Source organism: Balaenoptera acutorostrata, chromosome 1, assembly GCF_949987535.1.
Source record: "Balaenoptera acutorostrata chromosome 1, mBalAcu1.1, whole genome shotgun sequence".
Classification (NCBI taxonomy): Eukaryota; Metazoa; Chordata; class Mammalia; order Artiodactyla; family Balaenopteridae; genus Balaenoptera; species Balaenoptera acutorostrata.
Genome location: NC_080064.1, coordinates 188775011 through 188847099, shown reverse-complemented (window position 1 = coordinate 188847099; position 72089 = coordinate 188775011). Strand labels below are relative to the sequence as shown.

At 35.4% G+C, this 72089-nt stretch overlaps 1 protein-coding gene and 1 pseudogene across 1 annotated transcript; both read right to left on the bottom strand.

The window, feature by feature from the left end:
* Nucleotides 1-22579: 22579 nt before the first annotated feature.
* Nucleotides 22580-49254, bottom strand: RGS18 (regulator of G protein signaling 18). The gene is made up of 5 exons (XM_007191166.2): nt 48981-49254; nt 48389-48490; nt 47288-47349; nt 25912-26078; nt 22580-23925 (listed from the first exon to the last, which is right to left on the bottom strand). The coding sequence occupies exons 1-5, from the start codon at nt 49097-49099 to the stop codon at nt 23668-23670; spliced, it is 708 nt and encodes a 235-aa protein (XP_007191228.1). The 5' UTR covers nt 49100-49254; the 3' UTR covers nt 22580-23667.
* A 16405-nt stretch (nt 49255-65659) lies between these two features.
* On the bottom strand, nt 65660-68645 carry LOC103017223 (BCL2/adenovirus E1B 19 kDa protein-interacting protein 3-like; annotated as a pseudogene).
* Between the last annotated feature and the right edge of the window lie 3444 nt (nt 68646-72089).

Here is a 72089-nt window from a genome sequence, read left to right as displayed (position 1 = left end):
TGCCTTGCAGAGCAGAAATTCTAAATTTTAATGAAGTCCAACTTAATTATTTCTTTCATGGATTATGCCTTTGGGGTTCTATCTGAAAGTCATAGCCAATCTTAAAATCGTCTAGTTTTTCCCTGTGTTATCTTTTAAGCTTTAATATTTTTGCATTTTATGTTTAATTCTGTGATCTATTTTGAGTTACTTTTTGTGAAAGGTATATTTGAGATCATTTTTCATCTCTCTGAAGAATATTTATTAGTTTTTGTATTACATTTGATTTGCTATTGTTGGTTTGTCTCAGTTTTTGTTTGCCCAAATATGTTTGTATCTCATTTTTATTCTTGATGGATCTTTTTCCTGAGGATAGCTTTCTATATACATTTATTTAACGTTAAAACTTTGAGAATATTGCTCCTCTTAAACTTCTGGTTTCCCTTATTTCTGTTCAGTAGTTAGCTGCCAGTCTGATTCTTTACTGAAGGAAATGTGGGGGGTTTTTTCAACTTCAATTTTTTTTAGGCTTTTTTTTTCTTTGTCTTTGATTTTCAACTGTTCTACTATGACACAATTAGACTGACTTTTTAAATGATTCTGGCTTGAGATGTACAGAACTATCAACTTTTCCTTAGCTTTGGAAAGTTCTCAGTTGTTATTGCTTCAAATATTTTGTATCTCCTGTTTTCTCTCTCCCATTTTGGTACTTCAATTAAAATAATCATTAGAACATGTTACTGTATTCTTTACTCTCAACTTTTTTTTTTTAATTTCCATTATTTTTGTCTCTTCAACTTTCAATCTGGGTATTTTCTTCTGATTCAACTTTCAGGTTAATAATTTTGTCTTCCTCTCTGTTTAATCTGCTGTTAAATCTACCCATGAATGTTCACTTTTTTCCATTTTTTTTTGAGTCCTAGAATTTCCATTTGATATCTGTAATTTTCAATTTTCTGCCAATACAGTTTTTTATCTTTTGGAGCATGTTGAATATAATTAGTAAAGTTTGTGTCCAGTATCTTAATTTTCTGTGTCATTTGTTGGTTTATTTCTATGGACTTTTTTTCTGCTATCTATTGATCCTATTATTATCATAACTTTTCAGGTGTTCTAGTTATTTTTAATTGAGTTATGGAAAGTTGAAAATTTTCAAGATAATTTGAGAGTTAAGATACTGTTTTCTGCCCCTAGGGAGTGTTTATTTTTCCTCTAATCTGAGGCTAAAGAGCTGGTAATTTCAGATGTTCTTAATTCAGTTTCTGGGATTGAGGCATCTAGAAGCTAGGGTTCACTTTATTTCTAGCTCACCCTTACCCCTTACTACTGGGTATATGCCTTCAGAGTGTAAACTGTGAGATTGGTTTATCAAGCATCTCCTCCATTAGTGTCCTACATTCCATTTCTGTCCCTACAGCTCCTTAAAGGTATGACAAATGCTACTTAGTATTTGAGCAAAGCCAGGCTTGAAGTTCAAACAGGAAGAGACCCAAAAATATCAAATTTCTCTCTCTAGGATTTCTTTTTTTCATGGATCTTAGTCACATAATATTTTACTGCCTTGTAGCCTTTTCCATGACTTCAGGCAGATGATTTCTATACTATTTACATCTTTTCTAAATGTTCTCAGAGGTTTTCTGAATTACCTAGTCCACCATTATTGCATAATGGACCTATTTTTCTTCCTAAGAATAAACAAACAAACAAAAAAACTCTAGAAGTAAAAAGCAGAAAGAAAAAAAAATCAAAATAAGATTGACCTCAGATTTCTCTTTTTCAACATTAAAATCCAGCAGATAAGCAAGCAACATCTCCACAGAATTAAATATAAGATTAAATAAATGTAAATAAGCTTATGACAATTTTAAAAGAAAAAAGCTTTAGAAAACATTAAAAGACAGTTATTTTTTAAAAATTTATTTTATTGAAGTATAGTTGATTTACAATGTTGTGTTAATTTCTCCTGTAGAGCCAAGTGATTCAGTTATACATATATATATATATATATATATATATACATTCTTTTTCATATTCTTTTCCATTATGGTTTATCACAGGATATTGAATATAGTTCCCTATGCTATACAATGGGACCTTGTTGTTTACCCATTCTATATATAATAGTTTGCATCTTTTGGCACTTAAATTTATATTGTCTTAATTTTAGCAAATCACTATCATCTAATATAATTAATCGTGTTTTTAAAATATAATCTTTTGTATAGTTTTATTTGAATGTCAATCATCTAATAAAAAAATCTCATTCTTAAAATTTTATTTTTATTCAAAGGCTTTCTTTTCTATAACACCATATTACATAGTGATTATCCATAACTATCAGGAGAGTAGAATCAATACTTCAACATCGAATGCACTGGCTCTGAGATCAAGTACAACTTACTGATTTAAATCTAAACGTGGAAAAATTTTCCACTATTATTTTGTTATTTATAAAATTGGCCAATATATTAATGAGACAGGATTTTATCATTATGCCTCACTAAAATTTTACACTCAATATTTTACTTGAGTAAGTGGAAATAAACAAGGTTTTCATATTATTTTAGGTGACTAAAAAGCTTGACAGACATATGTTAGATTTATAGAAAAACAAATGGTATTAAAAATGCATATGGGTATCAAATGTTGAATATTTACTTCTGCCTTATTTGTACATGTTGATGTTAACTTGTGATGTGATTTACAGCATATTGTATACCCAACAAAAATAAGTTTAAAATTTTCATTTACAATATGCTTTCAATCCAGAAGAAAAAGTTTTACTGATTCTATGATTTACCTGTAAAGAATAATACAAGATGCTATTGAGAACTGTAAAAGAAAACTTTAATACATTTGTTCTTGTGAAAAGTGAAATTGTAAAGACATGATTTTTTATAAGTACTTTATAAGTTTAATGCACTTTGAATCAATAGGCTCTGGATCCATACAGAGCATACATTTCTCACTCCACCTCTACACTTGCCTATTTAATGCGTGTTTGAAAGTTAGTATGTGCAATGTTGTAGCTTCCTTTTACCTAGCCTCACAAAACCTTAACCTTCTCAATTTATTATATTAATATCTATCCAACTAGCCACACCAACTCCCAAAGCACAGTCTGTATCTGTTTTGTGTTCCTCACTGTGCCTTCTAAGGAATCACCAAGTTTCATTGTATCTGATTCTAAATTATTCTCCAACGCATCCATTTCTTTCTGTCTCCACTGCCAATACACCATCATTTTTCCTGGATTACTGCTACAGCATTTTGATGGTCTCTTTGCCTCTTGTCTTATTTTTCTCTAATTTATTTTCTTTAATGCCGGCCTTAATGACCTCTCTAGAAAAAAAAAGATGATCGTGTCATTCTCCTAGTTCATAAAACTTAATTGTTTTTTTTGAGTGTTAAAATAAAACCCAAAGTTCTTAACATGTTTTGTAAGTCTAGAAATATCTGACCCTTGTTTACATCTCTAGTATAATCACTTAGATTCTTCTCCATATAGTCTAGTTTTAACTCTACAGGGTTTTTCTGTTTCTTGGAGGACTAATGCTTTTTCCTGCACCCTAGGCTTTGCAATAGTTTCAGTACTTTATTGAGATATAATTCACATATCATACAATTCACCCATTTAAATTGTACAATTCAGTGGCTTTTAGTGTATTCACCGAATTGTGCAATCATCAACATAATCAATTTAAGAACATTTTCATCACTCTTAAAAGAAACCCCATAGCCCTTAGCAGACATTCCCTACCTCAGTCTGGTCCTGTCCTCTCCACAACCCTCCTGCAACCCTAGGCAACCACTAATCTACTTTCTGTCCACTTAGATTTGCCTCCTGTGGACATGTCATAATGGAATCTTACACTTATGATTTGTGTCTTTGTTCTTTTACCTAACATAATAGTTTCAATACTCATCTGTGTTGTAGCATGAATAAGTACTTCATTTCTTTTTGTTGCCAAATAATAATCCATTGTATGGATATTACAGCACTTTTATTTATCTATTTATCAGTTGATGGACTTCTGGATTGTTTCTACTTTTTCACTATTAGAAGTAGTGCTCCTATGAACATTTGTGCATAAGTTTTTGTGTGGACATATATTTTCAGTTCTCTTGAATGTATAGTTTTCAGTGGAACTGCTGAGTCATATGGTAACTCTATTTCACCTTTTAAAAAACTGCCAGGCGCTTTTCCAAAGCCGCTGCACCATTTTACATTTCCACCAGTCGTGTACAAGTGTTCCAGTTTCTCCATATCCTCGTCAGGACTGATTATTTTTTATCTTTGCAATAGTTTCTTTTTATGTTTTCCTGGAATACATCTCCTTTTATGCTAGCCTCCTTCTCTCTTTTCCAGAGGGCAGTGATTCATCCTTTACTTCTTAGTTTAGTGTTCCTTCCTCAGGAATTTGTCCCTGACACCCTCAAACATTAGGTGTCTTTATATTGCTGATTGGCATGGCACCATATATTTATCAAAACTTATTATAATGAATAGTCTGATCATCTGTCATGCCGGTCACACTCTAGCCTCTTTGAAGCGCTATGACTTTTTTTGCCACTAATCTGAGCATCTTGAACAATACCTAATACCTAATAGAAGCCCCAAATATTTGTTAAATGATTGACGATATGAAAATCTGACTCTAAAATCTACTTTTCAAAAAAACTTTTTTTAACCAAACTTTTAAGCTTTAGTTTATTAAAGAGGATCCCAATTCCTTCCCCCAGTTACTAACACCCAGATTGTTTAAAATTCCCTAAAGGGGGCTTCCCTGGTGGCGCAGTGGTTGAGAATCTGCCTGCTAATGCAGGGGACACGGGTTCGAGCCCTGGTCTGGGAAGATCCCACATGCCACGGAGCAGCTGGGCCCGTGAGCCACAATTGCTGAGCCTGCGTGTCTGGAGACTGTGCCCCGCAACGGGAGGGGCCGCGATAGAGAAAGGCCCGCGCACCGCGATGAAGAGCGGTCCCCGCACCGCGATGAAGAGTGGCCCCTGCTTGCCGCAACTGGAGAAAGCCCTCGCACGAACCGAAGACCCAACACAGCCAAAAATTAAAAAAAAAAAAAAAAAAAAAAAAGTAAAATTCCCTAAAGGGAAATCCAAAATATCATGCTGTAGAATTTCTTATGCATTAGCTTCTACAGTATTTTTCTGCAAAAGAGCCACGATAACCCCAACATTCCTCTCTTCACTCTCAGAGCTATACAAAGTATGCTTTTCAGTATATTCTTGGACAAGATCTGGTACCAAGTAGCGAATGCTCTGGTCCCTACTGAGGGCTCGCCGGATCTCTGTGCATGAAAATGTCATTGGTGATTCATTCCTTTACCAGGTGAATGTTGTTCTGGTGTTTCCACAGCACATCGGCTTCATAGATGAAACCATTGAATCCATTTACAATCTGTCCCTAAGTCCCTTTCCAGCCACATTGTCTTCAAAGCTCCCCTCACAAGTTCACATCTCCATCTCCTGCTTCATGTGCCATTATCATCCAAAGTACTAGCTAACCATTTTCAGAAGAGGAGAAGCACTTTCATACATCTAGACTTTGGCTGTCTTTTCCTTACATGTCTGAAATGCCCCTTTCCATCTCTCCCATATATTCTGCCTATTATACAAGATGTGTCTCAATGCCACCTTGCTTTTGAAACAGACTTGAAAGGAAATTTCTTATACCTCCAGTATTCAAGCAATGATGCTGTTGATGGTGTACTGTAATATCCAGAGGCTGTTTAAGATAGATTTTAAAATATCACTTTGTACAAGCATCTTATAGAGGATTTTCACATTACTGTGTCAAGGGATTAGTTGTGATTACCATAATAAAGAGAGATTCCAAGGGCAGATACTGTGAACCTAGAATAAGCAAGGCAGGAGACGTAAAACGATGATCTGCATCCGCCCAATAATAACTTGCACCTTTATTTTTTGTTGTTGTTACAAAGCCTTATATCCATGATGATTTTCTAAAAACTGAAGGTAGTAGCCTGTCTTCATCAGTTCTCCTTGACTCTCCTCTGTTATGCATCCTATTATCCTCTTGGTAGTTTTAATTTATAATGGTTTTCCACTTTTACCTTGGTTTGGAAATATTGAAACTTTTATGGCATAAATAGAATATAATTGCTCTCAATGCACATAGTAAACAGTAAGAATAGAGAATGATATAAAATAGTCCATAGATGAAAGAAGACAGAAACAAAACGAAGATTGCCACCTCAAATCCTGAAGGCAGATACGGTCCAACCTTTGTAATATATGCTACCCAATACCTTGAGCATGTTTCGTGAATTTTGTTATGACAATAACCTCCTAAGTGCACAGGGCCTATGTTTTATGCATTCTTTGTTTAGTTATTCTTATCATATTTTATGGCTAAACTCACTTCCTCTTAGATTAAAAATAAATCTTCTTCAAGTGAAAGAGTATTAAATCTTTATTTTTCAGCAGTTTGTACCTATTAGCATATTCGAAATGAAAGAAAACAGTACGTTCCTTCCTTTGCTATTGTAAAAGGTAATTAGATTATTTGCTAAGAAATTACTTTTCAGAATTAACTCTCTTCGTGGTTATTATTTTTCCCTTCGGCAGGACTTAAGTGATTTAATGCACTTCCCGATACCTTTGGCAACCGTATAAAAATTCCATGGTGGGATGAGTCAATGTTTGCACAAGTAGAACTCTGGAAACTACAGAGACAGAATAGATGAATTTCTGAAAATTGAAATTCTAGGAAAAATCTTCCTCTTAACTTATCTTTCTTATTCATATAAGAAAGTGCTACAGTTCTCAGTGCAACAAGAAGTAGATTTCCATTAGCTTTCTAAACTGCAAGTGGGTTGCCCTGTGTATGGGGACAGTGACAGAACAGGATCGGTGTGTTTGTCGTGAAGCTGGATCAGGGCAGCCACTGTGTGCTGCGCCATCTTGCTCTTCCCCTGCTGCCAAAGTGTGAATATAAAGTATAAAATTTATTCTTATAAAAATCTCAAACTTAAATACAGTGTGTGTGTGTGTGTGTGTGTGTGTGTGTGTATGTGTGTGTGTGTGGTTGTTAAAATAAATTGCCACTGTGTCTTCCACACGGAGCCTTTTTGACCCGACCATCTTTTGTCCTTTTTGTCTCCCAGACATATAAGTCCCTTGACGAGGTGCCAGTGTCATAAGCACTGGCACCTCTTTGTTTGGATCTGACTCCTAATTCCGTTTCAACCACTATCCCCTTAAAGTAGTTAAAACAGGAGTGGATGTTTAAAATAATTTTTAGTGTAAAATTGACTTGAAAAAGTCAATTTCTGCTTTTCAGCTCAGACATTCATTTATTCATTGAAACTTTTTTCAATTTCTACTATGTATAAGACCCTATGTTGGATACAAAGGTAAATAAACCATAGTTAGAATCTTCAATGAGACTTTTATGTAGGGAGGATAACAGAATGTAATATAAATAATCATAAATTTGTGCAGAGGATAATTGCATCAGAATGTGATCTATGTGTTTTTAGAATTTAGAGCATTTCCAACATTCAAGACTTGAAATGTGAGAAGGGGGGAGATCACTGTATTTACCTTGAGAAATGTCTAATATTTCTACAAAAGAAAAGAGATTGGGAGGCTCGAAGAGGACTGCACAATTTTCAGTTGAGAGTCAGGGAGTATTTAGCAAAGAGTAGTGTTGAGATACGGCTGGAAAAGAATTCTGCCCGTACACAGAAAGACAAAAGTCAAGAGGTGTTGAGTACGCCAGACAAAAAATTTTCTTGGCAATAAAATAAAAGAGGCTCCCTGTTCTAAATAAGTACTATGAACCTTGAACATAGTGGATTTTAAGCAAATATTGTATTAATTGGATAAGTGTCTTATTTCGTTTAGTTTCCCAAGCAATTAATTCAATTAAGAATATTCCTCAAAAAACTAAAAAATAGAACTACCATATGACCCAGCAACTCCACTCCTGGGTGTATATTAGAAGAAAACAAAAACAGTAATTCAAAAAGATACATGCACCCCAATGTTCATAACAGCATTATTTACAATTGCCAAGGTATGGAAGCAACCTAAGTGTCCCATCAACAGACGAATGGATAAAAAAGATGTGGTGTGTGTGTGTGTGTGTATACACACACACAGAGACACATACACACAATGCAATATTAGCCATAAAAAAGAATAAAATTTTGCTGTTTGCAACAACATGGATGGGATGGGATGGTTTTATGCTTAGTGAAATAAGTCATACAGAGAACGACAAATACTCTATGTTATCACCTATATGTGGAATCTAAAAAATGACACCAAGAATATATTTAACAAAACAGAAACAGACTGACAGATATAGAGAACAAACTAGTGGTTATCGGTAGAGAGAGGGACGGGAGGAGGAGCAATATAGGGGTAAGGGATTAAGAGGTACATGTACTATGTATAAAGTAAATAAGATACAAGGACATATTGTACAGCACAGGGAGTATAGCCAATATTTTATAATAACTTTAAATGGAGTATAATGTATAAAAATACTAAATCACTATGTTGTATATCTGAAACTAATGTATTATAAATCAACTATACTTGAATTTTTAAAATCTAAAAAATAAATGAAGTAGGAATAATTATTTTCATTTTACAAATGAGAAGATTTATGAGTAAACAGCAGTCGCAACTTGGGCAAGTCCACAGGACAGTATGTTTTGGAGCAGAGGTTTTAAGTCAGCTTCACTGTGCTCCAGTTTCTATGCTCATAGCCACTCTGCACTCTTGTGTACTCCAGAAAGGTAATTCAAGTGCCATAATACTTACAAGCTCAAAGCCATACTTGTCACTAAAGAACTAAAGTGCAAAGCAGAAAAACCAGTTGAGAGAAATGATGTACCAAAGTTAGCATTGGATCTACTATAAGAATGATTTGGGACTTCCCTGGTGGCACAGTAGTTGAGAATCCACCTGCCAATTCAGGGGATGCAGGTCTGAGCCCTGGTCTGGGAAGATCCCACATGCCGTGGAGCAGCTAAGCCCGTGCACCACAACTACTGAGCCTGCACTCTAGAGCCCACAAGCCACAACTACTGAGCCCGTGTGCCACAACTACTGAAGTCTGCACACCCAGAGCCCATGCTCCGCAACAAGAGAAACCACTGCAAGGAGTGGCCTGCGCACCACAATGAAGAGTAGCTCCCACTCGGTGCAACTAGGGAAAGCCCACACGCAGCAAAGCAGAAAAATAAATAAATAAACTTAAAAAAAATTTTTTTTAAGAATTAAAAAAAAAAAAGAATGATTTAATGCAGACTTGGTAACTCACCTGATACATCTAAACTCTGGGGTAGGAACAGTAAGCTGGATAGGTAATTAGAATGGTCATAATTGTTACCAAAAAATTTCAGACTATCTTCATTAAGTGAATTAATTTGTATAGAAATAAGAGTTTGCATTATTATTCTGTCAAGAGTTCTCCTTGTCTGGTCTGGTCTAGCTATCCTTAACTGATCTGTTAGAATTCATCTGGTCTAGGTAAATGTATTAATTTATCCTGACTCATGATTCTCAAAAGACAATAAAAGAATAAACTGAGATGGATGGAATCCACATTTTGAATTAAAAAAAAAATAGATACTTCTACTTAAACAGTTAAATATTTACATATAAACACATAAGTATATACCATATATAAAGATATTATAAAAATGAGATGTTCTCATAAACAAATGTACACGCATCTCAATATAGACATCTTGAGACACCAGCCACCCCCAATCTGGATGTGGTTCATTTTAACTGAGTGACCAGTCACTCAGTACAATATATACGTCATTCTGCTGACATAGTTCAAGTATGTTTTAGGTTAAATAGAAGTATGCATATTTTGTGTTAAACAGGCTACTCAATGAACTGCACAACTGGGAAAAGCTCTTTTTAGGTCTAAACACTCAGCTTATAAATGAAGTACTGAAATACAAACCAACACACCCTATCCTGACATCCCCACCTTCACTGTGTGAAAAAAACTTGATACTTCAGGGCTTCCCTGGTGGCGCAGTGGTTAAGAATCCACCTGCCAATGCAGAGAACACCGGTTCAAGCCCTGGTCCGGGAAGATCCCACATGCCGTGGAGCAACTAAGCCCGTGTGCCACAACTACTGAGCCTGTGCTCTAGAGCCCGCGAGCCACAACTACTGAGCCCACGTGCCACAACTACTGAAGCCCACGCGCCTAGAGCCCGTGCTCTGCAACAAGAGAAGTCACCGCAATGAGAAGCCCGCGCACCGCAATGAAGAGTAGCCCCTGCTCTCCACGTCTAGAGAAAGCCCGCGCACAGCAACGAAGACCCAATGCAGCCAAAATAAATAAATTTTAAAAAAAAACTTGATACTTCAGTAAATATTTTTTTAATTTCTCAATAAATATATTCTATATATTCATTCATGCAATTGATATTCACTTAGTGTCAGTGTGAGTCAGGCTGTATGACAGGCTTTTCATGTATATTATATCATTTAAATGTCATTCATTCTAAAATTATAAAACTGAAATTGCAGTATCCCCACACTACCTGTGGCCAGGGAACACAGCTGATGTGATTAGTCCTTGGGGAGGGTGTCCGTCCAGAAAGGAGGTGGTACTTCATTGGGAGGGAGCCCTTTGCACTCTTGCCGTCGTCCTCCTCTTCTTTCGGTTGGGCAAGTAGACATCAGGCCTATGGTGGCGGCAGCACGTTGCAGCCATGGGGACAAAGGCATGCGAGAAGAAAATCAAGCAAAAAGATAAAAGGAGCCTAGCCTACAGATGTCCTATTCAGCCTCCAGACCAGCCCTTGCCTGCTTATTAAGACAGAAAAAGGAAGCTGACTTAGCCACTGCTCATCTTTGACAAATAAGATTACACAGATAGAAGGTGAAAGGCTAGGGCAAAACATGGTTGTGAGCAACTCCCAACACTAGTTATGTTTTTCCATTTTGCCAAACTGTGTTCATATCCTTCAGGAACTCAGATTTCATGGAAAGAGAGGCAGGTAAACAGCTAGAGTGATGGTGGCTAGGATATTACTACTAGAATTACTATAAGCAGAGTTTCATAAACATTTTTTTCCCCACATATGATTCCTTTTTACAGGCTCCTGGATTTTGCAGAACTAACCTTAGAAGAATTCCTTTACTCTTCCACCATCTCTTAACCCCTTATTCATCCTCCTAGAACGTGTGTCTCATACTGGATGAGACAAAATTTTGGTCACAGGGTAAAGAAAGAAAATGTTCAAAAAGGTCAGAAAAAACATAGGCCTTCACATGAAAGATATTTGCTTACTAAATTCATGTTTGTTTGTTTGTTTTTTATATTTGTTTTCAGAGATCATAGAATTATTTTAAAAGTTAATAATTTTAGTGTACATTAAGTAGTTGTTCAGAAGTTCAGATAGTATCATGAAGCTGCTTATAAGACAGTTTTTACTATGTGTTAATCTCCAAATGACAATTACAGTAGATGTTTCTAGAAATGTCCACTGCTTTCTGGTTTAGGTTCGTTCCATAGCACCAATAGTAGCTTCTAATTGACATTTTACTTTTCTGCTTCAAGCTAAAGACAGATGGGTGTGTATATGTGTGATATGAAAAGCAAGTGTTTTCCCAGTATTCTTTTTCAAATCAAATCAGAGTCGGGTTCCACCTTGAAAAGGTGTGTGTCTATTCTTTATTTGTGGTGGTTTTGTTCTGTCTCTAATTGCAACCTGACCTAAGGGTTTTGCATCCTGGAGTCATTAAGCATGGCAGCAGGCAATTGGCAATTGGAATTTCAATATATCAGTTTTCTTGTCTGGAGGCTTACAGGAATTGTTGGTAAAACAATAGTAAAGTGATTAGGTTAGACAGCACTTTACACTGACATCTGTCTTGGGAATTCTAAATGTAAATATTAAAATGAGGGTCACATATAAGATTGTATTTTAATTTACTATACTACTTGAAATTATGAAACCATAATCAACTGTGAGTCTGATGCCTGTTGCAATTAAGGTTTAAAAGATGCTTATAAAAATGCCCTTTAATATTCATTTCTAGCACTAATCATTGCCTAACAGATTTTAAAACATGGCGGAAGATACTTGATCTGATGAAGTAACTAAAAATTAAGTCTGTTCTTAAATAAATAGGACACTATGGCAATATATTTGGATAAGGGTGATTCTATAGATAAGATCATTAAACTGCTTTTTATTAATAGTAATCTTCTTTAGCATTTGCAAAGTATGCTTCCTTCAAGAGGCTTAAAATGCTTTTTAAAAATCTTTGTAGTGTTTCACAGTAACTCCGTGAAAAATGAAACAGATCTCCTCTCTAAAAATGTCATTGCAAAAAAGAATTTTCTCTTTGGGAATAAATGACCTAACATTGAATAAATAGCCCCCAAAAATCTATTGCTTCCTTTGTCTGCAGCAAAGTGTACAGTCAGATCAATGTCCCATTGAACTTTGCACTGGTGTGAAATCATCTGTTGTATTTGGTCAATTTGGGGCATAACATTTTAAAAATAAGTAGTCGATCATGTCTAATTTATCAGTTTATGTATCCCCAACACTTCTTATATGTTCATGATATATAATAGTTGTTCAATAAATATTTAATAGCTGGATTAGTATCAGCTGATGACTATATAAATATCAGGAAAGGTGTGCACATAAAGGGGTTTAGAGGTTTAAAGACATTTATTCGTGTTTTCATTGTTGTGTAACAAACTACCACAAACTTATCAGTGGGTCTGGATGCTGGGTAGGGTTCACCTGAGTTCTCTGCTCAGGGTCTCATGGCTGAAATCAAGGTATTGGCCTGGTTGTGTAACTACTGGAGTGACAATTCCATCATAGTTTGCTATATAATATAACCCAACCAAGGGAGTGAGTACCCATCATATGCACAAGTTACACCCACATTCAAGGGTTCATGGTTTTATAAGACGTGTACACCAGGGAGCGAGAGTCTTGGGGGCCATCTTAGAATTCTGGCTTCCACAATAAATAAGGACACACACACATACACATACACACACCACACACACGGAGGCAAAATCAAGGAAAACAGTCATTTAAATATTACTCTTTCTTCACTGTTACCTGCTTTTAGGAATGGGAGTAAGGCAAGGATGGACGGTTCTTTTCTACCTATAGTTCAGCTATTTGGAAATCGACCTGTTTCATGGAACAAGAGCTAACATGTATTGAGTGCTTATTGTGTATCAAACATTTGTCTAAATTCTTTTGATACATTAGCTCATTTAGTCCTCCAGAAACTGTAAGGGAGGGACGTTATTATTGCCTCCTATATAGTTGGAAACCAGTCACGAAGCAGTTGTTTGTCAGAGTCAAAACACCAGTAAGTGGCAAGGATAGAATACTATGCTTAACATATATTATACCCTCAATAAATGTAGTTAGTGGGACTTCCCTGGCGGTCCAGTGGTTAGAACTTCGTGCTTCCACTGCAGGGGGCCCAGGTTTGATCCCTGGTTGGGGAACTAAGATCCCCACAAGCCACATAGCACAGCAAAAAAAAAAATGTAGTTAGTAATTTGATTATTATTTAGGATTATTAGAGAAGAAAATAGTATAGAAAAACCAAAAGGACATGAATACATACATTTACTTAACTAGCATTGTTACCGTTTTCTGTTAGAACCTCTTTGGAAGAATACCCATCCTAGAGAAGTATAAAATCAAATTAGGAAAGAACTTCTAATTCACAGTAACTTCTGTTTAGCAGTGCTTGCAGTAGTGCTGTACGACTTCTCAGTATATTGACTAAGAAAACCCAGGAAAAAAAAAAAGACAAAATCTTAAAATGACCGTACAAACTAAAACAGAAGCAAACTACCACTGGGTAAAATCTCCACAACAAACTACCAAGAATCTGGACTCCATGTTGGGATTGCTCTCTCAGGTCAGGGTGGCTGTGAAAGGAGAGAGGAAGCTTCAGGAGACATAGAGGGATTGTAAGAGGTTTCACACACAAATGCTCCAGGAAGAAATCTGGGAGCAGGATATGCCGTGCAATGTGCTTTTTTAAGGCATTATAGCAACTCAGCTCAGCAGAGAAACAGGATCATGTCTCTGAATTAATATTTTGCAGGATCCATCATAAAATTTCAAAAAACTCTCTTACATGCTCAATAGGGTTCAAGAAAAGCAGACTTTCTTATCAAGAAATGTAGAGTTATTAGTTATTTTGATTTAAAGGGAACAGGGTAGGGATCAGTTGATTGACCCTGAGAGAGATCATAATTCTATGACAATTTTATTAAAATAATTTGATTTTTAGATAAACAACAGATCAACAGATGTCTGCCACACTATTGTGAACAAGAGTACAATCTGAGTAAGAATCCTGTTCAAATAGATAAACATGGGGCATAGCCAATTTATAAACACATGTTGGTTGCCATGGTTAAAAAAATACTAGTGTAAGTTTGGTGAGATGCAAAGAGGTAATCAGCGTAAAGATAAAACTGGCTTAGAATTACTTGACTAGTAGAACTGCACAGAGAATTGTATTAAGAGTTGACAAACTTAGCACTGATAAACATATTCTAAAGCCAATGAACATATGAAGGAGGCAATACAAAGGATTGCTAATTCTGAGAACTTGTTACTCTACAGGATTGTCTCTTTATGTCTCTCAGGATAAGAGTGTGTTAGTTGACATCATCAAAAAGAGTTTGTTGTAATTGTTGAGCTATTTTCTCTGATAATTACTCTTTTAGCCCTGAGGTTGGTTTTAAAAGCTTGAATTAGGAATATTTCATGTTGTATTATTTTCATATTCCTTATGCATACCTCATGCAAATTAACTTTCTTATAGCCTCATACTGACCTTTACCTCATTGAAGGAAATTAAATTGTAAAATGAATCTGCTTAGGAAAATCATTTTCAGAAAGTATTTCTTCCTCTATGTTGTTGAAGTTTGAGACGCTTTTAGCATGCCAAGTCATCGATCTTATTATATAATGAAATAAAAATCTAGACAATTGGCAAAAAATTAAAATATTTTGTCTCAGGATGAAAATGAAATAACAACTCTTAAAATATTGGAATATAGTAGAAAAGAAAAAAGTGCTGGCAACAATTAGCTCTGAATATTCTCAGAATTGGAGGGTGCTTTTCATACCATATATTGGCATATTTGACATTTTTCTCAGGCTGCTTGAAATCGGTGAAACACATATAAAGACAAAGACATTTTGATTCTGTAAATATCTGAAAATCCTCAATTTGTACTTCCAAAATATATTCACATATTAAGAAACAAAAATACCTTAAATACCTAGAAATGAAAGATGTGCTTTTGCATGTAGTAGTTACAAATAATAAACTATTTTCAGTTTTATCTAAGAGTGCTTTTGGATTAGTTTTTTAATCTCTGATGATTTCTGAGGAAAATAAAACGCAAGTTGTGTATTTTCTGTTCACAAAGTCTCAGTTGCCTCCTAAAATTCACAAATATAACCTTATAATGCCTGGTGGCACTAATGTCTTGTATACTAAAGAAGGAGAAAAACTTTGGGTTTCCCATGCACCATTTATTTTAAATTCACATTGCATCTTATTTTCAAATGCTGAAATCATATTACATGGACTTTACTTCCTTTATCTAAACATCCTGATTCAATTTCAATTTAAAGTGCTTTTGAATGTAATGTCATGCATGGAATCAAAAATAGAAGTATTGGTGTTTTATTTTCGTACCCAGGAATAGTTTTGTTTTTAAGCCAGGTTTAAAGGAAACAGACCTATAAAGAGAGCTTATAGATTTCAGAATAATGTCAATAACCAATTACTTAGTTTAGGAAGATGCAGCCTAGGAGATAAAATAGCCAATCTATAAAACCCCATGAGACCCAATTTTCTTTTTTAGAAATTTTAATTTTAAAAAAGTAGAAGAAAAAATCATAACATATGAAGTAGTAAGATTGTCAAGCTGTTGACCTCAGGGTTTGTAAAACAAAAAATATAAGTACATTCAATGATTGTTTAATAAAGTCTATGATTCAATTACATATAACATATTAATACATGCACAAAAGTCTTTCCTATTTGAGAATGTTTTCATGGAGATTAATTATCTGGTTCTCCCAGAACCTCCTTCTTTCCCATTGCTGTCTAAGCCTACTTTCCTTCTGTGTGATTCATTGTTTTTCTATGATGTTAAACGTTCCTTTACTTTATGTAACATGATTAGAGGTTTTAAAAGGATATATTCATCAAAAACTTACAAATGTATGATTGTGATTTTACATTTGGTATCTTGAGCCTTTTTTTTTTTTTTTCTTGTTAATGTGAAGTCTGGTCTGAAGCATCCTTTGAAGAGACTTGAGCAAACAACTCATTTGATATCTTTGCTAAAGACAGTCTTATGTCATGGAAGAGAAAAATTAATCTCTGTGATCAAAGTTTATAATTTAAATTTTTACTTTGTATACTATTAATTTTAACCAGTAGTAGTCATTCCAGCATTTATTCTATAGATGTATTGGAATCTTGGAAGCAAACCTGTGTGGCATATGTAAAGTAGTAAAAAGAAACAATGGACATTTTAAAATAAAACACAAGAATAAACCAGTAGCTCTAATTAGGTCTTATAAAAATTATTCAACCAAGTATCCAAAAATTAAGGTAGTTCTATTTAAAAGTGAATTTAAGAGATCAACTCATTTACTATATGACACATATCCTAAGTATTAAAGCCAAAGACAGAAGTATGTAAACTTAGTATTTTACAATTGAGTAGTTATTAGATTAAATATGCAATTTTAATATGAAAAATATTATTAAGTATCTCAATACTTCCAAAAATCAGGAAGTCAAGAAATGACTAGAATTTAAATACTGATAAGAATTATGACTAACAAATTCAGATACTATGCCAATAAACATAATTAATTTACTTCATTTCTTCCATAAAATAAAATTCTTTGAATTTTCATTGCTTTGAAAATTACCATTCAATTAAATTGTAATATCTTTAGCATTTTACAAGTAAAATTAAATAAAAAACAATTCACTTTAATATAGTTTGCATTTCTTTGAACAGTTATGGCTGTGTATATGTATATTCACTAACACACATATTTATAATATCAGCAAAAATAAACTTGAAGGAAAGAATCTAGTTTCATGTTGAGTTCTGATTAAGGTTTAATTTCCAGTAAAACAAACAAGATGACTTTTTGACAGTTTGTGTTTTATCAGAAGAGAATCCTGATACTTAGGAGGCATTAAGGAATTATTATTGATGAGATGAATAAATAAACAATAATGGTTGATATCTGAGTCATTTTTCACTCAAATTTTTTATTATTGCTCTAAATTATTCTAGAGATGACTTCATTATTCTGACTTTTAAAATGTGAAAGGTTGATGGAACATGATCTCTAAATCTCCCCTCAGCACTAGTGTTCAGTGATGAAATAAAATTTAAGAAATCTGCTGTCTAAAGCAGGTTGCCAGTAGTGAACTGGATTCCCCTTTTCAGAACAATGTCATGCTTTAAATAGAAAATTTCAAATCTTGCTAAATTTTTCTTATTCAAGAGCATCCCACAGTGCTTTACTTGTAATAAAATACTGCCTTTTAGGAGCCATTATTACATTCATCGTGTCTTTGTCTTAATGCAGGTTAAATGATATCTTTTCTTTTTTTAGGCAGATACTCACAGTTGCTGGAATAAACAATCAGTATTTGCAATATTCAGCGATTAAAAATTCTTCTTTTCACACACTTTTTTAAAGCCCTCAAATTACTATTTTATTGACTTTTCTCTAATACTTTTTATTTGATGTTTATAAGCTTAATTTCCTAATCAAAATCCTTTGCAAAGTGTAAATATTGTCATATTATATCACCCCAAATACTTGCCTAAGGACTTTCTTCAGTGAGGGAAAAATAGTGAAATTGAGTGACAGAGAAAATACACTTAACCCAGTAGACTGAAGAATAATTATTATTATTATTTATCATCTTTTAAGAATCAAACCATAGGTGTATATATCTATATATGTATGTATGTATCTATCTATCTATCTATATCACCCTGAAATCTTATTTTACAAATTCTTGGCAAAATAGCCACCTAGAGGAAAAAAACAAATAAAAAACAGAATAGAAGAAAATATACCTGAAATTGGCTAGCAAAAATAAATTAATGGACCAAGTTGCTAAGTTACTGTTTCCTTCATGATCCTATGATTTTTTAGAGAATGTGTATATTACATTTCATAATGGATGTGCTTATGAATAATATAGATAAATAAAATTTTATGGATTGAACCATGATTTTTCAATGAATTTACTTCATAGTTTGAGGTATCATATATCTGGTTTGGGGGTGATATTCATTTATCTGCTTTTCAGTTTTCTACCAAAAATTTACTTCCAAAGACTCTATGTGAAATAATTTTCTGTGAATAATGCCTAAATACATTTCTGGAAGCTCCTACTTAAAGGGAGCCTGTAATGAATCACATTATGATGTGAATAATGCCCATTTATCTATTCCATGAGATCAGTTCAGGTTTCCAGAGATTGGCATTTTAAAGTAAAGTAAAGCATTTGAAAGTATTTCATTGGAAAGAGCAATTCAGTACCTAACCTTATACCATAAAATATACTCAGACATATTGTGAAGACACAAAGGTGTAACTCTGGTATTTTACTACATCATTGTGAAACTGTCTTGCCATTTTTTAGAGATAGGTGAAGTGAGATATATGTGAATGTTTTGCATGTTATATTGAAATGACTGGTTTATGTGTTTGCCTACACAGGAACACCATGGGTGTAATATCCTCAGTGATAAACTTTATACTGTGTTATTCATCTTTGCCTTCCTACCATCCAGTACAGTGACTGGAACCGAGGTGAAGCTGTAGCAAATGTTTATTGAATTGCAGCGGCTCTGTATGATTAAATAAGGATAAATTAGGCATAAGGTATTCCAAACTATGGGTTATTAAATACATGTATCACTGGTATCATTAATAAGGATATGCCCTCATTCGAGTTCATGTTTAAATATTCCAATTTCTCTGCGTGTCACAATAGTTTAATGTTCAGACAATAACTTGGAGATTTCACATACTGATGGCAATTTTTTCAAATGTTTTTATTCAGTTCTTTGCTCTAGTAAATAGAGTCTATTATGCACAATTTTGATATTTTTAGTAGCTCCGAATTTAACAGTTTTAATCATCATCTTCCCCACAATTATTACTTATTTCCTCCCAGTAGGCAAAGATATCAGAGATGAGACTGTAAACAGACTATCTAAAGATAATGCTGTTGTTTTTATGAAATCTATGCTAAAGAATTTCCCTTGGTTATTAATTCTAAAAGTTGCATTTCTACTATAGAAAACTTAATTAGAAGGCTAAGTTCCACATAAATATGATTTTCTGTAGAATGATTATATTCTTTAAAATCACAGTTGATACCGTCTTTTAATTTTATTAAATGCAATATTTTACCACTTCTGCTATTAATTTCTCTCTACTGTTTCTCAAGTGATATATTTTTTTTTAATGTTGCTTACAATTATGTGGGTTTTTTTTCTTTAACCATTTGAAGGACCTTTTTTTTACTCTTTGGAGGCCCTTTCTACAATTTGTTGACTTATAAGGCAAAAACAATGAAATGAAGTTAACAACAAAAAAACCTTAATTATAATGTGTTTATATATGTGTGTATGCTTTTGGTTAGTTTTGCCTTCGTTTTATAAGATAAGCAAAGTTTGTGCAAATTAGTGGGTCTGTTTTTCTCTTAAATGAAATTAGCTACTCAACTCCTAGCTTCAAAAGATAAATGATACCTGCATCATCAGTCACAGATGGATTTGCGATTTGGGATAAATTTGAAGGATTGTCTTGTTTAAGCGTGGCTTTCAGCTGCATATTGTAGAATGCAAACTTTATCAGAGAACATCCCGGAAGAAAGTTTCTTTCTTTCTCCCTGCCTTTCACTCCTGTTTAATTCATGTCTGAATGTCCAACAGCTAACAGTACCAATCAAATACACAGTGTTCAATAAATATTTGTTCATTCAACCAACATGTTACAGAAAATGGGTTTGGATATGTTATCTTACCTTTTATTTTCATTGTTGAAAAGACTTTAGGTGATGTAGATGAACCAATTTGTCAAATTATCAAGGGTTTTCGGTTTTGTTTTCATTTTAAGACAGATGATAATTAAAGAGCAAGGCAATCAAATATAAGGCCAGTTAATATGACACAGTGAAAGTAAATTTAATGTGTTTAAATTTAGTTAATGCTATATAGTTAAGTCTGTGAGCATTTCAGGGTTTGTGTATCTTCAATATTCTTTGTCCCCTTTTTTTCTCTTAAAGAAGGGCTGCACTGCACATAACCAAAAAGTTAAGCTTTTTCAGCTTTGTCTTTAAAAACAATTTAAGCTTTTAATGTTCCAGTATTTTTCATTTAGCTAAAAGTCATTATTTACTTTTGTTTGCAGTGCAAAATTATAAAAGATTTCATGAGAGCAATAGCTGCCCGCATATGTTATTCTGGAAATCTCATTTTTCTCAAAGGATATTTGTCTGATTTGTAACCTAGACATTACTAGAAATTTTATATTATAATTAAAATATGGTACTTAAGGGACTTCCCTGGTGGTGCAGTGGTTAAGAATCTGCCTGCCAATGCAGGGGACATGGGTTCAAGCCCTGGTCCAGGAAGATCCCACATGCCATGGAGCAACTAAGCCCGTGCGCCACAACTACTAAGCCTGCACTCTAGAGCCTGTGAGCCACAACTACTGAGCCCATGTGCCACAACTACTGAAGCCCGTGCGCCTAGAGCCTGTGCTCCACAACAAGAGAAGCCACCACAACGAGAAGCCCACGCACGGCAATGAAGAGTAGCCCCCGCTTGCCGCAATTAGAGAAACCCCACGCGCAGCAACAAAGACCCAGCGCAGCCAAAAATAAATAAATTTATAGCAACACCAAAAAAAATCAGAAAAGTATTTTAAAAATAAATAAATAGAATGTGGTACTTTAATACAGGGAATACTTTTCATAATCCTGTCCATGCACTAAAGTAAATTAATCTATACTTGGCACTTCACAAATATTGTAAAATTTAATCATCTTAAGAACACTGTAAATGTTTTATTCCAATATTACAAATGAAAAAGTGAAGTTCAGAATATTTAAGTAACTTTCCCAACATATTGCTTTTGATAAGTGGCAGAACCAGGATTTAAATAAAAATATGCCACATTGGAAAGCCTTTACCTTTTGCTGAAATATGTACTACTTTCCTCATAGGGCCTCCTATTGCTTCCATTTAATTCCAAGGTCATTTATTGAGCTTCTGTTATGCACGAAACATGACGGTCTGGGTATTGACTTTTGTCTATGGGCTTTATGACACCTCAGATGATTTAATTCAACCCAAGTCTCTCTTTAAAGACATTCTGTATTTATACATGTGACTGGTCAAAAAAATGTAAGCTATATTTCCTGTGATTTATTTTTTCCTTTCATGTACTTCTAATTTTTTTATAAAATTGTTCCCTATTCTTAGACCAATATCCCATATTAACTTTTAGTCTGAAAATTTCCTTCATTAACCATAATTATTTGCCTCTTTTTCTTGTTTGGGCATCAACCAAGAGGTGCTCTGGAGAATATCAGGTCAATAAATCGATAGAATCCATAAATGTGAGGACCATAAGGAAAATTAGAAATTAGAAATCATGAGTCCTTATCTTGAAAAGAATGTGTGGAGGAAGGACGCTTAGAAATTAAATGAATTTCTGAGAATCGGGCATCTGATAAGGAGCCCAGACGTTAAGACTCTCAGGCTTTCATTGTATATTTCTACAATTCCTTCAGCCAGTGTTCAGTACTGTCTGCACGTTTTTACTTGACTTCTTTCACTTCTACAATTGTTTATTTTGTTTTCTGTATTTGACTACTTATCCCCCCTACAGACACAAACTCCTTGAAGTCAAGGTTTAACTTCATCAAAAAGTCCTGGTATGTTTTTGAAGGGTCTCATGGAATATTTCATAATTTAAACAAGATATTGGATGCTTCTAAAGAGTATTACAAATGAAAAAGCTACATACTAGCTCTCCGTGGTCCTAGAAAAATGCTGTTAAAATCAGTCCATGATTTTTTTCTGATGAGATCAGACAGCTTGTATAAAGTCTTAACTCTGTGTATAAAGCTATCAAACTCTCGGAAAAGAGACTACCACAAAAAAAGAAAATACACACACACACAAAAAAAGAAAATACAAATCAGCCAAAGAAAAAAGAAAAATAATTTTCTTAGTTGATCTTTGAAATGCATAATGCCTTATTTTCATATTCACAACAATATTGGGAATTGATTTAGCATTAAGATCAGTGACAAAATAACTCGATTAATACTTTCTACTCCAATACCATTCTAAAATAAGAAAATATGTCTTTGTCTAATTTGATGACAGGAAGGATCATCAATAATCGGTGAGATAAACATTAACTGTATGAATGAAGAAATTAAAAAATATTTATTACTATAGGTGATCTACAGTTTTATACTTTACAGTTCAACTAAAATAACATTTGCCAAAGCCAAGGGTATGACATTTTAAATACAGACATTTACACATCATGCAACACATCTAAAAGTAACTATTTCCCTATAGGTAGAGACATACATACTTATTAGCATCATCATATTTGAATAATATAGTATTAAATGATTCAGTGAGATTTGGAATAAGAACATGACCCATGGAGGAACACTATCTGAATATGAGCCAATGTGGCATGTGCCTGGGTTTCCAGGGCCTTGGACTCCTTGCCTCTTTATTTCCTCTCATTCCAAAAATAAAGGTTCATGACTCTGGGGATAAACCTCCTCTGGTCATCATTCAGATGACTGACTGCCCACTATTTTAGCGGCAAGTTTTTCTCATAGATGAGAAGATGCTCCACTCAGTCCCAACCTGGAGCTATTGCAGCATCTGGTCATGTTTCTTTGACCAGCAGAAGCGGTTCCGTGTAACTGAGTAAGTCCATGCTCACATAGGAATGAGCGAGCACAAATGTGGATCCCATTCTTGATTATCAACCTCGGTTATGTATGACCTGGAAGTTCTGTAGAGATGAATGTGTCCTCCCAAAAGTTCCTGTTGCTGGCTTATAACTAGAAGTGATATATTGCTATTCTTGAGCCAGGGTTCTATACTCTCTGTAACTGAGCCAGAGAAAAGCTTCGTCATTATAGAAAATGTTGTCCCAATACATGGCTATCTGAGCATCGTATAGTTTGCATCTAGAAAAAAAGTCCAAACTAGATATTTGGCCAAACTGTTGAAATTTTGCAAAAGTTTAACTTTTACAATCTTACACAACATCATTATTACTTCTTTTCTGCCTTTTAATTAAGCAATGTTTTTCTGACTATGAATGAAATGAAGTCAGATGGAAGCTTTTACAGAATATGTTGGCAGATAGAGTATATATTGTTAAAATAAAAATTTTGGTTTGCATTTTTTAAATCATTTCAAATGACGCACTTTATTTTAAAAGACTTACCAATCTGTTAACATAAACACGCTATATCTTAGAAGCAGATATACAAGCTTGCCAGCAAAATGAGCAAAATTAATTTTCTTTATAACCAAATGGCAACATCTGACTTTACATCCTGGAATTCATTGTAGGTAAATGAACGTGATCGTCTTCTAAGATTTGTTGGTCTCTGAGGTCTTCCTTCTATCAAGTCTAAATAGATGTCAGATTTCAGAAAACGTGTGTAACTGTCTTGTTCCATGAGCTGATACACTCTGCTTTGTGCGGCATCAAAACTGTGGAGGGTGGGTTGGGTGATGCTCCTGGTGACGATTTCTTTGGTGTGAAAATCAAGGTTAACCTGGATAATAATAACAACAGTAATAAAAGTGTAATTATCGTCAACCTACTTAAGTAAACACCTTTGAGAAACAGAAGTAAAGGACTGACTCCACGTTGGATGGGGCATACGGCACTTGGATGCTTGGTGCTTTTCCTGTTGTGGGTCTAGGGATCCAGTGATTCACTCTGGGCTGGCATTTTACCTGGCTCTTCTCTCCCTTTGCACCCGGTCCTTATCACTCTCTGCTACAGTAGGATCATGGAACAATGTAATGTTAGGTGTCCTAGAGATCATTAGATTCAACTCATTTTCAAAGTGGAAACTAAACTTTGTAGAAATTCAATTATTTTGAGTGAGGGCAAGCAGTGTGTTTGGGGCATATTTTGGATTTCAGTGTGAGGCTTTTGCTGTATCCCAGTGCTCTTTTCATTATATTATGATGTTTTCCTACAAGCAAACGTGTGCTGAAAATGCCTATATGCATATATACGTGTGTGTGTGTATGTATATATATAAAGATATAAAATCCTTTAATGCTTTTTATCAAAACATTGATGATATATTCAGCTTTGATGGTGCTAAGTTTTCAGTTTTCAGGTAGGTTTCTTCCTTTTCCTTGGTGGGTAACATCACATAACCAGCTGCCTTTGTTTACTCGTGTGTAAGGGGAAGACAGGATAATACATTGAAACACAAAACAGATTGAGACATACTGAAACAAGGAAAATAACTGTCATTTCATGTGCGACAATATCTACATAAGCAATGCTACCTCGTGGACAGCAACAATTTATAGTCAAACAGAACTCTTAACAGTGACAGATTATCAGTTCTACACTTCAGTGAAAAGACACTATTTATTGAGCACGTACTAAAAATACAGAAACTCTATTTAATTCATATTCAAGGATAGTGAAGTAATATTTGCTGGTTTAATAGCCATTTTAGCAATTGTTTCATACAGTTACCTCATATTGAGCTTGCAGTAAAAAAAAAAAAATCACAATTGTTTTTTCACTTGAACCATTGCCAAATTAGGTTTTCCTCATCTTTCTATTATGAAATTTTCTTTTAGTCTATCTTAATGTGTAGGGATAGTAATTACAGGGCAAATGAAACTTTGTACAGGTAGATGAGCTAACATTAAAATAGTACATAATACAAACTTCTTGATTTCTCTTACCTTCATCATGTATAAAAATCTTTAGTTTCTACAAGCAGTTACTTGTGCTAAGGTGATTAATATGATAAATGAATGAATCTAAATGTTGCAATTAATTGTATTCACTCTTAGTCTAGAATAAAATACCTTGAGGAGTAACGTCAATTATACCTTTCCTTCCATAGCAATATCTTATAATGCATTCTGTTTGTAAATAGAAACCTATACACAGGCAGACCTCGGAGCTGTTGCGGGTTCCCATCCAGACCACCTCAGTAAAGTGGATATCACAATAAAGCGAGTCACACAAATTTTTTGGTTTCCCAGTGCATAGAAAAGTTATGTGTACATGATAATCCATTAAGTGTGTGATAGCATTATGACTAAAAAAACAACGTACATACCTTAGTTAAAAAATACTTAATTGCGAAAAAAGGCTAACCATCATCTGAGCCTTCAGTGAGTCACAGTAGAAACATCAAAGATCACTGGTCACAGATCACCATAGCAAGTATAATAATAATGGAAAAGTAAGAAATACTGTGAGAACTACCTAAATGTTACATAGAGATAGGAAGTGAGCCAATGCTGTTGGAAAAATGGCACCCATAGAGTTGTTCAAGGCAGGGCTGTCACAAACCTTCAATTTGTAAAAAACAAAATATATGTGAAGTGCAATAAAGTGAAGGGCAATAACATGAGGCATGCTTGTAAATAACCACCATTTTTGTTTCAACAAAATTCTGACCTTTCTGTTAGAATGTATGGCAGTACCGATTTGATGAAGACATATTCTCTCAAAAAGTTTTCAAACAGATGTAAATTTTTACAATCATCTTTACCTCTTGTGGAGCATCATTCTGTATAAATTTCTCATATATTGCTTTTGCTTTATGAATTATTTGTTGAGGGTCTTTGCTTTTCTTGAAATCTTCACAGGCTATCCAAAATTCAATGTTTTCCTCACTGAATTCAGTTTTAAGAAATCTGGTAAAAGTCTCCAGTCCATCTACCAAGAAAAGAAGTGATATATTTTAACTAAAAAATATTGATGCTGAGAAAATATGCTACTTGATATTAAAGTACAACCGTGAATGTTAGTGGAAGAAGCGTCTTCCCTCTAATTCAGGGCAGTAGCACACATCTTGCTCATGAGGAACCATGTTAACAATTAGCTGAAATATTCACAACTATGAAAGGTAAGTACCATTTCTGTTGAAATGAGGCTGGTATCATACTTAGACCTGCGTAACAGGGACCTTAAATCTGGACCTCACTTTGGGTCTCTCTCAGCTGTGCCTTTCCCTGGGGTGAGTGTGGTAGGGTTATTCTACAGAGCCAAAGAGCAATTCCAGCTGGAGACCATCTCTCAATTTCTAGACCATGCTTCTTGGACTCAGGACCCTGAAATTCCTTGTAAAAGGCTTTGTGTTTCCAGGATTGGCACGGTCCTCTTCCCCAAATACATCCACCAAAGGCACCTGACTCCGTGGAATGCACACCCCAAGGCTTGAGTGTGGACAGGACTTGAATTTGCACGCTGGAGTGTCCACCCAAATGTGCAAAGAGGCCTCTCACAGTGTGGAACCAAACCATGGGTGGAAAGTGAAGGGAGGTGGGCTACGCTTATAGCGTAGAACTGGGAAGAGTCTGAGAATTTTATATTCAAACGTAATCTACCAGGTGTCACAATAGAAGGATAAAATGTCTATTTTTAACAGTTTATTAGCCTGATCTATAACTCTTAAGCATTTAGAAATATAGTGTGGGGCCTCCATTTTTACTTTTTTCCTGAGCCCCATGAATGTTAGGGGCAGGTATCAAGTCTTATGGAAGACTGCCAGGGTTCAAGTTCTTGTTCAGCTAGTTACTATGTGGTCCTGAGTGAATTACTTTTCCTTTCTGTGCCTCAGTTTCTCAATATTTAAAATTAAGATAATGATAAAACCGACCTGATAGAGCTGTTTAGAGAATTAAATGTGCCAAAATGTGCAGGATGCTTAAAACAGAAACTGGCATATAGCAAGTACTCTATCTGGGTTTTGATGGGGGGGGGTGATGGTTATGATGGTGTTGATGATTTTGATGACTATCATTGTTTTTAGGCTCAGTTAGGTAAAGTTTCATAGCTAAAACTGTGGCAGACTCAGGATTCAACACTAAGACAATCTGACTTTAATGGTAGGGTTCTTTCAACTATTTATGATTCTACTTTTTTTGGCTAATAGTTTTTTTTTTCTCATTTATTTTTGGTTGCGTTGGGTCTTTGTTGCCGCTCGTGGGTTTTCTCTAGTTGCGCGAGCGGGGGCTACTGTTTGTTGCGGTGCTCAGGCTTCTCATTGTGGTGGCTTCTCTTGTTGCAGAGCACGGGCTATAGGCGCGCAGTCTTCAGTAGTTGTGGCTTGAGGGCTCTAGAGCGCAGGCTCAGTAGTTGTAGCACATGCTTAGTTGCTCCGTGGCATGTGGGATCTTCCCAGACCAGGGCTCAAACCCATGTCCCCTGCATTGGCAGGCAGATTCTTAACCACTGTGCCACCAGGGAAGCCCCGGTATTTTTTAAAAAATTAAACTTCTTTGATAAAATTATAGATTCACATGTAGTTGTAGGAAATAACAGAGACAGAGCCCATGTACCCTTTATCCAGTTTCCACCAATATAACATCTTGTAAAACTGTAGTAAAAATATCACAAATAGGATAATGATATTGATATAGTTAAGATACAGAATATTTCCTTGATTATAAGGATATCTCATGTTGCCTTTTTACTGCTATACTCACATTTTTCCCACACCCAACCCCTCCTTCAATGTTAGGAACCAATAGTCTGTTCTCCATTGCTATAATTTGGTCAATTCAAGAATATGATATAAGTGGAATCATGTAGTATATATTGTTTGGGGTGGCTTTTTTCATCTACCATGATTCGCTGGAGATTCATCAATGTATCAGTAATTTGTTCCTTTTCATTACCATGTTGTATTCCGTGGTATGGATTTGTTTAACCATTCCTGTTGAAGGTTTTGGGGGGCTATTATCAATAAGGATGCTATAAATATTTATGTATAGATTTTGTGTGTGTGTGTGTAGACATAAGATTTCATTTCTGTGGGATAAGAGAAGTGAAGCTGTTCAGTCATATAGTATTTGAAATAGAGAAGAGAGCATTATAGAAGCATCGAGAAAAGGTAAAAATGTTCCATCTGGTTTTTTCAGTTAAATTTTCTCAGGGACTTCCCTGGCGGTCCAGTGGTTAAGACTCCGTGCTCCCAATGCAGGGGGCACATGTTTGACCCCTGGTTGGGGAACTAAGATCTCACATGCTGCACAGCATGGCCAATAAATTAATAAATAAATAAATAAATAAATTTTCTCAGAGAAATTCACATTTGAGTTGGATACAAACGATTTTTAGCAATCTTTCTTTAGATTTGTTCTCTACTCATAGTTATGACCCATTTCTCTTTCTGCTATCACAGGTGAGTAATTACACGAGGAAATTTCATGAGTCCTGTCTGGATTTCTCACTTGGCAGCATTTGATAATAATGATCCCCTCCTTTTTGAAATATCCTTCTTCCTAGGATTCTAGGACACCATACCTCCTAATTTATACCATGCGATTACTTTAAGCCTGGCTTAATGTCTTCTGTTCCCTGGTTAAATGTGATGTTCGCTGGGATCCTGTTCTTTACATTCTTCTCCTTTTCTCGCCTCTTCTACCTCCCTTTTCTTTCTCTATCTTCCTGTATCCTCGTCTTCTAACATTTTTCCTGAAACTCCTTTCCCCCTTACTTCCCTCTGTACTTTATGCATACTGCTGGCACCTACAGGCAAAATAAGGCATTACAAACAATCTTGCAAAACAAAGTTTCTCTGAGTTAAATTTTGATCTAATTAAAAGATTTTAATCTCATTACAAGAAATCATTAGAAGAAAATTTTTCTCTTCACCTCAGATATTCCTCCAGCTATTGATCTATATCTTTCTCCTTACAAAGTCTTTTGAGTAAGCTTTCTGCAGTTGGTCTCTTAATCTCCTCCACTCATTTACCTCCCCATACACTAAAATGTGGTTTCTACTCAACGCTTGACTTGAATAATTTTTACCAAAATGACTTACTGTTATATTCCATGGAAAAATTTTTTTCCCAATCCATATATTACTTCATCTCTCTATGACAGCAGGCGAAGATGAGATATGTCTGTAATTCTTTTCTATGGCACATACACGCTTGAGTTTCTTCTTATACCTCTGACTACTGCTTTTCTAAATACCTCTCAGTTTATCCTTCTTCCTTCTTCCCTTTAATTCCAATTCCAGGGCAATCACTTCAACACTTCAACACAATGAATATGCTGATGATTTTCAGAAATGATCTCCAGCTCAGATCTCTTTCCTGAGCTCCAAGCTCATATCACCAACATTTGGTAAACATCTCCACTGAATTTCCCACCAAAATAATCACATCACAGATGAATTCAATATCTTCACCCAAAAGCTACCCAGAATGGTTCCCACGCAGTGACACCATCCACTCAACAACTTACCCTGCAACCCTGGCATCCTTAGGTTTAGGGAGCCCCAATTTTCTTCTCAACTCAATTGATAATCAAATCTTGTCAACTTTATCTCCTTTATGTATCATGCATCTGTCTTTTTATTCTTATTCAATCTGGAATTACCCTTATTCAGACCAGGATCATATTTTACATAGATTATTATAACAACCTTCTAAATGGTGACTCTAACTCCAGGCTTCCCTTGCTTCCCTCCCCTGCTAACCCCCCCCCCACTTTCCAAGTTTATTATTCACATTCTAGTCAGTAATATCTTTCTAGAGTACAAATTTAATTATGTTTCTTCACTGTTGAAAATTTTCCAACAATGCCCTTAATCTCTTTCCACTCTCTTTCTCACACTCTAAGCTCCAAGCACAGTGAAATAACTTAGAGTTCCATTCATGTGCCATGTTCTCACATCTCTTTAGCTTCTATTGGAAACATTTTCTCTTCCTACTCCAATTTTATCAATCTAATTTCGTCAGGCTAATCTGTATCACCCATTGAAGTTTAAATTAGATCATTTTATCTGGAAAGATTTCACTGATCTCTCAAAAATAAGTTGGGTGTCCTTCATATATGACTTCCTACACTGGGTAACATTTAAACTATTGTGCTGCAGTTGCTTGCTTATTTTTGTTTCTCATGCTATATTGTGAGATTCATGAGATGAAGGCCCTTGTCTAATTTGCCACAAAAATCCCCAGCATGAAGAAAGCACTCAATATTTACTTACTGAAAGAAATAAGTAATAATTGAACACATGAGAAAAAGTACAAATTTTCATTAAAAATACAAAAGTTCTAGCAAAAAAAATCTTGTTGAGGAGGCAGAGATGAGTTTGGGGATCATAATATGTTTGGAATTTGTGGGTCAGGGTACAGAGGAAGAAAAAAAAGAAGAAAGAAACATGCAGAGGGTGCCTGGAAGTCTACATGCAGGTTGCCTGTAGATCCTTGGCTGAGGGTCAGGCTGTACACGGGCAGGGCAAACTCTGTGAAGCCCAGAAGAGTATAGCTGTGGTGGTGCTGAGAGGTAAATGGAGATCAGGGAGTTTGCATGGGTCTGGGAGACTTTGGATTTCTGGCCCAGCTATAGTGGAGATACCCAACAAAGGCTATGTTTTTGGTATAAATACTACAGGCAAGGTCTTTGTCTTCAAACTGAGATAAATTGGAAAGAGATTGGTTTTAAATATCAAACTGATCAGAAAGAATCAAGAGGATCCACCCGTGATTTAACTGACTGCCAGAAAAATAATCTAACGCTGTTTAAAGGAAGACAGCATAATCTAGACTCCTATATCTTCCTCCTTGCTCACATACAATAAAAATTTATTAGGCATGCAAGAAATGTCTAATGTGACCCATTATCAATAACAAAAGCAGTCAATAGAAACTGACCACAAGATATCTGAAATGTTGGAAATAGCACACAGGATGTTATAAAGCTATTATTTATATGTTGAAGAATGAAAAGGTTAAAAAAGACATAAGGAGTGAATAGATGCAAAAACTCAGAACAGAAATTGAAACTATAGAAAACAATCAAATGGAAATTCTAGAACTAAAATGGAAAATACCTGAAGCAAAAAGAATTAATTGGATCAGCATGACAACAGATTAACAACTGCCTAAGAAAAGATGAGTACACTAGAAGACAGGAAGATAGAAATTATTTAATTTAGGATAGCAGAAGACTTCTCTGGTGGCACAGTAGTTAAGAATCTGCCTGCCAATGCAGGGGACATGGGTTTGAGCCCTGGTCTGGGAAGATCCCACATGCCACGGAGCAACTAAACCTGTGTACCACAACTACTGAACTTGCGCTCTAGAGCCCACAAGCAACAAATACTGAGCCTGTGTGCCACAGCTACTGAAGCCCACGTGCCTAGAGCATGTGCTTGGCAACAGGAGAAGCCACCTCAATGAGAAGCCCGCACACTGCAACAAAGAGTAGCCCCCGCTCACCACAACTAGAGAAAGCCCGTGCACAGCAATGAAGACATAACACAGGCAAAAATTTTTTAAAAATTAAAAAAAAAAAGGATAGCAGGAAACTAGGGGGGGAAATCCACAATTATACTTGCAGATTTTAATTCTGTTCACTCATAAATTTATAGAACAAATAGAATGTCAATCAGAATATATAAAACTTGAACATTATCAACTAAATTGACCTAATTGACATTTATATGACATTCTACCAAATACATCTTTTCAAGCGCACAAGAAAGATTATCCAAGATGGACCACATGCTAGGATGTAAAATGAATTTAAATTAACGTCAAAAGATTGAAGTCTTACAGAGTATGTCCTTTGCCCATAAAGGTTTTAATCAAAAATCAACTAGTCATTTTCACAATGTTGATTCTTCTAATCCAAGAACATGGTATATCTCTCCATCTGTTTGTATCATCTTTAATTTCTTTCATCAGTATCTTATAGTTTTCTGCATACAGGTCTTTTGACTCCTTAGGTAGGTTTATTCCTAGGTATTTTATCTTTTTGTTGCAATGGTAAATGGGAGTGTTTCCTTAATTTCTCTTTCAGATTTTTCATTAGTGTATAGGAATGCAAGAGATTTCTGTGCATTAATTTTGTATACTGCTACATTACCAAATTCATTGATTAGCTCTACTAGTTTTCTGGTAGTGTCTTTAGGATTCTCTATGTATAGGATCATGTCATCTGCCAACAGTGACAGCTTTATTTCTTCTTTTCCAATTTGGATTCCTTTTATTTCTTTTTCTTCTCTGATTGCTGTGGCTAAACCTTCCAAAACTATGTTGAATAATAGTGGTGAGAGTGGGCAACCTTGTCTTGTTCCTGATCTTAGAGGAAATGGTTTCACTTTTTCACCATTGAGGACGATGTTGGCTGTGGGTTTGTCATAGATGGCCTTTATTATGTTGAGGTAAGTTACCTCTATGCCTATTTTCTGGAGGGTTTTAATCATAAATGGGTGTTGAATTTTGTCAAAAGCTTTTTCTGCATCTACTGAGATGATCATATAGTTTTTATCCTTCAATTTGTTAATATGGCATAGCACACTGATTGATTTGCGTATATTGAAGAATCCTTGCATTCCTGGAGTAAACCCCACTTGATCATGCTGTATGATCCTTTTAATGTGCTGTTGGATTCTGTTTGCTAGTATTTTGTTGAGGCTTTTTGCATCTATGTTCATCAGTGATATTGGCCTGTAGTTTTCTTTCTTTGTGACATCTTTGTCTGGTTTTGGTATCAGGGTGGTGGTGGCCTTGTAGAATGAGTTGGGGAGTGTTCCTCCCTCTTCAATAGTTTGCAAGAGTTTGAGAAGGATAGGTGTTAGCTCTTCTCTAAATGTTTGATAGAATTCGCCTGTGAAGTGAATCCTGGTCCTGGGCTTTTGTTTGTCGGAAGATTATTAATCACAGTCTCAATTTCAGTGCTTGGGATTGATCAGTTTATATTTTCTATTTCTTCCTGGTTCAGTCTTGGAAGGTTGTGCTTTTCTAAGAATTTGTCCATTTCTTCCAGGTTGTCCATTTTATTGGCATATAGTTGCTTGTAGTAATCTCTCATGATCCTTTGTATTTCTGCAGTGTCAGTTGTTACTTCTCCTTTTTCATTTCTAATTCTATTGATCTGAGTCTTCTCCCTTTTTTTCTTGATGAGTCTGGCTAATGGTTTATCAATTTTGTTTATCTTCTCAAAGAACCAGCTTTTAGTTTTATTGATCTTTGCTATTGTTTCCTTCATTTCTTTTTCATGTATTTCTGATCTGATCTTTATGATTTCTTTCCTTCTGCTAACATTGGGGTTTCTTTCTTCTTCTTTCTCTTATTGCTTTAGGTGTAAGTTTAGGTTGTTTATTTGAGATGTTTCTTGTTTCTTTAGGTAAGATTGTATTGCTCTAAACTTCCCTCTTAGAACTGCTTTTGCTGCATCCCATAGGTCTTCGGTCATTGTGTTTTCATTGTCATTTGTTTCTAGATATTTTTTGATTTCCTCTTTGATTTCTTCAGTGATCTCTTGGTTATTAAGTAGTGTATTGTTTAGCCTCCATGTATTTGTATTTTTTTACAGATTTTTTCCTGTAATTGATATCTAGTCTCATAGCATTGTGGTCAGAAAAGATACTTGATATGATTTCAATTTTCTTAAATTTACCAAGGCTTGATTTGTGACCCAAGATATGATCTATACTACCCAAAGCAATCTACAGATTCAATGCAATCCCTATCAAACTACAATGGCATTTTTCACAGAACCAGAACAAAAAATTGCACAGTTTGTATAGAAACACAAAAGACCCTGAATAGCCAAAACAATCTTGAGAAAGAAAAATGGAGCTGGAGGAATCAGACTCCCAGACTTCAGACAATACTACAAAGCTACAGTCATCAAGACAGTATGGTACTGGCACAAAAATAGAAATATAGATCAATGGAACAGGGTAGAAAGCCCAGAGATAAACCCACGCATATATGGTCACCTTATCTTTGATAAAGGAGGCAAGAGAATACAATGGAGAAAAGACAGCCTCTTCAATAAGTGGTGCTGGGAAAACTGGACAGCTACATGTAAAAGAATGAAATTAGAACATTTCCAAACGCCATACACAAAGATAAACTCAAAATGGATTAAAGACCTAAGTGTAAGGGCAGACACTATCAAACTCTTAGAGGAAAACATAGGCAGAACACTCTGCGACATAAATCACAGCAAGATCCTTTTTGACCAATAGAAATAAAAACAAAAGTAAACAAATGGGACCTAATGAAACTTAAAAGCTTTTCACAGCAAAGGAAGCCATAAACAAGATGAAAAGACAACTCTCAGAATGGGAGAAAATATTCACAAACGAAGCAACTGACAAAGGATTAATCTCCAAAATATACAAGCAGCTCATGCAGCTCAATATCAAAATAATAAACAATCCAATCCCAAAATGGACAGAAGACCTAAATAGACATTTCTCCAAAGAAGATATACAGGTAGCTAACAAACACATGAAAGAATGCTCAACATCATTAATCATTAGAGAAATGCAAATCAAAACTACAATGAGGTATCACTTCACACCAGTCAGAATGGCCATCACCAAAAAATCTCCAGACAATAAATGCTTAAGAGGGTGTGGAGAAAAGGGAACCCTCTTGCATTGTTGGTGGGAATGTAAATTGATACAGCCACTATGGAGAACAGTATGGAGGTTCCTTAAAAAACTAAAAATAGAGCTACCATACGACCCAGCAATCCCACTACTGGGGATATACCCTGAGAAAACCATAATTCAAAAAGAGTCATGTACCACAATGTTCATTGCAGCTCTATTTACAAGAGCCAGGATATGGAAGTAACCTGTGTCCATCGACAGATGTATTTGTGAAGAAGGTGTGGCATATATATATACCATGGAATATTACTCAGCCATATAAAGAAACAAAATTGAGTTATTTGTAGTGAGGTGGATGGACCTAGAGTCTGTCTTACAGAGTGAAGTAAGTCAGAAGAACAAATACCGTATGCTAACACATATATATGGAATCTAAGGGGGAAAAAAATGGCTCTGAAGAACCTAGGGGCAGGACAGGAATAAAGACACAGACATAGAGAATGGACTTGAGGACACAGGGAGGGGGAAGGGTAAGCTGCCACAAAGTGAGAGAATGGCATAGACTTATATATACTACCAAATGTAGACTAGCTAGTCGGAAGCAGTTGCATAGCACAGGGAGATGGGCTTGGTGCTTTGTGACCACCTAGAGGGGTGGGATAGAGAGGGTGGGAGGGAGATGCAAGAGGGAGGAGATATGGGGATATATGTATATGCATAGCTGATTCACTTTGTTATAAAGCAGAAACTAACACACCATTGTAAAGCAATTATACTCCAATAAAGGTTTTAAAAAAAAATCAACTAGTAACATAGCTTTAAAAACCCCCAAATATTTGGAAATAAAACAACACATATAAATAATTTATTGATCAAAGAAGAAATCAAAAGAGAAATTTGAAACTATTTACAATTGAATTATAATAAAAATACAGCACATCAAAATTTGTAGGATGAAGTTTAAACCATATTTAGGGGGAAATTTACCACATGAAATGCTATACTAGTAAAAGATAAAATCTAAGTTTCTACTTTAAGAAGCTTTAAAAACAGGAGAAAATTAAAGCCACAGTAAGTTGAAGGAAAAAAAATTATAAAAGAAGTCTGTGTAAAAGAAAACAAACCATAGAGAAAATTTACAAAGCCAAAAGTTGGTTCTTCGAAAACGTTAATAAAATAGAACTCCTAGTGAGGCTGTTTCATAGTAGTAGGAAGCAAATCAGTGATATTTCTACAGATCTTAGAGATATTACAAAGATAGTAAATATTATGAATGATTTTATGCCAATAAATATAAATTAAATAAAATGGGAAAATTGTTTAAAGAAAGCCTACCCAAACTGACACTGAAGTGAAAAATCTGAAACTCTATCTTAATAGATTTTTATAATAAAAATACCACCCCCCCCCCCACAAAAAAAAATCTTGGGCCCAGATTTGGTGAATTTCATCAAACATTTAAGAAAAAAGTATTCTAATCTTATACAACTTCCAGAAAACAGTGGAGGGATGAATAATTTCCTTCTCATTTTAAGAGGCTAGAATAACTCTAATACCAAAACCTGACAAATGTAACACCAACACCACCCCCAGAAATAACGATTAACAAAGGAAAAGGAAAAGAAAATTATAGACTAATGATCACGGATGTAAAGATTCTGAACAAAATATTAGAGACTTAAAGTCAGGAATTTAAAGAGGGAGAAGCATACATTCTAGCATTAAGGCAAAAAAATTTGAAGTAAATGATAGCTTTCTTTTGTCTACTCAACTTATTTTCACTTATATTCATTTCTTCTATTCACTGTTCTCTAGAACTATTCCTCATGGTCCGTGATTATTTGTAATATAATAAGTTCCATATAGAATGAAGCAAGAAGAATGAATATGGTAGAATTATGGTGATAACTAAGAGGGTTTGCATTTTTAACATGTGTAGAGGTTTTGAGGGCTAAGTGCTGTTCATATGCATTACTACATTTAATACTACAACATATGTCTGGAATATGTCCTATATTCATTTTCGTAGCTGAGAAAACTGAGATTCATATAAATTCAATTGTCCTAGATCTCACTTTTCAAACAAACAAATTGTAGAAGTATATCTTTCTCATGAAGGCAGCACTTTCTGTCATAGGTCGAGTAACAGTCCTCCAAAGATGTCCATGCCCTAATCCTCAGAACCTGTGACTACATTACCTGACATGGAGCAAAAGCTTTGCTGATGTGATTAAGGTTAAGGACCTTGAGAGGGGCAAATTATCCTGGATTATCCAGGTGGACCCAATCTCATCACATGAGTGCTTAAAAGTGGAGGAGGAAGACAGAGAAGTGGGTCAGGGGGATGCAGTGTGAGAAGCACTGTTGCTGCCCTTCAAGATGGAAGAAGATGGTCAAGAGCCAAAGAATGTGGTGGCTTCCAGAGGGTGAGAGTGGCCTTAGTTTAGAGCCAGCAAGAGAATGGAGACCTTGGTCCAAAACTGCAAAGAGCTGAATTCTGCCAAGAACCCAAATGGGTAGGAAAGGGATTCTCCCCAAGACCTTCCACAAAGGACAACAGCCTGCTGACACCTTGATTATTTTTCCAGTGAGATCCATGCTACACTTCTGACCTACAGAACTGTAAGATAATATATTTGTGTTGTAAGTCCCTAAAGTTATCATAGTTTGTTACACAGCCACAGGAAACTACTACAATCCTCAAATCATGTGGTACATGTCACCATTTATTTCTCCTATATCTAGAACTTGTCCTGTTTGTCATGAAGCATTGTGTTTTCATTTTTGTTTTTAATGCTGAAAGCAACTGTTTGATTATATTAGAGATCCAGGAACTTAATGTAAGAAAACAACAGCCAGAAGTGGCATAACCTACAGACATTCCCTAAGTGTTAGGTATGGGATCTCTCCAAACACTACCATGATAGATGAGCCCTGTGGGCCTCTTCTACTCTGCTGCTCCTTCCATTGGTGTTTTCACTGGGGTGAGGGGAGAGTCTGCCATTTCTTTTCCTTGGTAAATTGATCCTGAGCACCAGATGTTAGTGGTTAAACCTTAGCGAAGAAACTGGGAAGACAAGCAAAGGTCAGTCTCAACAAAAATTTGAGAAGGCATCATAGGACTGACATGCAACCCAGAACTTGTCCACAGTGATTAGATGCTGGTAAGATAATTCCTGGTCAAACACAGCTGTCTTAAGGAGGCCTTAGTTCTAAGTGCTTCCTGTGTAAGTCAACAAATTCTAGTCTCTGAGGAGGAGGAAGAATGATCAATGTGGGTGATATTGAGCCACTCTTGTTCTTATTTCTCTAGCACAGTTAGTGTTTGATTTTCAAGATTTATTTCTCATGCTGTGTAGTGTGCTTTGCTCAGAATGTAGCAGGAAAATATAAATGGATAATGATTCTTTGAAGCATTTTGATAGAAGATTTTCCCCAAATACCTAAAAATGTATATATTCTCAGAGTAAAGTTAATGATCTATCTCTGTTTTTATTATTTTTAAGCCAAAATAGCTATCAAAGTGAACAACGGAGTCAGACAAGTGGGTTTTACCCTGACTTGTTAACCCACCAGCTGTCTTAGGGATTACTGTTCCTTAGTGTGGTCTGTTTGATTTTCCTTTCCACAACTCTTTTACCCTCTGTAGCTCAGTACCTGAACTTATAAAAAAGCAGGTTGAGTCATTACTATTGTCGAAGATTACATTCCTTTAATTTTTGAAAACTACATCGCAGCAGCAACCTTTCCGACTTCAGGTAAAGCTGGAGCCCCAGGCTGATGACTTTAGAAAATAGGCTGAATAAGCATCATTTGGCTCCTGATTGGCAACAGCTTGAAAACTTCTTCCTTTTCCATTTATGTGACTACAAAGATGGTTTTGTTGCATAATCTCTGGTTTTACTTTTTGTCTTTTTTTTTTCCTTCTTCTTCTTCTGTAATGATCCCAGAAGGAAACAAGGAGGCTAAGGCAAAACATGCCTTTCAACCCCTAAATCAAAATTGAAGTAGAATTTGAAATGTGGGCAATGTTTAGGTGTGTGAAAGAAAAACCTCAACAAAAACAACCATCTGTAGACCAATTGGCTTAAACCAAACTTTAGGTAGTTACATAGTCATGCCCCAGCCTCTGGCCAGAACTTTAAAAAACTATATTGAGAAGTCCCCCTTGATGAATTTTTAGTGTAATCAAAAACCGCTGCTTAGCACCCATACTTCCTTCCTCTTTAAAATTTCTAAAATGTTTGCCCTTTTTTCCTCCAATTAACATCCACTTTTTGCTGGATTGAATCCTAAATATATGTATATTTTCTTAATTTATCTCTCATAATTATCTTCAACTGATAGATTCTTTGTATTTTTTAATAGAATTCTGAAATTTCTTATTTGCTCGGTAGCTGCTATAAAGTAGATTTCTGAGGAGAATTCCTTGACTAGATATTAGGAAACAATTGGAAGCAAGACAGCAAAATGGTTGTGAGAACATCTTCAGGTAGTCCTAATTAAAAAAGCAAAAGTGGTCATATGGAAATGTGCACTCTGATATTGAAAAGCCTGTCATTGGGTGGTATTGTCCTGTGTGTTCATAGTGTGGGTTCTGCCTCTTCCCCTCCCACAATGAGAGACATTTGTCTTGTTCTTACTTGCTCCTCTGTTACTATTTAAATGGAAATTAAAGGAAAGTTAGCAAATAAAATGCCTGCTATCTTACAACAGAACAGTCTCTTCCAGGTCAGACCAAGATTGGAAAGAGGAAATTAAGAATATGTTTTATTGGGCTTATGAATAAAGTTACTTTGACTCCAGTGAAGGGAAATGCTTTTTGGATTTCATTTTATTCTATCTATATGTCATATAGAAGCATGGATTGATCAGTTTTAAAATACCAAACTATTTCTAAAGCAAGTTGATAAATTACTGTGACAATTTTAGGAGGATATGGTCATTACTTTTCCTATTAATAAATCTCAATTATAAGAAACTTTTTGTATTGACACCTAGAAGGGATCATCCATATGCCAGACAACTGAAATTGTTACTTATTAAAAATAACTTCCTTCGTCTATCTTTTATTTGTGAAACACCTAGTGTGAACCTGAGGACTGTATTATAAACTGAAAATGCAATGATAATTACAATAGTTAGAAGTTTTGAGTCTTTGCTAAGGCCTTGGCACACTGCTATATGCCTTTTTTGGGGCAATTCCATTTAATTTTCACATCAGCCCTAAGGAGTTAAGTCCTGTTCTACCCATTTATACAGATGAAGAAGCTGAGATTCAGAGAGTTAAGTTGCCCTGAATCTTACCGCTGGGAAGAGATAGCACAGGGGTTTGAATCCAGGTTTATTTTGTTTATAATTATAGAACGTTTATCTTTCAACTGCCATGAAACAACAAAGTCTTTACTGTTGAGGAATATGGAGATTAATAGGCAAGACAGGCATGTATAGACCAAGGACTAAGGAATGAGAATTGCAGGGGTGACTAATTCTGTTTGGAGCAGCAGAGAAAAATCAGCTTACTTAAGATGACTATAGAAGCCTTCCAGAAAATAACATGAATGCTACTTAAATGGTCCTTCACTAATTCACAAAGCATGAGTGAGTGTCAGCTCTGTACCAGCCGTTTTGCTTTGGAGTATCATGCAAAAGCCCTTCGTTACCGTGCTTAGGCTTGAGTTTGATACAGACATTCAAAATGAAGTCACAGCATTAACGTAAGGAAAAGCGCTGTGTGTTTAAAAGTGCTCGTGGTGAGTTAATCAAAGTGAATGGATCTTGTTGGCATAATATGAATATAATAGGGGAGAATAAATACTGATTCAAGAAACAAATTAATGATGAATGAGAAGGTAGTTCACCTATTTAAAAGTTTAAGTAAATGACTTTAAAAAAAATAATACGTAATATCGTGCAGGATTATCCCAGCACACTAGTTACTTCCTGTTTCTCTTACTCACTTGGCAGCTGCATGAAGTCAGGTCACAATGGAACCATTTCTCACACACAGGCAGTAACTTACTAAACAGTCCTTTAGAAGGAAGCAGTGGTGAAGACACCTGCCAAAAGTGCTTGATAGAACCCGGGATTAGAATTCACACTGGAAGAAGCTGTCTCGATGTGTCATACAAATATGAAATGCTTGTAATTGCATGTTGCTAAATTGAAACTCTGACATCTGTTGGAGTATTTTTCTGATGCCAAGAAACCAAATGAAACAAAAAGTCAAGGAACGCAGAAGTTGGAAACCCAAGTACAATGTGGTATCTTAAGTACTAGGTTGCCTTGCTTCTCCTTTGGTATTTGACTTTGGACCTGCCACAGAGTGTGGTGGTTACTCATGCAATAATGATTTGTTTGTGTGGCCCATTTATAATCTAGACTGGATTTTACTTACTTTTATTTTTTAGATAGATCAAGTAATTGCATGTTTGTTATGGGTCAGCTTGATTCAGAAAGTTAAATTTGCAGAACCCTGGAATCCCTTATCTTGCAGAAAACGGTAACTGAAAATTGGAAAGGGCAACTTAAAAAGCCACAAGGTGAAAAGTGTAAGGAGAAGTGCTAATTTCCTTCCCCAAAAGAGAAGTATGCACTTCCTTGCAGCCTTTCCTCAAAGTCAGTAATATGTACTTCCCACAGTATCAGTTCATATTTTTAAATCAAGGGGGTGAAATGACTTACATATTCCTTTTATCCTACCTTATTATGAATTATTCTCGAAATTAAGCTTAGTATATATGATCACAATTTAAGGTGCAAAAAGTCCAAGCGAATAGTTGTTAATAAAAAGACTAAAAATATTGGAATTATTTGCAATGACTGGAAAAAAGGATGTACAGGAAAATAAACAGGTAGTAGTTGGAAGTTTTTTTTTATTGACAGAGATTCCCTTCATAGGAAATAACCTTCTCTTTCAAATCTTTACTTATCAAGTATGTGAGATGGTTAGAAAATCTTTCTATAATCAATCATGCTTCCATATTCTAGATGTGTGCCTATAAAATCCTGCAAAACTTCTGATAAACTTTACCAGCAACTAAAAAAGTTCAAACTCTCACCTGTTATCTTCTCCAAATCTTTTTTTTTTCTACCTCTATTTCTGATCTATAAAAGGCACTCTTACCTTCCTATTAATATGGAACAAAATCTGGAGATCTTTGGCTCCTTTTTCTTCATCTCCTATTTCTTCACCATCTCACTTTACAACATACGTACACATTCAGTCAGTCACCAAGTTCTTCCATTTTCTTTCCAAAATAGCCCTTACGTTGAGGTTAACTTTGATATTTGTAACAACCTTGTAGGTAGTCCTATTATATGCATAGAATTCTACCTTTCTATGCATCAGAGTTAGCTTTCTAACAAACAAACTCTTCTTGAGTTTGTCCCCAACTTGACTTTCCAATGTGTTTGTTCACTACTCTTTACCTCAGTGAAAGGGACCTGCTTGCTTTCCTAGGTTATGCCCAAATCGCTTATTTCTCTAGCCCTTTTCCTGCCTTTTTCTCTACTCGGGAATAACCTTTTCCTCTGCCTGTTGAAATCTTCCACACATCGACATAATTTCGTGTAATGATTTTCTAAAACCTACATGAAACATTGCAAGTTCTACCGGCATTTTTTAAACTATTTAGCCAATTGTTTTCAAAATTACGTACTATCAGCAGCATTGTTTTACTTTCAAAGCTGTCTTACACAGAACCATATAAATATATGCATACAAACACAAATATGTGAGTGTAATATACATATATGTGTAATTTTATTGGAATTAATTGATTTGCTAAGTTCATATTGGTAACATTTATTTTCATAAAGTCAATTGGTAAGAAGACTGATAACTAAATTTGAAATTGATGATTATGAATGACAGTCTGATACTGGTTTTTGGTTTATTCTTTTTGTTTTTCTTAAACAACATTTAGAAATTATTGATATATATGGTTTTAAATCATAGATTTTTATGATTCATTTTGCAGCTTCAGGCAAATTTGTCAATAAACAGGGAAGGCAGGAAAAAAATTACCCTAATATCTGCAGAGAAACAAATGAGGAATGGAAGTTAAATTATTGATGGACTGCAGTGTATTAAATTTACTGTATAACATATTTGAGTTCATTTTTTAAAATAAACATTTACTTTTAGAATAGATTTACAGAAGAGTTATGAAGATAGGACAGAGCTTCCACACACCCCACACCTCCAGATCCCTGCTATTATTAACATCTTACATTGGTAAGGTACATATGTTATATATTTTTTTTATATATATAAATTTATTTATTTATTTTTGGCTGCATTGGGTCTTCGTTGCTGCACGCGGGCTTTCTCTAGTTGCAGCGAGTGGGGGCTACTCTTCATTGTGGTGCATGGGCTTCTCATTGCAGTGGCTTCTCTTGTTGCGGAGCACAGGCTCTAGGCGTGTGGGCTTCAGTAGTTGTGGCATGTGGGCCCAGTAGTTGTGGCTCGCGGGCTCTAGAGTGCAGGCTCAGTAGCTGTGGCGCACGGGCTTAGTTGCTCCGTGGCATGTGGGATCTTCCCGGGACAGGGCTCGAACCCGTGTCCCCTGCATTGGCAGGCAGATTCCTAACCACTGCACCACCAGGGAAGCCCCTACATATGTTATAATTAATAAGCAAATACCGATACATTATTATTAACTAAAGTCCCTACTTTGGTTATATTTCCTTGGATTTTACCTTCTGTGCTTTTTTTAATTTTAAAAGAGTTAAGCTACATTTTAGGAATGAAATATGAACATAATAGTGGAATTATCAAAACACTCCATGGATTCTTTGGTTTCTGTGGAACACAGCAAAAACACTCTTCTTTCTGCTTAAGTTTCAGCTATTACCTGTTACCCTAAGCCACCCTTTTTGAAATTATATTTCTCAATAAAGAATTACTTTCTCTCTAGTTCGGTAAATAAATTGCCCTGTTTAATGCCCCATGCCTATGTTGGCTTTCTGCTTGGATGATCTCTTTCTCTCTTTGTCCAGCTAGTGAATTTTTGATTAATCCCCTAAAATCTAGCATAAGAATCATCTACTCTATGGCTCCTTTCCTAAAGATGCTAATAATTATTCTGCAGTGGTTTTAGTATCAGGCATTTTTTTTTCAAATAAATACTCAAATTTCCGATGTATTTTGTTTGACTTATCACTTCACTTCCCATTTGAATAAATGTAATACAATTTCCATTTCCTTTATATAGATATGGCATACAGAATTTGAGAAACTTACACATTTAACTAAAGGGAAATTCTATAAAATCTGATAGAGCAAGGTCTTGAAGTGTGTGTGTGTTTGTGTATGTATGAGTATAGGAACTTTCCTTTTTTTTTCTTTTTGGCCTACAGTCAAGTCAATAGAAATGAGTGGAATTTGACCATTGCAACCATGAGACTTTCTTAGGTGATTATTTTAAGCTTTATAATTTAATATTACAATAAGATTTGCAATTTAGAATAACTGAATTTGGGGGCTTGATTAAAAGAATACCATTAACATAATTTTTTGTGAATCCAATATAATTTAATTAGCACTTTGATCATGAGTGATGATAATAATGTCCAAGTGGGTCAGTGCTGACTTTTGTTATTCATGTTACCCCGTCTAGGTTCAAACTGCTGCGATTTTACAGAACTTTAGTATTTCCACCAGTAGAGAACAGAGAGGAGCAGATTTTTTTCCCTTTGGTTTTGACTACTTGTAAAGCAACATGATTATAGAATGCCAGGGGAGGATTTTCTGTAGGACTAATTACCTAGAGAGAATCTTTATTCTCTCTAATGGGTCGTGAGAGTATGATGAAATTATCATATACCAATTTATTAAGTTAAAGAAAGAAGTCCAGCTTATATATTTCTTTCCATTGAAATTTAACCCTGTAAGTGATGTTTATACAGCTGGGAGCAGGTTGCAAAACAGAAAAAGATTATTAAATTTATTGTTGATAATTATTTTTCATGATAGCAGAAACCATTTACATTTGTGTAGTGTCAAACAGTTATTGACTTCTTGCAACCTAAGTGTCCATCAACAGATAAATAGATAAGATGTGGCACATATATACAATGGAATATTACTCAGCCATAAAAAGAAACGAAATTGAGTTATTTGTAGTGAGATGGATGGACCTAGAGACTGTCATAGAGAGTGAAGTAAGTCAGAAAGAGAAAAATAAGTACTGTATGCTAACACATATGTATGGAATCTAAAAATAATAATAATGGTTCTGAAGAACCTAGGGGCAGGACAGCAATAAAGACTCAGATGTAGAGCATGGACTTGAGGACATGGGGAGGGGGAAGGGTAAGCTGGGACGAAGTGAGAGAGTGGCATGGACTTATACATACACTACCAAATGTAAAATAGATAGCTAGTGGGAAGCAGCCACATAGCACAGGGAGATGAGCTTGGTGCTTTGTGAACACCTAGAGGGGTGGGATAGGGAGGGTGGGAGGGAGAAGCAAGAGGGAGGAGATATGAGGATATATGTATATGTATAGCTGATTCACTTTGTTACAAAGCAGAAACTAACACACCATTGTAAAGCAATTATACTCCAATAAAGATGTTAGAAAAAACAAAACAAAACAGAAAACAGTTATTGGCTTCTTATTCATCATCTCATTTAATCCTGACAGAAATTTATTTCTATTGGAGCTAAAGACATTGTGATCTCCACTTACAGTTGAGGAAGCTGAATATGAAAGTGATTAAGAAAGTGATTGTGTGGCAGAAGAGAACCAGAACTCAAATCTCGAAAGGGACCCAGGACTAAGTTTTTCCTAGCAACAAATTTGGTTATATTATTCGAGCACTTAATATTTACCAGGTGATGTGCTGGGTTTGGAGATCCACAGATGAAAAGACATGTTTCCTTATAATAAACATTCAAACTGGAAAACAAAAAATGAATTCCACTTCTTTTTTTCCTTGCTCTGACTAGTGAAGAGGCTCAAGGGCTGAGTTGTGCCCAAATGGTGGAAATAATAGGATCTTAAAAGAAGAAATAAGTTTGGGGGGCATGAATTAGGGAGGAAAGTTTTACACAGGTTGTAATTAGATAAATACCTGAACCAAGACAGTGACAGAGGAGATAATGAGAATGGGAGATAGGTTTTACATATATTTGGCAAGAATTTTAACAAAAGTCAAGAAATGGGTGGATATTGGGAATGAAGAAAAGTTGAAGAAAGCTGTTCACATTATTTTTCTCCAAAATAGGGAGTGATAGAGCATTAAGGTGAAATGAGGATGGAGTGACACATTAAATTTTTTTCAGCCTGAACTTCCTTTCTTACCACTACCCTCCATTTTCACTACATCCTTGCCTAAATTTAAGCCTTGATTTCTCTACCTATACTTTTCTTTCTCTGAGTCAATATTACAGTTCAGAGGCAGAATCTGTCCTCATTGGAAGAGGGAAGGTCTTCAGGGAGAGTCTGCAGAAATAGGATTCTCTGTCAGTAAATCCAGGGGAAAACGAACTGGTCACCAAAACCTTACAGATGGATGGACAATTAGGAGAAAATTACAGGACATGAAGACAGATTAGAAAAGTTGGTTTCATCAAAGAGTGCACAGTACTTGAGGCTGAATTGCAAGTACTGCACTCCCAGCAATAGGAGCTCCTGCTTCCCGTAGACACCTTAGGATGAGAAAACCACTGGCAATGCTGTAAACAGTAGTTAGCCTCGGCTAACTCAAAGAAATGAGGTAAGGAATAGAAGAACTTGGAGATACAAATAAAAGCTGTGGGCTAGAGGAAGTGTGTGGCTATTTGGTAGTGATAAAGTGTTGCTTCTTAAGCAGACTCTGCCTGGTTTAATGTGGAAAGCAATGAACCCTGTGGTTGCTTAGCCTCATCGCCTACTCAGTTCAATCTGTCAGTTTTGCTCCCTGAAAGAAATCGTGGACTGAATAAAGGCAAGAAAAAAAAGCTTACTCAGCTGTTACCTTATGAAATTGACTCTAAGGATTAGCAATCCAGGCAGCCTGTCCTCTGACCCGTGCTTGGACAAACTCAGTATTTGTCCTCACTTTCCATCTCGTCTACAAAGCTCCACCTTAAATGCCCACCTGATTCTCAACTACTCTGCAAAATTCTGATGACTGATGCGAAGAGTGAAGCATTTATAAAATTAAAACAATATATATTTTCATGAAGTTTTCCTAAATGTCCATGAAAAGAACTACTTTAGATTTTTGATCACTTAACAGTAAAAATAACACAGATAATCTGGGATTTAATAAAACCAAGGGTCTCATTCACAAACTAAAAACACTGAAAATGTGAAACTATTCATCCAGCACCAAGAAATATTTCATCCACCATAAGTAATTCTTAATAAAATAAGAGGATTTTAAAAATCCTCTTATTAGTTGACTATTCTATTATTTATTTTTGTAGATCAAAAACTCATATTGCTGTAAATTATCAATCAAACTAAATTTTTATGACAACCTGTTTTGTATAGTTACATACATATTTTGTATACTTTTCCATTAAAGAATAAAGTATTTGGGAAAAGTAGCACTAACCTTTATGGGAAAGCAGTTTGTCAAATGATTCACCCCATATCACTGCTTCTTCAGGAGAGATTCTGTTCAAGAAACAAAATGTTTTATAATGGAGTGTGCAGAAACTCTACTTGTGAATCTGCTCTAACATGTGCTATCACACTGTTCTTTTCAGTCATATTTCACAGGATTTCTCCTTTGATTATTATACAATGGAAATTGTATTTATATTGGAAAGTTCAAAAACATTGGTCAACTTTCTTTTGGTTTTTGCCTATAAAACAATGTGTTAAAATAACATTTTCTCATGAATTATTTTATTTTCCAGGGAAAAATAATCATGTGTTAGGTTAAAAACAAAGAAATCAGGTCAATTATCTTTCTTAATTTGGCAAATAGAAGAACCTAATCTAACAGTGTCTTTCAGTCAAACTTTTTTTAAACTGCAATTTCCTTGAAACTCTTACCAAAATATGCAACAATTTTTTTTTTAAACAGATACAGGAAGTTTGACTAATGAAGTTTTAAAGGGGTAAGAAATAGGAAGCATTTTTAATACAACAAATATTTTAGAAATGTTGATAATTGAGAATTGAATATATTTGTCTTGGATCTTTTATTGGTCGTATTTCATATTTGGAAAAATTTATATTATCCTAGTGTATAAGCTTATTCCATTTTCTGTTTGAACTAAAGAAATGGCTAAAAGTTACAAAACATCCCTTTTTGTGCTTTACTTGATACTGTACCTAGGGCATTTTTTCCAAACTACTGAAGAAAGAGATGAATAGCACTTCTCAATGACATTGTGCAAACTTTTAAATTAATGATTATTTCATCAGTTTAAAATACAAAGTGATGAAGGAGTAAAATATATCATTTAAAATTGACAGGTATATAATTTTAAAAGAGCATCTTTAAATTTTTATGAGATTACTTAATTCAAGCTATTAAAATGGTTTAATTTTATGGAATATTTCTAGTTTTTTTGAAATGAGATCACTAACCTTCCTTATATTACTGTGTAATATCCAATAAAATGGTAATCCCTAATTTCCTCTTTCTTAAATCTTTAGTGATAGAATCAGCAAATGTCCCCCCAAATAATTACAAGTTATTCACCTTGTTTCTTTGGCCAATTGCCCAGATCTGCTGGAAAGAGTATCTTCGTGAAACTCAGGTTTCTGCACAAGAAGACTTAGCCTATTTCTTTTTTCCTTAGCTCTGTAATGAAAAGGCATTAGCTTCAGGACAACTTGGATGACAATTGATATCTCTCCTTCTGACTGTAAAACAGATTTGGGATTGGTAATCACCTGGACACCCCTTCTCACCCACCTCCCTCACTCTAGACACACTCAGTGGTTTTCTTAAGAATTTCATTTAAATACTGTTTATGGAGGAATTAGGATAGCATATGCGAAATATACTTGGTTTTTTTCTCCTCAGTGACTTTAAAGTATTTGAGATTATATTTCAATAAATATTATTACTAGTTCTCCTGTGTGGTTAAAATTGTTGCACTTTAAAAAAAAAATAAAAACACTTACAGATTTAACAGTTATTTACTCCTAATAAATAGATTTTTTTTCAGTTGTAATATTACAGTCAATACATTTTCAACCAGATATTTCAAAAACAAGTGCTAACAAATATTCAGTGTCAATCATGTTTTTAAAAGTATAAGGCTGACTTTAAAAAGTATGATTTTTACCTGATTTTGGCTTCTTTGCTTGTTTCTTCTTTTCCCGAACCATATATTAACTTGAAAAAAGTTTTTTCTTTTGGTTCACACATATTTAATTGAGAAAAGAAAACCAATGATGTTTCCATCTTCTCTCTCTAAAATGTAGAGATGTCTAATTTATTACATCTTTCACTTGTTAATGCTATTCCATGGTTATACATGATGGAGTAAAAAGTTATCTCAACCCGTCAGCAACACTTTAAAAAAAAAAATCAAGAGCTTGTGTTTCTGCCTCTGCAAAAATATAGAACTGAGGAACTAAAGTACAATTCAGTCCTGAGTTGTTCAGGGAAATGATACTACAAATTTGCAAAATGACTCTTGGTCTCTGAGATAAAGACTAGTATTACCACAGCGCAACTTCTCTTTCTAGTTTGTGCAACCAGAATGAAGCTAGACCCAAATGACACTGTCATTTCCCACAAGAACTTTTTAAAAAGGTCTTTAACGTGTGTAGTACGCGTTAAAATGTGTGTGGCAAAGTGCTACACCAATCATATTTTCCCTTGTTCTTAAAATTAAGTATTTTTACTTATTTAAATACATTGAATTAGGTAAATTACATTTAACTGACATAATGCTATGTAATGTTAATCACGTTTGCTTAACATATTGTATCAAAATAAGAAGGTAGATCATAGAGTTTCACAGTTGAAGGGGACAGTAAGAAGCATTTAATTCAATGATTTTTAAGCACAGGTCCATGGAATGACTTTAGACATTTATAAAATTTTTAACAGTCCATGATGAAAATGGGAAAAAAAGATCATATGTAATTTTTTCCTTAAACTGTATCTATTTTTAATATGAAGCACTTATTCTGAATTGGCCCTTTTGCCTTTTTTAATGTTAAAAATGTTTTTAATTAAATATTGTAAGTAGAGATGGCAGTTTATATGATTGTTTATTTTATGTTCTTATTAAAAAAGAAATGGCAACGCAAAGTTGGTTTAGCTTCCACTTTCTTTTTTTCATGAAACCCAAATATCTAAGAAATGCTGATCTAGACCATAACTCACATTAAAAAAAAAAAAAAAAAGGCAGGGATGATAGATATTAAGTGATTTATTCTTACAAATTCCCAGAGGTCAGTAGAAAAGAAGATCTGGAATTATCAGAGCCTTTGATCACCAGTAGCATGTGCTTTAGTCTTTCCAAGTCTTTGATCTCCAGTAGTGAATGCTTTAATTCCTCTAAAATTGTATATATTAAAAAAAAAAAAAAGTTAAGAAATCTAAAAGAAAATTTATTTTATTTTCAATCTTTTTTAATTATTGATTTTAAGAAAATAGTTATTCTTAAAGATTCACAGGGATCCCTCTTAGGGATACCAGCTAGGAGCTCAAAACATTTGCAGAAATGAAATTAAAGAATATTTAGTATATATTTATATATATGCCCCTGATTCTATAAGTTTTACTTTGAACATATTTTTAAGTTCACCTTGGCTGAAAATGGAGTGTTAAAAATATTGTACTGGGCTTCCCTGGTGGCGCAGTGGTTGAGAATCTGCCTGCCAATGCAGGGGACACGGGTTCGAGCCCTGGTCTGGGAAGATCCCACATGCCGCGGAGCAGCTAAGCCCGTGAGCCACAATTACTGAGCCTGCGCGTCCGGAGCCTGTGCTCCGCAACAAGAGAGGCCGCGATAGTGAGAGGCCCGCGCACCGCGATGAAGAGTGGCCCCCACTTGCCGCAACTAGAGAAAGCTCTCGCACAGAAACGAAGACCCAACACAGCCATAAATAAATAAATAAATAAATAAATAAATAAATAAATAAATAAAATTAAAAAAAAATATTGTACAGGAGGGCATTTTATGGCAAGTCTAGCTGGAAACAGATGTTGATAATGCAGATTTCGTTTCCACCACGAAGTCCTTTAGTTTCTAGTATTTATTAGCACTCACTATATATATATATGAGGTTTAGTTTTGTAAAGGTGAATGAGGGCAAGGGCAGATGAGCAAGGACATCTTCTAGTCCCTAAGACTATATTTGAATTACTATATTCAGAGGAGTATGAGACAGGAATTTACTATTTTTCATAAGATTTGCTGGAATTGTGTGTAAGATGTGCTCTTCACAGGCTGATAGAACTATGGAGAGAGAGACTGTGAAAACATGGACACAAGTAAATTACATTAAAGAGCTGTCCAAAGGTCTGAAAGAGAATTGGGAGATGTGTGGGCTTACTCTGTGTGTGTGCAGACAGGTGGAAGCAGGAGAAGAAAAACAGGGTGAATGCTGCATGATGACTTGAGCTGATAATCATTCTTTGGGGCACAATTATCCTTTAGCTTGAAGAGTATTCTCATAGGATAGAATTCTAGGTTGACAGTCGCGTTGTTTTGTGGTTTTTTTCCAACGCTTTTAAGATGTTGCATTTTTGTCTTCTGGCGTCCATTATTCCTGATGAGAAAGTCAGTGGTAATTTGTATCATAGTTCTTATGCTCTAATGTGTCTTTTTCTCGCTACTTTTCAGATTTTTTTTTTGTCTCTGATTTTTAAAAATTTGATTATGATATGAAAGATATTCATTCTACTTCGGATTTATTTAGTTTCTTGGATGTGTGGTTTTATAGTTTTCATCAAATTTGGAAACTTTTAGGTGTTGATTCTCCTGTTTTTTTTTTTTTTTTTCTCTTTCTTCCATTTTCAGAAACTCCAATTACAGGTATGTTTGACCCCTTGACATTGTCCCCCTGGTCACTTCGGAACTATCCAATTTTTTCAGCCTCTTTTCTCTCTGTTCCTCAGATATTTTTCATTGCTATGTCTTGATAGAAATTTTCACTGATCTTTTCTTCCTCAGTGCCTAATCCGTTTTAGGTTTATTCTGTAATTTTTAAAATTTCAGTTCCAGAAATTCCATTTTTTTATAGTTTGCATTTTTTCTTTATGTTCTTTTTCTTTGAAGTACTTGAACGTATATAAAATACCTGTATTGAAGTCCTTTTTTGAAAATTCATCACTGTGGTTCTGGGTCTGCTTTTATACCAATTTTTCTCCGGCTAATAGCACGTTTTCCTACTCTTTCAGATGTCTAATAATTGTTTATTGATGCTAAACATTTTGAATTTTGTGATGTTAAATATCAGGACTTTATTAGTCTTCATTTAATGATGATAGAGTTGGTCTTGGTCAGGCAGTTATCTGAGTATCAGGTTTGTCCATAAAGACTTTTATTTAAACTTTGTTATGGTGAGCCTAGAATAGCCTTAATTACTAAGATACAAAGATTCTTAAATTTCTAATGAATTCTCAGAGTGTTCATTAAAGCTTTGCTATTCTGGATATTAAGTATTCGAATGTCCCTTAGCCCTGTGTGAGCCCTGAAGATTAACTTATATCTTACGGTAGGTATCCTCTGTCAATACTTGTGGAGTTTTATCCTGCATGAGAGCTGCTTGGTGTTCAGCCAGACTCAAAGGTACCCTCGTACAAATTTCTTGAGCTCTTTTTAGTACTTTGTCTTGCAAATTTCAGCCCTCTTGCTCTCACTGAATGCAGATCACTATTTCCTCAACTTAAAATAGTACTTTTTGCTCTATTTAAGGAGTACCCCTGTAAACTTCTCAGTCTCTAAATGAGCCTTACATTTCTTCCCTGCACTGAAGTCTTCAAAGAAGGCAGTTGAAGTTGTATGGCTCACTTCATCTGTCTCTCTTCTGTTAAGGATTGCATGTCTATGTTGCCTGTTTTCAGTGTCTGAAAACAGTTGTATTATATATTTGTTATATGTGTTATATCGGTTAAACCATCATGATCATGGCCGTCTTTTACCACACACACACACACACACACACACACACACACACACACACACACATATATATCCTGTTACCTTAATGAATTCCATTACTGCTATTATTGCTCATGGAATTACTCATAGCTTTTCAATTAGTTTTCTTAAGTTTCTCAACAAACAGGTACTTTATAAATATTATTAGTTTCAACAGCCCATTTCCAACCATTGCACTCTCATTTATATTCTAGCCTAATATTATTGTTTTATAACTTCAGTATAGAAAGTTGATAGTTGGAATCTTTGTCGTCTTTTCCTTGGCATTAGGAGAAATTAAGACCTACTAAAATGAGGCTGAGTTTCATACTTATCTTTTGTGAATGTGTGCATTTATATGATTATGTTCCTTGTTCTCTTCTCTTCTTATGATAACTTTGCATGGAATTTGAATTTGATACATTTCTGTTGTTTATTTTCACATGAAATTAGTTTTCTTATACTTTTAGAATGAGCCAGGATTCAAGAAAGCTTTCCTAGCTTTAATTTCAATAATTACATTGGTGGTAGTATTAGTATTCTGAGAATAATTTTCAAAATGAATAATTAGTGGATATTCTTATTTATCATCTCCTGTGTCCTTGAGAAGCAGAATTTTAGGGTGGAATAAGGGACATGTAGATGCAATAAGGAAGCGTTTAATTTAAATCTCCTTAGTCTTGAAGTTTGATTGTATCAGGATAAATTTGGGAAGTTGTTACTGGGTTGGTTATTGTTTCTAGTCTTTTATGTTGGATGGAGCTAGGCTGTATATTTTTCCTACCTATAAATATTCCCTACTTCTTTCCACTATTAAGACCTAGATACAATGACTAATGCTTTAGTGATGAGACTCATATTGTGGTCTTGAAGTGTCACTTCTCACTAAAAGCGACCTAGGTTTAGTGGAGACATTGCTGAGGTCTGAGACAGGAAATGCACGAGCTGAGCCTGGCAAATCTTGCCATATCCGTTAGAAGGGAAGTTATCAAAGACTAATGGAGTCAATTCAAATTATTCAAGGGCCAACTTACTAGTCTTCCACTAACCACAACAGGACGATCAGACTTTCAGTACTTTTAATAAGGAGAGTGGATTGAATACATCAAACTTATTTTCATCTATGGGTGCATAGCAATATTTAAAAAGAATTGCCTACCTGCAGAGGATTATAGAAATTAATCCATTAAAATGAAAACTGGTTAATAAAGGGAACAATTAAGCAGTTATCCTACATTTCTTATTAACTCTACCATTGGTAACCAAAGAGTGAATGAGAGAAACTATTGCTTTAATAGATATATTCTGACAAACAAAAGTGAAATAATATCATTAAAATCTCAGCTTTTTGAACCAACAACAAATGATTAGATACAGGTGTTAAACTTCAACGGTGGCTAAGATCACAAAAAGAGACAAGCAGACATTATGTACTTCCTATAGCCGGACCATATTCTACTTACAGTTTTCCAAAGAGATCAAATCTGATATCCAGTCTCTGGACCCAACTGCCAATCTGCAGGAATGACAGAGGACAGAGGAACATGTTTAACTGCACCATGAAGGTGCCAGCAGTGAGATCCCAGCTGTGGGGGGAACTACAGCCCAGTTCTTCAGCTGATAAATTGTAGGGGAATGAAGGAGATTGAAGGAAGAGGGGATAGAACTGTCTCTTTCATTCAACTGTGCATTGAATGAAAAATATAACTCTATAACGCCAAATAAGTCTTTTCAAGTAAAGGGCTAATTGCCTAATTAGTTCTACCTGAAAGTCTGAGCATTTGATGTTATCTAGGAAACACCCATGTTCTATGACCAATCAAGTAGTCAAAATCAGTACTATTTTACCAGCCATTCTGAGAGTAAACTGTATAACCAGCGTGAGGTAAGGGAACGCTAAAAGAACTTACATTCCAGAAAACACATCGAGTCTCCTTTCCATAATTCTTCCCAAACTGCTTTCAATCAGAGCAATTTGGTTATTTTTCTTTCTATTTTTCCTTTTTTTTTTTTTTTCATCTTTATTGGAGTATAATTGCTTTACAATGGTGTGTTAGTTTCTAATTTGGTTATTTTTCAACACAGCAACACAGTGTGAATACTGGCTCACACTAGTTCTTCCAAAATTCTATCTGATTATGTTAATTTGAAAATCAAAATATTACTACTGCTACTTGTAACAGTAAAACAAAATTAAACGGAAAACAAATTCATTGACTACCTCTAATGCAAAAGGGGGAAAAGATACTAACATTCCTAACATTTCCACAGTGAAAATATTACATTTGGTTTACTGAGGAAACTGACAGGCAGAGAAGCAGCAAAGCACACAAAATCTTCCACACTTGCCTTATTCCACGTAAAAGCATGCCTGCCATGGGCATAGCTGCACTGGACATTTCACAGAAGGGCGCCAAGGGTAAAGCTTCCCCTCAGTCACTCAAAATATTTATAAGGAAAGGAGGACAGATAGCATCTGTGTATCAATGGGAGAGTCTTAGTTAAGGAAATGCCAGAGTTTACTACTTTTCCACTGATCTAACTCACAACTGCTATACTAAATTATTCCTAAGCTACAGAAGAAGAAGAGAAAACAACCCCCAGGGCCACTCAGAATTGTCTCTGCTTATTCCCTAGTGCCATACGAAATAAAAGGCTTCACTCAGCTTCATGATATGGCCCCTGTCCACCTTTTCAGCCTCTTTTCTCACCCCATCCCTTCTGTCTAGTTCATCCTTTGGAGTTATCTTCCCTTCTCATTGTCTTTGAGGTATTTGACAGTTCTATAAATTGTTGAACACTGATAGTAATGCCCATGCTTCTGGTTCACATAAACACAGATTAGCCCAGTGGAGATGCATTTGATTACTGCCCTATGGATATTGATGAATTTTGTATCTATTTGTAAAGTCATTTTAGCATTCCTGATGACCAATATGTGTGTGCGTCTTGAATTCTTTTGTGAACCACCTATAACATCTTACTAATTCCTTAACTAGTGAGTTAAATAAAATCTTAGATACATATTTATTTTACATTTGTATGAGTCATGATTTTACCTGTTAAAAAAGATGTTTTAGTAAAATAATCAGCCCCTTCTTTCTGGATGGCTCCATCCTCTTGTCAATTTGAAAACAGTGATTAACCTTTAAATATTAAGCTTAAGCGTTGCATTATCTCTCCTTCAAAAACACTTATAACTTAACTAGGCAAAACTACACCCCATCCATTGGATTTTACTCTATCTAATATGTAATTTCCTAATAAGAATTGCAAGCTTCTGTTGCTCATTTTGTCACCTTTTTTTTTTCTACTTGATTCTAGCCTTTGATTACAGGAAAAGTTTCCTATTCATTTTTGTAAATGGAGCACACAGCATTCTGCCAGCAACACATGAAGATTTTATTACATATTATAATAAAATAAAGGGTGAAAACTACACAAAACAAATGTATACTGTAAAGAATTATTAAAATGCTCACACCCTTGGAACTACTACTCAGGTCAAAAAATAGTACTTTGCCTGTCACCTAGAAGCCCCATCCATGTGTCCCACCACAATTACAAATTCTCTGTCTCCCCATGAGTAACTATTATCCTGAAGTTCATAATGATCACTTCATTTTTAGTTTTATAACCCAGATATGCATGCTTTTATATTTATCCTTTCCCTTTTTAAACTTAATATGACTTTTAAGTCTCTTTTAATAAGTCGCTCATCAATCCTCTTCTTTCCTTACAATTCATCTATTGAAAAATTGGGCTGTAGTTTTTCTCATCATCTGGACCTTGCTGACTGCACATTCATGGTGCAGTCCAACAAGTTCCTCTGCTTCTGAATGATACTTGTGGGTAATATTATAGCAAGTTTGATGAATACTTCAGGAATTAAAGGCATGACTCTCTATCGTCAAACCTACATACATTGTAATTGTATGATAAATTACCTCCTGCCATAACCAAGGACTTGCCAAAATGAGAATTTAGAGCTTTATATGCTGACCGAAACTATTTTTATATCCCTCTCATATTGCAATATATTTTAATTTTTATGTCATTGTCAAATATAAAGTTTCATTCAAATATCCAAAGGGATTAAAAAATTTGCCTTTATAAATTCATAGACTCAAAGCTGTGGATGAATTTCAACCCATAGTTGAGAGAATCAAGAATGAGAAAAATTACATGACTTGTTCACTGTCAGCATATTACTGGCAGAGCTGAAACTGGAATCTGGTTTTTATAACTCCCAGGCCTACCCCAAGCTCATCTGTGACTGGCTAAAAGCTTTGAGCTGGGAAAATGCTCTGCTTATGTTCTATGTATAGCATCCCTCTCTTTAGTTATGACTTGACTCCTACAAGGTTCCTTTTCCTCTCCCACAGAGGCGTTAATCTGCAAGTGGATAAAAGCTTCCATTAGCCTGCCTCTCTTCCAGGCTTTAGTCCCAGGACAATTCTCCCACTTTCTCTAGTATTATGCAGTTCAATGGTGTCCTTCCCCACCTGCAGTCCTGTAAAGGCCTCTTTTCTAATGCCTAATTGCTATTTTTGCTAGGACTCAAATAATATATTAAGTTTTTAAATTTGATCAGAAATTTATTTTTAATAAGTTTTTTATTTTGGAAGGATTATAGATTTATAGAAATGTAACAAAGATAATACAGGAGTTGTCACATACTCTTTCCCTAGTTGTCGCCATTGCTAACATCTTACATAATCCTGGTGCATTTGTCAAAACTAAGAAATCAGCATTAGTCCATCACTATGAACTAAACTAGACTTTATTTGGATTTCTATTCTTTCTACTAATGCCATTTTTCTGTCCCAGGACCCAGTCGTGAATTCTTTTTTTTTTTTAAAGAACAAATGTTTTCTTTTTTTTTTTTTTTAATTATTTATTTATTTATTTATGGCTGTGTTGGGTCTTCGTTTCTGTGCGAGGGCTTTCTCTAGTTGTGGCAAGTGGGGGCCACTCTTCATCGCGGTGCGCTGGCCTTTCACTATTGGCCTCTCTTGTTGTGGAGCACAGGCTCCAGATGCGCAGGCTCAGCAATTGTGGCTCACGGGCCTAGTCGCTCCGCGGCATGTGGGATCTTCCCAGACCAGGGCTCGAACCCGTGTCCCCTGCATTGGCAGGCAGATTCTCAACCACTGTGCCACCAGGGAAGCCCCCAGTCGTGAATTCTACATGGCATTTCCTAATTGTATCTCATTTGTTGCCTCTGTCCATGACAGTGTCTTGGTCTTTCCCTGTTTTTCATGACCTTGGCAGTTTTGAGGAGAACTGATCAAGTATTTTGTAAAATATGTCTCAGTTTGGGTTTGTCTGATGTTTTCATCATGACTTGACTGAGGTTATGGATTTGGGAGAAGGTACCAAAGAAGTGCATCACATCACATCAGTGGGAACGCGCTATCAGCATGAGTTACCATTGGTGGTGCTGACTTGATCTGCTGGCTAAGGTAGAGTTTGCCAGCTTTCTCCACTGAAAAGTTCTTTTTCTAACATTTTCATGTGCTATTCTTGGGAAGCAACTCACTAAGTTCAGCCCACAATTAAGGAGGAGGAGGAAGTATCTATATAAATTATTTTTAATTCTTTTGTAAGGAAGATTTATCTCTTTCCTTCTATTTATCCAGTAATTTATCAGTATGAACTTGGGTATATTTATATTTTGAGTTACAATCTAGTACCATAGTATTTATTTTGCTTTTCAGTTGTTCCAGCTTTTGTCATTCAAATTAGTTCCTCATTGCAGGCTTTTTAAGAGATAAAATGCAGTTAATTTCTCAAATATCACTACAAGAAGCAAAAAAATTGTTAGGTATCAACAAAAAGAAATTTTTAAATTACTGTGATGGATTTTGTCCCCCCCAAAAAAAATTTTTTAAAACTTTGGAAAATATCATACAATTTTCACTGTAGTTTGAAGGTAGATAGAATATCATAAGTCCCCATACCTTTAACATTCAGTTTTAAAATTAACACTGTCTTACCACACTTTCTTTATCCTTTTTGTCCTTATTTTTGAAATTTGATTAAACATTTTAAATCAAATCCCTGACATTAATATTTCCCTTTTAAATATTTCAGCATGTCTTTATAAAGAATAATTTCTAGATAACCACAATGCCATTATCATACCTAAAATATACCTTGATATCTTTACTAAACCCAGTCCATATTCAAATTTCTTTTGTTGCTCAAAAATGTCTTCGTATAGTTTGTTCTAATCAGCATCCAAAAATATGTCCACACGTTGCAATTGTTAGTTATGCCTCTTAAACCACTTATAGTATAAAACAATATTATGTTCTGCACCCCCCCCCCCAATTTTTCATGTTATTTACCAGTTGAAATAAATGGGTCACATATGGATTTGTGTCTACTGGCTGTATCCTAAGATAGTTCAGTGGGTTCAGGTGGTAACAAAATGACTCCTGCATTGTATCATTGTGTTTTTTCCCCAGTGATGAGCTTGGGATACATTGATACCATGTAAATATTCAGTTCCTTATCCATTATTCACCAAATGTCTGTAGTATATATTCATTATCATTGCCCAAACCTGTCATTTAAGCAGCAGTGCAAAATGATGTTTTCTAATTCTATAATTCCTTCTACTCAATTTCCATGGAATTTTTCTGTAAAGAATAACATTTCCTTATTGATCAGGACTTTTTGGTTATTCCAAAATACAAGTCATTTGAAGTCACCTGACCAATACTTAATTTTTCCTCTATTATTACTCTAAGTTGTTTTATAGTAATGAGTTGTTCCCCTAGCACCTATGATATTTTGTGTATACTTATTTGTTCTCTTTTTTTGAGTATCATTATAAATTCATGGGTTTTTATATACTCAGTATGTTAGTTATCAATTCCAGTTATTTTTCTACTTGTTGCCCAAACTGTCTTATCTTTGTCCTGTGGGATCAACTTCCAAGTGGTTCCTGGGTCATTTAGGGCCAACCCATTAGTTCTTTTATTGCTTCCTGGCTTTCTGGTACATGTTCTTCTGTACATTTCCTATCTCAGTTCTAGAATCAGTCATATCACCAAGGAGCCTTAACTCATTTTATTTATAAATGGTATTTAGAATCCAAAATGAGGGCACTATAGTGCTCTTTGCTGCAGGGTTGTTGTTGCTTTTAGAGTAAAATATATACTTTGAAAATAAATAAAAATAAGTTCATACTTCTTTAATTTTATATCTTTTTTTTTACACTGAAAAAAGTATAAAATACTATTTGCTATATCCAACAAGGTACATAAAATAATTTCTAAATAGCAGTAACAATATTACCTCTAAAATAAAGCAGCTGAATAACATCTGCATTTTTTTCTTGCTGTTTTTTCTGTCCTTACAATATATTTCACCAAGGAGTTATATTCAAAATATGGGGTTCTTGGGGCTTCCTTGGTGGTGCAGTGGATAAAAATCCGCCTGCCAATGCAGGGGACACGGGTTCGTTCCCTGGTCTGGGAATATCCCACACGCCTCAGCAACTAGGCCCGTGTGCCACAACTACTGAGCCCACATGTCACAATTAATGAAGCCCACACGCCTAGAGCCCGTGATCCGTAACAAGAGAAGCCACCGCAATGAGAAGCCCGTGCGCTGCAACGAAGAGTAGTCCCCGCTCGCCGCAGCTAGAGCAAGCCCGTGCACAGCAACGAAGACCCAACGCAGCCAAAAATAAATAAATAAATAAATAAATAAATTTTAAAATGGGGTTCTTAATTTGTTTCTCCTGTATGTGATACTAAGTTAGTATGATTCAAAATTATATATCAAGTTGTATATCAGAGAAATGTTGCCTCTGTCCCTGTCATCCTTCCCTTTCCTTTCCGTCTATACAGACAAGTGTATGTGTATATATATATATATATATATATATATATATATTTATATATATGTATATATTATATATTATATATTTGTATATATATTATATATATTATATATGTATATATATTATATATGTATATAATATATATACATATGTATTATGTATATATGTATTATGTATTATGTATATATATAATTATATATATTATATATTATTATTATTATATTATAATATATATACATGTATTATGTATATATGTAATATGTATTATGTATATATATTATATATAATTATATATATTATATATATATATTTTTTATATATAATATATATATATATATATATATATATTCCCCCCCCTTTGGTTTATTTTTCTGGTGTTCTTTTGTAAATATACACATGTATGTATATAAATGTCCCCCATCTTACAATACAAAATAAAACATTCTATCTGTGTGCCCCACTTTACAATTCAAAATGTTCTATACAAAAAAATATTCTATAAACATAACTCGTCAACTTGCTGCATTAACTTAACAAATATGTACAGAAGATCACTCCATCCCAGAAAATAATTTCCCTCATTTCTTTTTCGATTATATTGTGTGAGTATCTCATAGTCAATGATCATTTGGGTGGTTTCAATCACTTGCCAACTTAAATAAGGCTGTAGTCAATAGCCCTGTGCTTATGACATTTCATTTTTGTACCAGTGTATTTTCGGGATAGACATGGTATTTTGTGTTCCTGAACCCAATTCCAACATGAGCCTGTGTGGTGGGGGGAGGGTCTCCCACACTAACAAACAATTCCTGGGACACCAGCTGGTTGTTCTACTATTCAGTTCAATTTGACACTATTCCACAAGTCGAGGGCTTAATCCTACAAGACCCGCCCCCCTCCCTTCAGATGCCAGTCACATGCCCAGGTGCTTCTGATGGACTGGCTATAGATTGGAGGTTCCAACAACCCCCTCCTTGGACTTCAGACAACTGTACTTCTGATCCACTAGTTATAAATCACAGGTTTTCATGACATTCTCCTCCGGTTCGATTTAGTTGCTAGAGCAGCTCACAGAACTCAGAGAAACATTTCACTTACTAGATTACTAGTTTATTATAAAAGGATATAACTCAGGATGGGGCAGATGGGAAGAGATGCATAAGGCAAGGTATGGGGTTAGGGCTCAGAGCTTCCATGCCCTCTCCAGGTGTGCCACTCTCCCCAAATCTCTACATGTTCTCTTGACACCCCCTCCTTCTGGGCTTTTATGAGGGCTTCATTACACAGACATGGTTGATTAAATCTTGACCACTGGCGATTGATTCAACCTCTAGCTCCTCTCCTCTCCTGGGCTGTCCTGGTGGGACTGAAATGTCTAATCATCTAATCACTTGGTTGGCTTCTCTGGCAATCAGCTCCATCCTTAAGTGAGGTCCCGAAGTCATCTCATTTACATAAAAAAGACACCTTTATATCTCTCCTCACTTAGGAAATTCCAAGGGTTTGGGGAGCTGTGAGTCTGGAACCCTGGACAAAGACCCACTAATATATGAGAAATGGTCATTGGGATAACCAAATATATATTTCTTATAAATCACAATACTGCACATGGCGCTGCTGAATTTAATGGTAAACACTGTGTTGAAAGTGTCCCTCTCTTAAGGCTATACTATTTTGTATTCTCACCAAAAATGAAGGTGAGTGCCTGTTACCTCACAACCTTAGCAACAAATTGCATTTTCAAGCCTTTGGATTTTTACTGAGAGATAAATATAAAGTGGTCATTCATTATTTTTAAAAAATTTTTGTTTTGTTTTAGTGTGTGTAGCTTAATTTTTTAATTAACTCTTTATTTTGAAATAATTATAGACACAGAAAAGTTGCAACATAATAAAGTCAGTTTATATATACACTTCACCTTGCTATACCTAAGGTTAATATCATACGTAACACATAATGATGGTAAAATTACAAATACAAGGAAATTAACATTGGTATAATATATTTTAAACAACTTCACTGAGATATCTTTGACATACAAAAAAAAGTATATATTTAAGGGGTACAATTTGATGTTTTGATATATGTATATGTTGTGAGATAATCACCACAATCATAAAAGACTTATCCACCCCTCTACATAGTTACTGTGGTGTGTGTGTGTGTGTGTGTGTATGTGTGTAGAAGATTTTAGATCTATCCTCTTAGCAAATTTAAAGTGGATAATATAGTATTGTTAACTGTGGTCACCATGCTGTACAATAGATCTCCAGAACTCATTCATCTTGCATAACTGAAACTTTGTATCCTTTGGAGGTACAATATAATTAACTAAAGTATAGACTTCATTCAAATTTCATCAGTATTTCCATAAATGCCCCTAAATTCTTGTTTAATTTTCCCTTGTCTTATGTCTGAATCTGAACATAGTTTTGTATCTTTAAATCCCAATTGCATTAGTTTCTCTTTTTCATAACTTCTGCCCATTTTCACTTCGGGTTTGGTCTTTCTATTTTGATTTTTAGGAGCTCTTTAAATGTTAGGGATGCTAGCTCTTTCTATATGTTCTGTATTTTATTTTTACCACAGTTTGTCTTCTGGCTTTTGCCTATTGTTTTCTAGTTTATGTTTTAATGAAATTGTTTTATTTTAATATAGTCAAATTATAAAATGTTTTAGTTTTCACTGTTAGTTTTTGAGTCATATTTAGGAAGAATTCTATCCTCTCTCAGGTTTTAATGAAATTTACTCATGGTTCCTATTAACACTGACATAGTTTCATTTTTAATATTTAAATCTTTGGGGCATTTGGAATTTATCATCTTGTAAGTAGCAAGGTGAGAGTGTACATTTATCTTTTTTGTAATGGTTATACGTCTGTCCCAACATAACTGCTTTAAAAATGCCATCTTTTCCCCACTGATTTGAGATGCTAATCGTCTAGTATATTAAATTTCTCTAAGATTTAAGTCTATTTCTAAACTTTGGATTTTGTCCTAATTGGCCTATCGAAAAGTGCAGCAATCATATTTTTTTAAATTGTGCATTTCATTTTATTATATTTTTACAGTATGTTAAATATTTTATAGACTTAGTCTTCTTCCCTTTTTTACATGGTTTTCTTGGCTCCTCTTGTTTATTCTTTTTTTCTGTGTTGTTGTTTAAATTAATTTGTCTGGTGCTGTGTTGGGGGGCATGGGGCATTGTTCGTATATTTAGGGGATTTTATTAATATTGTGTCTAATTTTTAAATTAAAAGTTAAAGTCTCTATATATATTTAAGTTTTACCCTAGATGTGTTTTACATATTTTTGTTACTTTATGTTACATTTTCAATGGGTGGAAATAAGGATCTAGGATATTTTTCTTGCAGATCATCCCTAAATAGGAATGTTAGAAATTGTATCACAGTGGTAATGCATGTATTCAATATTATACATCAAAAATGAATTGTGGCTTCTAGTTTCAGACCAAACATGTAAAGAGCTTGGAAGTCATAACTCCCATCTTTACGATAAGAAAAAACTCGACAATGACATCTTGGACCCATCGGAGAACTAGGTTACAGGGTAATCCAGCAACCCAACATCTAGAGAGATAAGTGCACCCAGAGATACAGCAATAGAAGCTGTTGGAACCATAAACTGGTAGTAACACTTAAGTGGTAATTTTGGTGAATTCTTGGAGGTTGAGTGGAGACTAGTGTGAGGGTGAAAAACTGCTGGGAACCACAACCTTAGAGAGACCCCACATTTTTATGGGCTTTCCTTCCAGGAACCCCATCACGCGTCTATGGTGAAAGTCCAGGAAAGATCCCCTCTTGCCTCTGGCAGGGGGAAGGGAAGAGTAACCATTTAGAAACATGCTCAGAGCTTTCTCCATATCAGAGGTCTACTTTCCGGTAGAAAGGACTTCTCCCAATTCTTAAACTTTATCCAGATGAAGGAAGAGAACTCACTTCAGCCTTCCTATCTCACTTAAGGGGTGGAAAAACAGGCATCTAGAATCAGGGCTTCAAAGAAATCGATCTGGGAACGCTGCAGCCAGAGAAAGGCATAGGAGGCTGAAGGTAAAAAGGCTGGATTAACACTTGTGAAGGTCATACCTCCGAGACACAGGCACATCAAATGATTGAGATTTAATCAGAAGATCATAGAATGTTCTTCTTCCCCACCACCTTACCACCACATCGACAGAGCTCAGGTATAATAAAAGTGGATTATAGCTGAAAGAACTAAAATACAGACTCTATGAGCAGGGATACTTAGTGAAGCCCAAAGCCAAGTGAGGACATCAAAACAAGGACACTGGAAAAACTTCATTTAGAATATCCCATTGTCTGCTTGTGTGAGAAGTTGCATGTGACTTTCTCCTCTACAGAATAAAAGCTCTTGGTGGGTAGAGACCACATTGTATCATCTTGGCATGGTCTACTTTGGTAATGAATAGGTTGTCAGCAAGGTTTTTCAAGTGAAGACATGGGTAAACAAAACAAGCATGTTTTCGTATTATGATAATTTATAAGGGAATGACAAGAAATCCAGGGGCTTAAAATCTTTATTTTAATATATTTATTATTTCATTGAAAATACCCACTTACAAAAGTTGCTATTTCTCCCACTTCACGTGGTTTCGATTTACTATACATGAGTGGCTAAATCAGGGAGGCCAGTAATGATTAAGTATATATTATAGTTGTAGGCACCTCTGTTGGAAATTTCCACATAATTTTGTTTTTAATTTCATGAACATTTCACACAGAGTCCTGGAGTGCTTTAGTATTTTTATAATGAAATTCCCTCTCAACTCCACATGCTCCATATTCATTCACACCACTCTTCTTTTTAAAGTGTCTTATTTTTATTTTACTGAATTTGGAATGCGGCATTTACAGAAGAAATGACACAAGTGGTGCAGCCACCCAAGGACCAAGATGGTAGTAAGCTGCGTCGCAAACCCCAGTGTAAATTCCCACTAAATGAAAAAGCCGGATTCCAATTCTTCATCAAAAGGTGCTGGTGGATATTTTCAGAAACCTTCAGATATAGATCCCCAACCCCATGGCTAGCAGATGAGAGGGGAGACGAGACAGAAGAAAAACTTTAGAAACTCTGCAGAGAAGATGACCCCTTTCTCCCTAACACTCGTGTTCCTCAAGCTGAGCGCGGTCGTGCGCGGCGGGGGTTTGAAGAGGCACTGGGGGTGGGGAGTGATGTTTTCTGGCTGACTTGACCAGTCCCATATCCAGTCTGAGTTTTCCTTCAAGATGCTTTCTTCGTCTTTCTTTGTCTCCATGTAATCTTCCTCCGACTGAGAGCTGTTTTTCTCATCAATATTAGTGTGTCTGCTTTGGAAGCTCCGTTGGTATCTTGCGAGGTCTATGAGCGAGGTGGGCGGTCACAGAGAGAAAGAAGTCTTGGGGCTACTCCGTCCAGACTCATGCTGCACACCCAGCAGTATTTCTTCCACGTTGCCATTATAAACAGAAACAGAGTCTGGAACAACGCTGGCGTTCCCATTATTGCCAAAGTGTAATTCCACCCAAGAGCCATGCAACCTCTCCTTCCGCAGCGCGGGCGGCTTACGAGGAGACACTGCGCTTGGGCGAGGGTGCTGCGGGAGGCGAGTCGGCGTCGGGGTTGACGTGGGGTCGCAGGCGGGGTCGACGTGGGGTCAACGTCGGCGGCGGGGTCGACGTGGGGTCAGCAGGCTCTGAGGCGGGAGCGGGAGCTGGGGCGTCAGCGTCGGGCCCAGCGGCTGGAGACTAGTCTTACCGCGCGCACACCGCTCTGTTTTGAAAGGTAATGGCAGCCACTATTTGGGTAATGTGTTTGCATTTCTTTTGTGGTCTTGACTGGCCAAACTGATGTTTAGCAGTGATTACCTCTGACTCCGTGTTTACTTCTTTTTTTTTTTTTTTTAAGGAATTCCTTTATTTTTATTTACTTATTTTGGGCTGTGTTGGGTCTTCGTTTCTGTGCGAGGGCTTTCTCTAGTTGCGGCAAGCGGGGGCCACTCCTCATCGCGGTGCGCGGGCCCCTCACTATCGCGGCCCCTCTTGTTGCGGAGCACAGGCTCCAGACGCGCAGGCTCAGTAGTTGTGGCTCACGGGCCTAGTTGCTCCGCGGTATGTGGGATCTTCCCAGACCAGGGCTCGAACCCGTGTCCCCTGCATTGGCAGGCAGATTCTCAACCACTGCGCCACCAGGGAAGCCTTCCGCGTTTACTTCTGCGATGAGGATCTCATCATTGCTCGCAACTGTGTAAAAGAAATGATCTCTGAGAAACAGTCTCTGTGAAAACCTTCTTTGGTCATAGTTGTACTCTGCTCTTTGAACTCAGCAGCATTCATACCCATATTCCCTGAGCATCGGTCAGAAAAGGTGGTTGGTTTGGTTTATTTTGTTAAGTAGTGGAATATAGATGCTAAAATGAGGTACGTCTAGGATCTAGTGTTGATGGAAAAATTGAGAACGAAACTAATAATAAACAAAATACCTGTGTATCTACGGGGCGACAGAGAAAGTGAGAGAGACTGTCTTCAGAAATCCAATTTAAGATACTGCTTATTGGATTCCTAATGAAGGCAGGAGACCCTTAAATTCTAGTGACCAGGTTTTATCCTTAGGATAGAAATAAAACTAAAAATAATACGTATAATATATAAATTATGTATCTTGTATTTTCAGTCACTTTTTCATACGTGTTTAAATATGGTTCACATGAAGTTCATAAACATGATTTAAATACCAGCATTTGACATTTTTCTGTCAGCTTTGTCCAAGTCCAAGAAACTGAGAGAAATAGTATTTCAAGTGACATTAGTGTTCAGCTCACTGGAAAGTTAGGTTTTTGAACAAGGATGGTTCATCAGGCTTTTTCATTGACCGGATAAAATATTCTTTCAGGCCTTCTAAAGCCTTTGCTCTTTTTCTGTGCCCATCTCACAAACTTGGGCTCTTAAGCACCTCGATTGCCTTGACACTGAGAATGAGGTGCTCTTGACGGAAGACACAGGGAGGAAGTGCCCTGGTTTTGAGCACGTAAACTATATTCCTGGTTTATTATCAGTCTCTTTTAAGTTTGACTGTAGAAGTCCATCCTCTAGGGTCCAACCGACTGGGACTATACTGTCAGACTTGGGCTCCTGGCAAAATGGGTATCAGACCTGAGACTAAAGTTTCCCTGTCACCTTGAGAGGCTCTCTTTCAGAGTGACCAGCTAACCTCCCTCTGAGCTGGCTCTTTTTTTCACAACAGGGGTTTCTTTTGTGTTTTTGTCCTCCTTGATTAATCCATTAAGAGAGACAAATTCAAATGTAGATCACATGACTAGCCCTTTCTAAGCTTGAGTGTGTGGATCCTTTTTTTTTTTTTTAATTATTTTAAAAATTTTTATTGAAGTATAGTTGATGTACAATGTTGTGTTACTTTCAGGTGTACAGCAAAGTGAATCAGTTATACATATACATATATCCACTCTTTTTTAGATTCTTTTCCCATATAGGCCATTACAGAGTATTGAGTAGAGTTCCCTGTGCTATACAGCAGGTTCTTATAAGTTAACTATTTTATGTATAGTGGTGTGTACATGTCATTCCCAATCTCCCAATTTATGCCTCCTCCCCTTATCCCCCGGTAACCATAAGTTTGTTTTCTATATCTGTGACTGGGTCTTTTTAATAGCAAAATTATGTTTGCTTAGAGCTTGTACTGCCTTTCCCAGAATAAATTCTTCATTTCCTTTCTAACGTTACACCATCCCCCAGGGATTTCTTCTCCCACAGAGTCCCAAAATCTCCTATGGGTTACTCATACTTGCTCATGAGTCATGTGGTCTCATTAGTTGCTCTGCCCACCTCTGCATAATCAGCGCTGCATTGAGCAAGTCAGAGACCAGGTGGTCCTGAAATGGCCTGGACTGAACCCTCTTGGCCCAGTGCTTTGCTCACCATCATCAGTCTGACGCACCTGTCCAGATTTCTGCCTCATTCCTACTGGCGCAAATGTTCTTTCCTGAGGAAAAGCAGGAATCTCTTCCCATTATATCATGTTTAGCTCCACAGCAAAAGTCGTTTTGCTTCAGCAGTTATGTTGGGAAAGGGCTAACCTAATTCATCGTTACTTCACTTGAATTCTTTCGGTGTTCATGAAAATTTACATAGTCATCAAGTGCATACACCTTAGCAAACCCAGTTTCCTATTGCTGCTGTACCAAATTACCACAAATTTAGTGGCTTAAATCAACACAAATTTATTCTCTTACAGTTCTGGAGGTCAGAAGTCCAGGATATGTCTCACTGGTTAAAATTAGTGTCAACAGCTTCCTTTCTGGAAGCTCTAGGGATAAATACATTTTCTTGCTTTTTTCAGCTTCTAGAAGCTGCTCATGGTCCCCCTCCAAAGCCTGCAATGTCCGGTTGAGTTTTTCTCCCATGGTATCACTTTAACACTGACTTTTCTGCCTCCCTCTTTCATGTTTAAGGACCCTTGTGATTACATTGGTCCCACCTGGATAATCCATATTAATCTCCCTATTTTGAGATCAGTTGCCTAGTAATTTTAATTCCTTCTGTTACCTTCATTCCTCTTTGCTATGTAACATACTATACCCACAAGTTCTGGAGAACAGGGCCTGGATATCTTTGAAAGGCCATTGTTCTGCCTACCACATATACATTCATAACAATTAAAGTCCAGAAGACAGGATGAGGGGAAAATTAAATCACCCTGATAGTTGAGAGTTTGGTTCAATGACAATACGTAATTTTGAAGGTAAATGTGATTTGAGTTCACGTGTATTTATTGTTCAAATAGTTTTCTTCTAGGTCTCTCTGATGCCTAAATTTTAGAGTTCAGATCTTTATTAAAAATGTAAATGTGGAAAGAAGTGGATTTTTTGGCCTCTACAATCCATTCATGTCCTTCACCTCCTCACTACTGGTAAAAAAAAAAAAAAAGTGGTTCTTTCAATATAATGACATATTATTTTCTAAGTCACAGTTAAAATGAACAGTAAATACTCTGAAATTGAAAACATAAATAATTTTCCCTTTAGTAGCAAGCCTTCCAAACAGTGTTTTCCAAGCCTTTTGAACACAAAGATTTTTTTATAATATCAATATAATCTGACACAAGCTAGTTGTGATACTTTCAGCATCTGTGGATTGAGAAATATAACAAAAACTACTGTGACTCTACTAATGTTTAAAATAAGTATGCACATTATTCTTTATGACACACAGATATGTTTCTGACAATGGCACATATAAGTGTATGATATTCTACATGTTTATTTTATATATACGGCTTTGTACACATAGATAATCAGTTCACAGGCCCCTTGTAGTAACTCTGCACTTCAGAAATCTATGGTAAACCCAGATTGCAAACTATTTCCTAAAAGTCATAAAACCTCTCAAATCTATCTTCTTAATCTCCATCAAGAACACAAGTTTTTTTCAAATATTTCAGAGCACTGCAAAATGCAGTTACCTCACTTTTGAACAAACAACTTAAAAAAAAAAAAAGAACCTAGAGTCTGCAAGGAAACGTGTTGAAAATTCTGAAACAGAAATGTGCAAATAGATTTTTTATCCCTGTCTCTAGTAGTTGTGTAGTATAAAACATGTAATTTAAAGTCATTTAATTTACAGAATTGATATGCTCATTAAATACTACTTGATAATTTAACCCACAGTCTCTCAGAACACATTCTAAGAACTCTTGAGCCAAATGCATATTCAAATTTTACTTCTGATTTAAGACTTTAAGAAATAGGATGCCTGTATATGATAAATCCAGTTTCATACAAGTGAAGAATATTTTGTAGGCATTTATAGTAATATTAAGCTCTCTACCTAAAACCTGAAGTACATTGTTTCATTGAGTAGTTGTCTGTGCTGGAGAGATCACTGTGTTTTATGGAAACATAATTGGAAAATAACTTTTAGAAAAATAAAAAGAAAACATTTGATGAGATACAGAAATACTGTTTACTAGAATATTTATTAGGAAAAAAAGAGAAGTTTAAAATTTTAAACAATCATTACATTAAAAAGAATTCCCTGTTTGCTTATTGAGAATTATTAGAATAATGTGGAGAATAAATCACGTACCTAAAATAATGGCTTAAATGAGATTGTGGAAAATTTAAGTTAGTAAAATGAAAAGGTCAGTGTTAAATTATATGGTTTGGCTAACAAAATAAATCTCTTCATCTTGTCCCATTCATTTTATTAGATAATGTTTTTAGAAGTATTATCTCTCAGTTAAGTTTTGACCAAGGACTCCTAAATTTTTAAATAGTTCCCCAAGTTTACTTAGGTGATGCATTTAAAGTTGTTTTTTATGGAATATATATTGGATGTTTACTGCAGTCTTTTCAAATGACTGGGGTATGAATTTACTCTAAAATAATTCTTGATATGGATTTAAGATTATCAGGAGCCTAGCAATACACAATGACATTAGCAATTTATAATTCCATGCTAGTTAAAATTTCCTCAAATCTGATGGAGAAGAGGGATTATATAAGAGAAAGTTACTGGCATATTTCCACTGCTAAAGGCTAAGGACACAGAACATTTACAGATTCAAAAGGGCATAAATTTTAGTTTATGTGCCCATTATAGCCACTGTTGACAGGAAACAGGATGAACACAGTGTGAAATGTGACTTGCAGAGTCACTTGAGGCTGGTTCTCTGAAATTTACCAAGTCTACTGCCATTAACAGCCTGTGTAAGTAGGACCCTAGACAGTGTATTTTGGTTTTATTTACATAGCTAAAGAATGTATTAAGAATTGATCATTTATCATTCACTTTTTATAAATAATCTTTGACTCTTTTCTCAAAAGAGTATTAATTTCTAAAAACTGGTACTACCTAGGCTGAGCATATTATTTTCCATGGGGTGTTAAATAAATTTTTAAAGTATATTTCTGGTACATAAGGAAATCTACATTGGTAAGTTAGAAATCATATGATATTTAGGAATGCTGTGATGGAAATATTTTTTTTTTTACTGTTGCTTTTGTAAATGATATTGTTGGAGAGAGACTTTTAAGCTCTTCCTTCGAAAACTAGGTATAGAGAAGAACATGAGTTAGCGTAGATTAGATATCAAGGTCTGTAACAAAATGATAACAAATCATGTTTTCTGTTGGTTAGATGTTACTGTTTGATATTTAATTCAAAAGAAGCAATGATGGGTAGCTGTAAAGAACATAGATTATAGTCTAAATCTGTTCTGGGCTCACTCATTGCTAGCTGTGTCACCTGCAGGTCAGTCAGTTCGCCTCACTCTGCTTCAGTTTGCTCATTTTATAAATGACGGTAATAATAGTACATACCTCAAGAGGTTGTCTTGAGGATTAAATGGGTTAATACAGGTAAAGCACTTAAAACATTTCCTGACATCTTCTAAGTGTTTTTT

Coding starts and splice junctions, on each gene's coding strand:
- RGS18 (XM_007191166.2), bottom strand. CDS start 49,099: ATGGAAACATCATTGGTTTTCTTTTCTCAATTAAATATGTGTGAACCA. Junction 48,491..48,980: donor AGCAAAGAAGCCAAAATCAG/GTAAAAATCATA, acceptor TTTTCATTACAG/AGCTAAGGAAAAAAGAAATA. Junction 23,926..25,911: donor AGAATGATGCTCCACAAGAG/GTAAAGATGATT, acceptor ATTATTATCCAG/GTTAACCTTGATTTTCACAC.